Raw genomic sequence first — 65,968 nt, 5'->3', positions numbered from 1 at the left:
ACAGACATTTGCATGCCAATGTTTATAGCAGCATTATTTACAATTGCCAAGAGATGGAAACTGCCCAAATGTCCATCAACAGAAGAGTGGCTAAACAAGCTGTGGTATATCCACACGATGGAATATTATGCAGCTGTAAGACAGAATAAAGTTGTGAAGCTTGTAACAATGTGGATGGACCTTGAGGACATTATGCTGAGTGAGATTAGCCAGAAACGAAAGGACAAATACTGTATGGTCTCACTGATATGAACTAATATTAATGCATGAACTTGGAGAATTTCAGTTATGAACAGACATCATCAGGAGATAGAAATAGGGTAGAGATTAGGTAATTGGAGCTGAAGGGATACAGATTGTGCAACAGGACTGATTATAAAAATTCAGAAATGGATAGCACAATACTACCTGACTGTAGCACAATAATGTAAGTACACTAAATGAAGCTGAACATGAGAATGATAGAGGGAGGAGGGCTGGAGGCACATATAAAACCAGAAGGAAAGATAAATGATAAAGACTGAGATGATATAATCTAGGAATGCCTAGAGTGTACAATGATAGTGTGCCAGTTTGAAAGGATGTATGTATCCTAGAAAAGCCATGTTTTAATCCTAATCCCATTTTGTAAAGGCAGCCATTTCTTCTAATCCCTATTCAGTACTGTATGTTTGAAACTGTAATTAGATCATCTCCCTGGAGATGTGACCCAATCAAGAGTCATTATTAAACTGGATTAAGTGGAGGCATGTCTCCACCAATTTGGGTGATTATTGATTAGTTTACTGGAATCCTATAAAAGAGGAAACATTTTGGAGAAAGTGGGAGATTCGGAGAGAACAGAGAACCCCACAGCACCACAAAGCAGAGAGTTCACCAGCCAGCAAGTTTTTGGAGATGAAGAAGAAAAATGCCTCCCAGGGAGCTGGAGAGGAAATGAGCAGATGACGCCGTGTTTGCCATGTGCCCTTCCAGCTGAGAGAGAAACACTGACCATGTTCGCCATGTGCATTTCCACTTGAAAGAGAAACCCTGAACTTTATTGGCCTTCTTAAACCAAGGTGTCTTTTCCTGGATGCCTTAGATTGGACATTTCTATAGTCTTATTTTAATTGGGACATTTCCTCAGTCTTAGAACTGTAATCTAGCAACTTATTAAATTCCCCATTTTAAAAGCCATTCTGTTTCTGGTATATTGTATTCTGGCAGCTAGCAAACTAGAACAGATAGTGACTAAATGTAAAAGTTTTTAAATGTTTGCATGAGGAAGAAGAAGGGAATGTCAATATTGCAGGGTGTTGAAAATAGATGGTCATTCACATTTTAAAACTTCAAAAATAAAAAACAAAACATTAAAAATAAGACAAAATGCTGTTAAAATACCTACATTCATGAGCCCTTTTGACTAATCTTCCTATTCAGAAATAAACACCATGGGCATATCACCTATACATCTCTCACATTGAAAAATCTTGATCATAAATACCTTTGGGGTATTTCTTATTGACAACCCTTGCTGAATAATTTTCCCTTTTATAAATATCCCCCTAATATATACTCCACTGTTGCTTGCCTATTGAAAAGTCCCCATATTCTTAAATATCCACCTGATGGTTATTTTTCACAAAAAAAGAAAAACAAGTCAATTGTGATGATAAAAAAATATTTATTCCTTCTAGCCTGCTATATTCTGGAGCAGCTAGAAGGAAAAATCTGAGATGATGGTATGGTAGCCCATGGCGAACTTTGGGATCTGTCCTGTAACTACTTGTTGAAGAGTGCTTTGAAAACTATTGCTTTTTTTATTTCTTTGCTTTCTCTCTATATTATACAATTAAAAAGTTTAAAAAATCCACCTGATGGTATGACCTATGATCCTTGATGACGAATTGCCTTATTCCTAAGCATCTGTTTATTGACATATCTCCTATTGCCCATTATGACTACCCTCTGTAAGCATACAACCTATTGATAACACCCATATCGCCCTATTCATACCCACCTCTCATGAACCCCACATTGACCAGGATCTACATTCATAAATCCTCTCCAAGGCATAACTTGATCACTGGTGACAAATCTGTTTATCCTTAAATATTCACCAATGAGCAGATCTCTCATTGATGATCCAATTTACAAATGTCCTGATTTGCAAATACCTGCCCATTGGAATATTTTACACTGACAGTTCCACTTGAACATATTCATAAATTTGCACCTCCTGGAATATCTCTCATTGACAGACTCTGATAATAAATCTGCACAATTATAAATTAATGCCTGTGACTTCTGCTTCTAGCCAAGATGGACTCATAGGAGCCAAATTTACCCTTCTACCTGAAACAATAACAAAAAATAAGCAAAATACATGAAAAACTGATTTTCAAAACACTGGCTGTCAGGCAGTGAAGATGAGTGATCCCTGAGAAAAGGGAAACACATGAGGTGAACCTTATGATTGCTCCATCTTATTTCTTTGAGAGAGCTTCCAGCCTATTGCACAGACGGGGAACTGAGGCAGAGGCTGGTGACCTCCCTGAGTTGAGGAGATGGAGCTAAGAATCTAGGGAAAACAAGACAGAGTTCATAGGACACGCTAACAGAGAGAAGTGTATAGATGACCCAGGTGATTTGCCAAGAATATACCCCTTGAGTATTCAACAGAAGATTGATCACATATGTGAGGAAACTAACTGAGATTAGGGAACAAGCCATTCAAAAGGATAAGAGAAAATGATGCTTGAGGCTCAAACAGAGCTGGGAATAATACCAGCCTGGATAAACATGACACTGAGTAGAAAACTCAGTAAGGTATTGTCTCAGTAGTGGGGTTAATTGGCTTTAGACTGAGGACTGTTCTACATTGTACCAGTTTGAAGCTATTATGGACCTCAGAATAGCCATGTCCTTTAATCCTCATTCAATATTGCTGGGTAGGATCTTTTTATTGTTTCCATGGAGATGTGACCCACCCAGTTGTGGGTGGTAACTTTTGATTAGTTGGTATTTTAGTTTGCTGAAGCTGCCAGAATGCGATATACCAGAACAAAACGTTTGTTTGTTTTAAGTTAAACAGGATTCTTTATTATGGGTATTTTCACCATTAAGGTATTTTATGTCTCTTAAAGAGTGAGCTGAAAAAGTGTTCCTCAATTTTATTTGAAAATGGGCCCTTTCACCATGAAACATTCATGGCCACTTATGTTCTAGGGAACACAGTTTGGGACACCTGAATCCAGTGCATACTAGATTTAAATACACCTATCCAGCACTGTATAAATTGTTAATCTGAGATAACTTCAAAATATAAACTCCCACAAAACATTTCACAAAGTAGAATGTTTGTCAGATAAGAGGACTAAAAAAACACTTGTGCATGCACACACCCTTTTTCACAAACTGAAACCAAAAAGTTGCAGCTTCTGAAATACCACTTGATATAAATGTTTCTCTTACAGAATTAGAATTAAGCTTTCAGGTTTTTTTCTAAGGTGTGAATGAATAGGATTAGGAGGGAAAGGATACAGGTTACTGCCGAAATACCATTTGGGAAAATCTCCATGAGGAAAGTCCTTGAAGGAACCTCGCTGGCGTAAATATTAACTCATAGCAAAAGGTTAGGGTACATGGTGGATGACCTCCTTGTTCAGGAAGTGGAATGGCTTTTAAAAAGAGGAATTTATTAAGTTGCAAGTTTATAGTTCTAAGGCCTTGAAAATGTCCAAATTAAGGCATCGAGGGAACAATACCTTAACTCCAACGAAAGGGCCAATGAAGTTCAGGGTTTCTCTCTCAGCTGGAAGGGCACATGGCAACATTTGCTAGCTTTCACTCCAGGCTTCTTCAGCAGCTTCCCTGGGGGTGTTTTCTTTCTTCATCCCCAAAGGGTCTCTGACTGCTTGGGCTCCAAAGCTTTTTCCAAAATGGTTCCCTCTTAAAGGACTCCAGTAAGCAACCCCACCTTGAATGGGTGGACATATCTCCATGGAAACCATCTAATCAAAAGTTACCATCCATAGATCAACAATTACATCCTGACAGAATGGGGGAAAAGAAGTGTAATTAATAAAGTATTAGTGGCAGAGAGAGTTCAAATAGAGTCAAGAGGCTACTCTGGAGGTTGCTCTTACGCAAGCTTCAGGTAGATCTTGCTACCTGTCATAACCTGCCAACTCCCAGCCAGGACCATTCCAGACAATCCTAAAGAACACCTAGGACAATTTATAAGATGCTACAAGGTTTCCATGCACTAGAGCAACTTGCCAGAAACCTACAACCTCCAGATGGGTCCCTGGTCCAGATAAGTCCTGAAACCTAGCCCAACCTCTCCAGAACATCAAATAGTTCCATCTCCCTTCCCCATATTAGTGACAGACCCTTCCAATATCAAAAATTTAGAATTGCCATAGCCCAGACAACTCCAATGAGAGGTATGGAAAGATCAAAGGTGATGATAGAATTATACATAGAAGATAGGACTTAACAAATGAATATGATTGCTGTATCATTAAATTGATATCTCTTTTAGTCTCCAGTAAAAAAAAAAAAGTTACCACCCATAATTGGGTGGGTCACATCTCCATGCAAACAAAAAGATCCCATCCAGCAATATTGACTGAGGATTAAAGAACTTGGCTTTTCTGGAGTACACAACAGATTCAAACTGGCACAGTTGGTTTCCATGGAGATATGTTTCTTATGCTTCTCATGCTGCTTTTGCCTGGAGGGCAAATCCAGGGAGGGAGGGAATGCTAGAGTAGACCTTCGTCAGTCACTCTTTCCCAACAAAAGCTAGGCCAGTGACCCATGAAGGGGGCACAAACCAGCTCCAGAGTTCCCTGGGGAGGGGATCAAGGAGGGTGCCAAGAGCCCCTTCTTTGACTCCACCAAGCTGAAATTTCTTGGTCTGCCCAGTAGGTGTAGCCCTTCAATTAACTGTCCCCTGCATCTCTGAGGATAGGTGGTATCTTTAAGTTTTCTCTGCCCTGGCCCTTTGTCCAGGAGGGGTTGAAACAATGGCTGCTGTAAGTGCTGGGCCTACGGCAATCCAAAGTCTCTAATCAAAAACCATGTTCAGTGATTGGCTGTGCCCACTCCTGGTCTTGGGGAAGAAGATTTCCATGTCCCTTTCTGTCACCATCTGTTTGTTACTTTTTGACTTTTCTTCTTTCCCTACCTGATTCCAACCCTGAAGGGTCAAACAAACACAGATTCTAGAAAGAGAGGAGGAGAGAAAGACACTGACCCTACCCTTGCACGGTTCATGACCTTCCCCCCTCTCCCAGTATCAGGTCTGAATTAGGGAAGAGAAGAAGACTAACTTTAAATCAACTTTGGAGTTTATTTTATGGACTGGAATTTCTGGGTAAAGATTGTGTTTGACAACCTAAAAAACAAAACCAAAATGTCTCAAGATTACAATTCTCACCTAATTGATCTATAGCTACAAACCAATCACAATTATAATCATTGAAGGAGTTATTTTTTTTGTAGAAATGGAAAAACTCATTCTAAAATTCATGTGGAAATGTAAAGGGCCTGGAAAAACCAAAATATCTCTGAAAAAGAACAAAATTGGAGGGATGATTTCAGGAATTATTATAATGAATCAAAACAGTATTGGGGAGGATAGGGTCCAAGATGGCAGCTTAGTGAGGTGTGGGATTTAGTTCCTTCTTCAGAGCAGCTAGTAAATAGCCAGGAACAGTACAGAACAACTGCGGGGGCTACATCAGTGAGTGGACACACAGCGTGCACCAGTCTGGAAAAGCTGGATCAGCTGTGATCCCACCCAGAACCATGAGTTCCCCAAACCTCAGAGGCTGGCACCCCTCCCCCACAGGCTGGTTCCCAGAGGGGAAATGAAAGAGATTTTACTAACAGCAAGGGGCTGAGCTGAACCAAGCGCCAATTGTGGAATTAATTGACAAATTCTGACTACTAAAAATAGACCGCCAGCTCACCTGAACCTCGAGTAAAAACTGAGGTTGCTGGGTTTTGCCCTGGTGCAGAGGGCAATAAATAGTGCCTGGAGAACTGGATATCCACATGCAAAAAAATGAAAGAGGATCCATATCTCACATCCTATACAAAAACTAACTCATAATGGATCAAAGACCTAAACATTAGAGCTAAGACCATAAAACTTTTAGAAGAAAATGTAGGGAAATTCCTTATAAATCTAATAATAGGAGGTGGTTTCCTAGATCTTATGCCCAAAGCATGAGCATTGAAGAAAGAAATAGATAAATGGGAACTCCTCAAAATTAAACACTTTTGTGCATCAAAGAACTTTGACAAGAAGGTAAAAAGACAGCCTACACAATGGGAGACAATATTTGGAAATGATATATCAGATAAAGGTCTAGTATCCAGAATATATAAAGAGATCGTTCAACTCAACAACAAAAAGACAAACAACCCAATTTAAAAATGGGCAAAAGACATGACCAGACACTTCTCAGAAGAAGAAATACAAATGGCTAAAAGAGGAAATACAAATGAAAAGATCCTCAATTTCCTGGGCTATTAGGGAAATGCAAATCAAAACCACAATGACATATCATCTCACCCTGACTAGAATGGCAATTATCAATAAAACAGAAAAGAACAAGTGCTGGAGAGGATGTGGAGAAATAAGCACACTTATCCACTACTGGTGGGAATGTAAAATGGTACAACTGCTGTGGAAGGCAGTGTGGCAGTTCCTCAGGAAGCTAAGTATAGAATTGCACTTGATCTGGCAATACCATTGCTAAGTATCTATTCAGAGGATATGAGGGCAAGAACACAAATGGACATTTGCACGCCAATGTTTATAGCAGCATTATTTACAATTGCCAAGAGATAGAAACAGCCCAAATGTCCGTCAACAGAAGAGTGGGTAAACAAGCTGTGGTATATACATATGAGGGAATATTATGCAGTTTTAAGATAGAATAAAGTCATAAGGCATATAACAACATGGAGGGACCGTGAGGACATTATGCTGAGTGAGATTAGCCAGAAACAAATGGATAAATACTGTATGGTCTCACTGATATGAACTAACATTAATGAATGAACTTGGAGAATTTCAATTAAGAACAGAGGCCTTCAAGAGATAGGAATAGGGTAGATTTGGGGTAATTGGAGCTAAAGGCATACATATGGTGCAATGGGACTGATTGTAAAAATTCAGAAATGGATAGCACAATACTACCTAATTGTGGCACAATAATGTTAGTACACTGAATGAAGCTGAATGTGAGAATGATGGAGGGAGGAGGGTTGGGGGCACAAATGAAACCAGAAGGAAAGATAGATGATAAAGACTGAGATGGTATAATCTAGGAATGCCTAGAGTGTACAATGATAGTGACTAAATGTACAAATTAAAAAATGTTTTTGTATGAGAAAGAACAAAAGAATGTCAGTATTTCAGGGTGTTGAAAATAGATGGAAATTCATATTTTAAAACTTTCACTTACGTGTGAGACTAAAGAAAAGATGTTTATTTGGTACAAAATTTATGTTTTGACTAGTGCATTTCCTAATATAACTTATATGGACAGCTTAATTGAACACCATAAGTATATGTAACCTTCAATAGGGCATGAGATTTTGTAGGTTTGTCCAGAATGATGCCCTGATGAATCCCGGAGTAAATATGAACAGTGAATAAAAAAGTATTTGCAAAGTCCCCTCAGGTGAATGGCAAGAAAGGGGGAAAATTCAACTTCCCCTTTTGAAGAATTCCTGATATTCTCACAAGCAGTGGGGACAACCAAATCAATATGCTGAATCCTCAATCTTGGGGGTTGTTCATATGAAACTTATCCCCACAAAGGACAGACTAAGCCTACTTAAAATTAGGCCTAAGAGTCACCCCCAGAGAGCCTCTTTTGTTGCTCAGATGTGGCCTCTCTCTCTCAGCCAACATGGCAAGCAAGTTCACCGCCCTCCCCCTCTCTACATGGGACATAACTCCCAGGGGTGTAAACCTCCCTGGCAACATGGGACAGAGATTCTAGAATGAGCTGGGACTCAGCATCAAGGGATTGAGAAAACCTGCTCAACCAAAAAGGAGAAGAGAGAAATGAGACAAAATAAAAGTGTCAGTGGCTAAAAGATTTCAGAGTCAAGAGGTTATCCTGACGTATTTTATAGATATCCCCATTTTAGTTTAAGGTGTATTAGAGAGGCTAGAGGGAAGTGCCTGAAACTGTAGAGCTGTGTTCCAGTAGCCATGTTTCTTGAAGATGAATGTATAATGATACTGCTTTTGCATTGTGACTATGTGATTGTGGAAACCTTGTGTTTGATGCTCCTTTTATCTACAATATTGACAGATGAGTAAAAAAATATGGATTAAAAAGAAATAAATAATAGAAGGAACAAATGTTAAAATAAATTGAGTAGATTGAAGTACTAATGAAGAATGAAAGGTAGTGGTAAGGGGTATAGAAAAAATAGGGGCACAAAGGTTAAAATCTATTGGGTAGATGGGAATACTAGTGGTCAATGAGAGGGAGGGGTAAGGGGTATATATATGTAAGTTTTTTCTTTTTTCTTTTTATTTCTTTTTCTGGAGTGATGCAAATATTCTAAAAAATGATCATGGTGATGAATATATCACTATGTGATGATATTGTGAGCCATTCATGGTACACTGTATTAGGATTCTCTGGAGAAACTGAATCAACAGGGAATACTCACAAATATAAAACTTATAAAAGTGTCTCACGTGACTGCAGGAATGCAGAGTCCAAAATCCGCAGGGCAAGCTGTGAAGCCAACAATTCCCATGGAGGGTCTGGACGAACTCCACAGGAGAGGCTCCCCAGCCGAAACAGAAAGAGCCTGTCTCTTCTGAATCCTCCTTAAAAGGCTTCCCGTGATTAGATTAAGCATCACTCATTGCAGAAGACACTTCCCTTTGGCTGATTACAAATGGAATCAGCTGTGGATGCAGCTGACGTGATCATGATCTAATTCTATGAAATGTCCTCATTGCAACAGACAGGCCAGCACTTGCCCAACCAGACGAACAGGTACCACAACTTGGCCAAGTAGACACATGAACCTGACCATGACATACACCGTACACGGAATGTGTGCATGTTAATAATGTTCATGTTTGTATGTTGTTTTGGCTTGATAATAAAAAATAAATTTATAAAAAACGTTATCAGAGAGCTCTGCCCCATGAAAATGGTGGAGTGTGATGCTTCAGGGCAGTATCTATCCACAGCTTTGATCAACCATCAAAAACTGGCAGAAACATCTTTCTCAAAGCTCGAGAAATCAGTTCAAGGACTTCAGGAACAGGGTGAGTGCCAAGTCAAGAAAAAGCCTACTTGGTAGCGGTAATCAGCTTTATCTGCCAGCTCCCCCACCCCACCCCAGCACCACTCCAGCGCTCGATGCTGTCTCCGAGTTCCCAGCTCCTGCCATTCTAGTGCTGCTGCCACTGTGTCCCACCAACCGCCATCATGATCATCTACTGGACCTCATCAGCGATGATGAGATGATCTCCAACATGTACAAGATCTGGGAGATAGCTTATGGGCTGGAGGTGGAGGGAAAGAAGATCAGTAGGACAGATGGTGGCATTGATGATGCGCTCATTGGTGAAAATGTTGGGCTGAAGGACTGGAGGGTGAAGGTATCAAAAGCACAGTCATCACCGGTGTTGATATTCTCATGAACCATCACTTGCAGGAAACAAGCTTCACAAAAGAAGCCTACAAGAAATACATCAAAGATTACATGAAATCAAAGGTAAACTTGCAGAACAAAGATCAGAAAGAGTAAAACCTTTTATGATGGGAGCTGCAGAACAAATCAAGCACATCCTTGCTAATTTCAAAAACTACCAGTTCTCTATTGGTGAAAATATGAATTCAGATGGCATGGTTGCTCTCCTGGACTACCTTGAGGACAGTGTGATCCCATATATGATTTTCTTTAAGGATGGTTTAGAAATGGAGAAACATTAGCAAACTTGGCAATTCCTTGGATCTATCACCTGCCATCATGACTGACTGCTGCTTTTCATCCACACAATACCAGGACTTGGACAGATGGACTGATGTCATCTTGAACTCATTTAATTTGACTTTGATTTATTTGGAGCAGAAGCATTGTTTTTAAGAAAAACATGTCATGTAGATTGTCTAGAAATAAAAATGCATTTAAACTCATTTGAGAGAATGCCTCTTAGTTTAATATATTTAAACTAAATTCATCCTGTAGTGTTCTGTTCCTGGAGAAGCTAGAGCCTGTTTGTAGATAACTACTATACAGCATAAGGCTGTCTTCAGATAATGTCTACAGTTAACCTGCTTCTGGGACTGGAATATAAAAACAAGAACCAAAAATCTTAAATTCTGAGTTGAAGGAAAGAGACTACGTTCATAGCAGTGCCAGCATTTGAAGTGAATCTCTATATATTTCATCATCTACAAATGAAAGTAGTTAACTCTGGAAGAGTTTTACCAAAAGAATAAAGAGACTATAACACAGTAGGAAAAAAAAAGTAGTAATCAGAGCAGCTTCCTAGTGGCAGTCTATTGAAAATCAGCCCTTAACACACGGGTTTGTTTTAACCAAAAAATAAAAAATAATAAGAGAGAGAGAGAATAAAAATGAAAGAAAGAAAAGAGGGAGGGAGGGAAAGAAAAAAGGAAAAAAAGAAGTCGTAAGATCTTGTGGCACCTTAGCTGGTCTCTCCTCCACTTCTCACTAGATGGTGCAGAGCCAGCCTGGGCTTCAGTGTGAATCCCTGGTCCTGGTTCTGGAGGGAGCAGAGTAACCTTCATGCACATACTGAAAGCATGCATGTCTGGACCAGTCTGTCCAGAGGTGGCCTGAGGGACTTGCTGTCCCAGAACTTAAGTCTGAATTCCAGCAACAACACATTAATATACAAAATGTCCAGATTTCAACAACATATTTGAAAACATAAAAAGAAGCAAGAAACAATGGCCCAGGCGAAGGAGGATGTTAAAGCATTACACACCATCAGTGGCGTGGTTCAGACCTAGGACTTTAAAAAATGGTCCTAAATATGCTCAAAGAGATAAAGGAAAATATGGACAAAGAACTAACGAAAATCAGGAAAATGACATATATGGAGAGAATATCAGTAGAGATGGAAACTGTGAAAAGGAACTAAGCAGAGCTGAAATCCAAGTAACAGAAATAAAAAAAATTCGCCTAAGGAGTTCCATAGCAGATTGGATCTAGCAGAATGAATCGATGAACTCGAAGACAATGGAAATCATCCAAGCTGAGGAACAGAAAGAAGAAAGAATGAAGAAAAATGAACACAGCCTGAGGAACCTGTAGGACACCATCAAGTATACCAATATATGCATAGTAGGAATTGCATAAGAAGAAGAAACAAAGGGGCTGAGAAAATAGCTAAGGAAATAATGGCTGAGATCTTCCCAAATTTAATGAAAGACATGAATATACACATCCATGATGCTCAACCAACTCCAAGTAAGTTAAACCAAAATAGACCACAGTGCAACATATTACAATCAAACTGTTGAATGACAAAGAAAAAGAAATATCAAAGTCAAATGAAGAAATAAAGATCTCCAGTAAGGGTAATGACATGGGTAAATATAAATGCCAGTGTTATTGTATTTTTGGCTTTTAACTCCATCTTTTTACTTCCTACAGGATCTAAAAGGCAAATGCATAAAATGTAATGAAAAAATCAGTGGTTTTGGACTCATAATGTGTTAACATGCAGTTTGTGAGAACTACATAAAGGTAAGGGGACAGAGGGGTATAGGATCATAGTGTGTATGTATCATTGAAGTTAAGCTGCTATCTAAGCAAACAAGAGTGTTATAAATTTAGGAAACTAAAGTTAAGACCCATGATAACTACAAAGAAAATTTTGGAGAATATACAAGTTCACAGAAAAAAAATTAGAGAACAGGTATCCAAGGGGGTGGGTGGGGAGCAGGGAGAATGGGCAGTTAATGCATAATAGGTATAAGGTTTCTGTTTGGGGAGTTGGGAAAGTGTTAATAATGGAAGGTACTGAGGGTACTGCAGCATAATGAATGTGATTAATCCCATTGAATGGTATGCTTTGGATTGGTTGAGATGGGGAAATTTATGTTGTATATATGTTCCTACAATTAAAAAAAAAAGAATGAGCAACTAACTAAAGAGAGAATGATGATTAAATACAATACATGATCGTGGATTGGATATAATAAGGGAGGAGAAAAGACCTAAAAGGACATTTTGGGGACATATGAAAAGATTGGAACATTAACTTTCCAATCTTTTCCAAACTTTCCAACTGTAAAATTAATATTAAATTTCTTATACTTGATAACTGTACTTAAGGTGGATACATAAGTGAATATCCTTGTTCTTAGGAAAGGTATATGGTAGTTTTGTGTTCCAGGAGCATGGCGTATACAAGCTACCCTCAAGTGTTCAAAAAGTGGATTGATAAATAGATAGGTAGACAGATTGATTAATAAATGGATGGATAGACAGAATGCTGTGACAAAATGTTAAAATTGGTTGATTTTGGTGTGCTAGTTTGAAAGGATTTATGTTTCTTAGAAAAGTCATGTTTTAATCCTAATCAATCTTGTGGGAGCAACCATTTCTTCTAATTCCTATTCAGAAATATAGGTTGGAAACTTGATTAGGTTATCTCCACAGAGATATGACACCCAATTGTGGGTATTAGCTTTTGAATAGAGGGAGATGTGACTCCACCAATTCCAGGTGGGTCTTGATTACTTTACTGGAATCCTTTAAAAGAGGAGGCATTTTGGAGAAAGCTTCAGAACGACAGGAGAGCAGCAGAGCAGAGTCACAAGAATGACAAGAGCAGCAGAGACAAGAGAACTCCAGAGTCCCCCAGCCAGCAACCTTTGGAGATGAAGGAGAACGCCCCTGGGGGAGCTTCATGAAGCAAGAGGCCTGGAGAGGAAGCTCGATGTCACCATGTTTGTCATATGCCTTTCCAGTAGAGAGAGAAACCCTGAATGTCATCGGCCTTTCTTGAGTAAAGGCAACCTCTCGTTGGTGCCTTAATTTGGACAGTTTTATAGACTTGCTTTAATTGGGACATTTTCTTGGGCTTAGAACTGTAAACTAGCAACTTGTTAAATTCCCCTTTTTAAAAGCCATTCCATTTCTGTTATATTGCATTCTGGTAGCTAGAAAACTAGAACACTTGGTATCTGGGAGGATATGGGTATGTTGGAGTTCTCTGTATGGGGTTTGCATAATTTTTATAAGTAACCTGTAAGTTTGAAACAATTTCAAAATTAAATTTTAAAAGAAACTGAATAGTATTAGTGTAATATTGATGAATAGATCAATGGAACAGAAGATAATCCAGAAAGAAACTTATAACACATACATGGACAATTCTCATTAAATTTTTAACAACTTTATTGAGGTATAATTTACATTCCATAAATGTCATTCATTTAGATTGTACAATTCAAAGAGCTTTATTAAATTTACCTAGTTGTGCAAACAGTGTTCCAGAATATTTCTATCACTAAAATTAACTATCTTGTAGTAGTTTACAGTTTTTACCTAGTCACATTCCCAGTCTGACAACCACTCACACAGAGATGTCTACAGATTTGCCTTTTCTTGACATTACATAAAAATATCGTATACAAATACTGTATCTCATCCTTTGTGCCTGTTTTTCATTTACTATAATTTTTTGAAATTCATCCATGTTGTAGTATTTATCTGTATTTTGTTCCTTTTTAATGCTGAATATACCATATTATGTTTATCCATTCATCCATTGGTGAACATTTAGGTTGTTTCTGCTTTTTTGGCTGTTATAAATAACGCTGCTATGCATAGTTCTGTGCAAGTGTTTGGATGAACACGTTACATTTATTTTGAGAGTGGCATTACTGGGCCCTAGGATAATTTCAACGTTTTAAAAAGTTTCTAGTTTTCCGAAGTGGCTACACCATTTTACATTATGTCAGAAATGCCTGAAGGTACTTGATTCTCCACATGCTCTTTATATATTATGAAAACAAGTCCTTTTTTAGATACATGATTTGCAAATGTTTTCTCTCAGCAGATGGGCCACACATTCTTGTTTTTTTCTTTTTTTGCATGTGTTATAATTGTTGAAAACTAGACATTATAAATAATATGTTGTAGCAACTCAGGATTATGATTCCACACTCAGTGGTTTTTGATGCTGTTGTTGTTTGTTTAGGGACTTGCAAGGACTAATTCTCTATAGTCAATCATCCCTTCATTGGGCATGTACTGATGTCTCTGATCCGTTTTTTAAATTTTCTTATTTTTTATGCCTGGCTTTCTTGGAGGTTGCCCCTTGGTTAGCATAGTTTAGTGTCAACTAACAGTTGTTCAGAAGTTGTGATTATACACTTTAAGTCAGTAAGGCTTCCACCAAGTAAACAGATGCGAGAGCTGAGGCATACATATAAAGTTCAGGCTGCTCGTGTTTGCCTTGGCATCCAGTTTTTGCTTGTACAGGGCATCACATTGATCCATGGAGGAGTCAAAACAGTGGGGCCCTCTCTGACCTTTTATGGTCATGCACACAGCCTTCTACATCCCCAAGAACATGGTGTAGCTTATCAAAGTCCACAACTGCTGTCTAATTCTCCACATCTCCCTTTTGGCTGGTCTGTTGCTTTTCCCAACAACTATCACAGCCTCATGTAGTTGCAATGATGGTCTTCCCTGATCACTTGCCACCAAGATCGCTATTATTTTTCACAATACCCCTAGGCATAGAGCTTTTCCATATGGAGCTCTAAATCAAGTCTGCTCCATCCAGTTGCGGCTAGGTTTCCATTACTCATGGTCATTGTGCCATGGAGATGGGGATGAGAGCAGCCCAAGTTAAAATGCCCCCAACCCCCACTGTTCTTATCAAGGCTCAGTAGTTTTCATTAATGAACATTTTTCAATTTGACATATGGCCTTTGGTGAATTCTGAATTCTAAAATGGTTATTTCCCCCTTTTTTTTATTTTTACACTTTTATAGTTGTGTTTGGGGGAGAGGATTTAACAAGCTCTTCATTCCACTCATTCTGAAAGTTTGACCCCTGGACAATTTTTGAGAAAAATAAAAATTTAGAAAAATGATCATCTTTTTTTTAACAAATGGTATGGGACAATTTGGATATCCATACACAAAATACAAACAAAAACAAAACTTGGATCCATACTTTGTACCATGTAATAAAAATAATTAAAATTGGATCATAGGCCTAAATGCAAAACCTGAAATTGTAAAACTTCTAGAAGAAAACATAAGAAACAGTATTTGTGATCTTGGGTTAGGCAAAGATTTCATAGATGTGATACAAAAAGCACAACTCATAAAAGAACAAATTGGAAAATCAGACTTTATCAAAATAAGCACTTCTGCTCTTCAAAAGACACTCTTAAGAAAATGAAAAGACATCCAGAGGCTGGGAGAAAACCTTTGCAAAGCATATTCTGATAATGGACCTGTACCCACAATATGTAAAGAACCCTCAAAGCTCAAAAATAACAAAGCCCAATATATACCCAACTAAAAACCATGCCTAAGATTTGAACAGATACTTCACCAGAGATACTCAAAAACATGCTTGAGATCAGTAATCACTAGGGCAATGTAAATTAATAGCACAATGAGTTACCAATTCATAGGCACTAGAATAGGCATAATAAAAACGAGAAACAATAAAAAGTACTAGTGAGGATGTGGGAAAACTGGAACCCTAATACATCAGTGGCAGGAATGTAAAATGGTACAGCCATATAAGGACCATGCCTGGATCTCAGATATCAGACATCACTGGTTCATCCTGGGGAGACATGATGTTTGGCTTGGAAGATAGGGAAACCTCCCTCTGAGGTACCACTGAGATACCACTACACATCCACCATAATGGCTAAAGTGAAAAAGCTGGAAAACACCAAATGTTGGCAAGGACATTGAACAATTAGAACTCACATACTCTGCAGGCGGGAGGGTATATTGGTACAGCCAACTGGAAAACTGGTCTTACATACTAAAGCTGAACATATGGATACCCTGTGACCTGGAAATTCCATCCCTAGGTATATACCCAACAGAAATTCATGTACATGTTCATCAATAGATAGGTATTAAGATGTTTATAGCAGCACTATTCCTAATAGCCCCAAGCTGAAAACAATAAAAAGGTCCATCATCAGAATAATGGAAAATATATTACAGCATATCCCCACAATGTAATATATGACAATGAGATTGAATTATCTATATGCAACGATATGGATGAATCTCACATTCATAATGTGAAAGAAGTTAGACACTAAAGAGTATATCACTCAATTATATGAAATAGAATTGACTCCATTTATATGAAATGTAAAAAACAGGCAAAACTAATCTATGCTGTTAGAAGTCAGGATAATGTTTACTGTTGGGGAAGTGTAAGGACTGCAAGGGGGCACAGGGATGCTTCTGGAGTGCTGGTCATGTTCTGTTTCTTGATCTAAGTATGTTCAGTTTGTAAGAATTCCATGACATGTATGCTTATGACACATGCATTTTCTGCATGCATTGTACTTTAGTAAAATGGTTTAAAATAAAATAAAATTGTATGCTAGAAAGGCCTATTCTTATGAGTATTTTAAAAATGTTTAAGGGAGAAATGTCTATATATCAGTGCTAAAAATGATCAATGATCTTTCTAGAGAAGTCTTCCAGTTATTGAGCTGTATTAACTTATAAACACATCTTAGAATAACCACCTGTAATATATGAACATATTCCAAGGCCTACACAGTCTACAGAGAACTAATTTTAATGTGCATATAGAAAATACATCTTAATCAAATAAGAAAATTTTAATGTATTGAGACCCAATTTCTCAACCACTGTTTTTCAAACAGGAATGCCAAAGAATGCAGAAGCTTCATTGGAAGAGAACGAAATTCCAGAGTGCTGTGGCTCAGTTCCATTGTCTTAGAGTCAATTAATAATGGGAAAAGGAGGCTATGGCTTAAAGCTTACATAACTGATAGTCTTCGGGATACAGTTTAAAAGGTTTGCATATCTTTATAGGGTGTGAGTAATCTGCTGCCAAGCAGAGAATTAATGAGGGAATATTTAATAACTATATATCTGTAACATAGGCTAGAGCTGTGCCTAATTTTCAAATTCATACAGTCAAACTTTTAAAAAAATCTATTTTACTTAAACAAAACATAAGGAAACAACAAAAAAAATCACATTTTATAGTGATTCCCCAAAAGGAAGAGAATGAATCAATCTTCATGGGAATCCTTTGCTTCATCTTAAATGTCAATGATCACAAACTGCTGGCTTCTACACATTATAGATCTGCATTCCCAAATATGCTTTTTGCCTTGACATCAGTGCCCTAAAGGTGTTTGGGCAGGGAAAACAATTTTCCCCACTCTAGAAATATGAAATTTCTTTAGCCAGCATTGAATACTTTTACATTCCAGAGCATGAAGAACTAAACCAGTGCTAAAAATATAAAGTCATTTATCCAATAAGTGAAACTTAAGAGATTGCAAGTCATGTCCTTGGGTCTTTGCTTTTACCTTTTGCAGGGGCTCAAGATTCCAAGGATCAATCAGATAACCATACATGGATATTGGCCAAGTGCTTTTTCTAAAATGTCTCCTTATGGATATGATTGTACATCAACTATGGTGATTTTGAATTGACTGAAAGACACTTGGCTTTATTTGCATTCTGTTCAATTAAGTCATAGTCTCTCACATCTACTCCCCACTGCACAATGACTGCAGTACCAGGCACTCTTCTTCCCCACTATGAGATAAATGATATAATAAAGTTGTGATTTACAAGTGAAGGCTTTTTCAATCACTGACTTTGTAGAGTTTTTCTCCACTATGGGTTTTCTGGTGTTTAATGAGATTTGATCTGCTAGTGAAGGCCTTCTGACATTCTGTACAAGCATAAGGTTTCTTTCCAGTATGAATTGTCTGGTGCATTCTTAGCATTGCTTTCTGAATGAAAGCTCTCCCACATTTGCTGCATTCATATTGTGTCTCTCCAGTATGAGATTTCTGATGTATACTGAGGCGTGACTTCCAGGTGAAGGCTTTTCCACAGTCACTGCATGTATAGGGTTTCTCTTTAGTATGGATTTTCTGGTGTGTAATGAGATTTGACCTGTCAGTGAATACCTTTCCACATTCAGTACATATATTGGGTGTCTCTCCTATGTGAATACCCCAATGCACACGGAGTTGTGACTTCTTAGTAAAGGATTTCCCACAATCACTGCATTCAAAAGGTTTCTCTCCAGTATGAATTCTGTGATGTACAATTAAGTGTGATTTTTGGATGAAGGCCTTCCCACATTCAGGACACATGTAGGGTTTCTCTCCTGTATGGATTCTCTGATGCACACTTAATGTTGATTTCTGGATAAAGGCTTTCCCGCATTCATTGCATTGATAGTGTCTCTCTCCAATATGAGACTTCTGATGTATTTTGAGGCATGACCTCCATATTAAAGCTTTCCCACAGCCATTGCATTTATAAGGTTTCTCCCCACTATGAGTTTTTTGGTGTTTAATAAGATTTGACTGATCAGAGAAGGCCTTCCCACATTCAGGACATATATAGGGTTTCTCCCCAGTATGAGTTTTCTGATGTGTAATGAGATTTGTCCTATGAGTGAAGACCTTTCTATATTCCATACATATATAGGTTTTTTCTCCTGTGTGAATTCTCTGATGTACATGGAGCTGTGACTTCTTACTAAATGATTTCCCACAGTCACTGCATTCATAAGGTTTCTCTCCAATGTGAATTCTCTGATGTGTATTGAAGTGTGATTTCTGGATGAAAGCCTTCCCACATTCAGTGCATACATGGGGTTTCTCTCCTGTATGAATTCTCTGATGCATCCTCAATGCTGATTTTCTCGTGAAGGCTTTTCCACATTTATTGCATCCATAGTGTCTCTCTCCAGTATGAGTTTTCTGATGTATACTGAGGTCTGAATTCTGTGAGAAACCTTTTCCACATTAAGGTTTATCTCCAGTATGAATTCTCATATGTCTAAAGAGATCTGACCTCTGGAAAAAGGCTTTTCCACATTCACTGCATTTGTAAGGTTTCTGCCCAATATGAATTTTTTGATGTGTAATGAGGTTTGACTTGAGGGTAAAGACTTATTTATTGAATACTTAATTTTGATGTGTAATGAGGTTTGACTTGAGGGTAAAGACATATTTATTGAATACATAAATATGGGTTCTCTCCTGAATACATTCTCTGATGTACATCAATTTGTGGCTCCTGAGTGAAGACTTCCTCACTTTTGTTGCATTCATGGGAATTTTCTCTGGCATGAATTCTCTGGTGCTCGAAGAGATGTGACTTCTGAGTGAAGCCTTTCACACATTCAGTACATATATAAAGTTTCTCCCCAGTATGAATTTTCTGATGGTGGATAAGACCTTGTTTGTGGCTGAGATGTTTCTCACATTGATTATGCTCACAGGAATTCATTCTGATATTAGTAATCTCATTCTTAGTAGAGGAAGAGCTATGAGCAAAATTGTTACCAGTTTCAAGAATCTTATCAAAGTTCTTTGTTGCATTGTTTCTATTACGATTATGTAAGTTTAAAGTATGCTTCAAACTCTTTCCAAATGTGTCACAGTTATGAAGTCTTATTCTTGAAGGAGCAAGCTTGGTACTTGCATGAATTATTTTTCCAGTGTTCTCATATCCATAGCCCTTTTCCTTAATCAATATTTTTGCATGACTTAGAGAATTATCCTGTTTTTTCTGAAATCCCTCTAGCTGGTCGTTATCTTGCCACAGTTCTTCTAAAATGGAAGAAAAAGAAGCTTCTCCTGTAGATTGATTGACTCTCTCACAGTAGAAGGAAACTTCTCTGGAAATCTGTTGTTGGCTTTGCCCAACATTACCATCTGAAAAGAAAAATAAATAAATGAAAATGACATAAAGAACAATTAGCAGAAGACAGAGGGTACATGTAGCTTAGACAAGACAAGCAGAGAAATGGAAGAGTCCATATGATGATGATAACAAAAGTTACAAAACTCATATAGAATACTTAATATGGGCAAAACAGTTATATACCATTTGTGATACACCAGGCACTGTTTCAATTGCTTTATGCATAATAGCTCATTTAATTCTCACTGGAAATCTATGAGCAAAATTATGTAACTTGCTAAAAATCAAATGACTAAATAAGTGGGGGGAGGTTGGATTTGAACCCTGGGAATCCAGTTCTACCAATGTAGGAGGTCTGGATAGTGAGTAGAGAAACCAGAAGAAGAAACTGAGAAGTCTATTAAGGGGAAGCCTAAGCATGGAAGAAATATTTCAGAATATATGTTGATTAACTTTCAGCTCTAAAAAGTTCATTAGTCTCTCTGCTTCCTCTTGCCTTTCCCTTTGAACCATTATGAGCATCGATGTTAAACATATGCTTCAAACACCAAATCCTTAATATCTATATATAACTGTTGCAACTCCAGGCATCTTGGCATAGTCAAATAGTAAATGGAGACCTGTGTTTCAATTCCATAACTAGTTGTAATTTTTTCTTGGTCCCAGGAATACATGCTTCTAATAAGAAGTGTCAGATAGGAGAGGAAAGCCATCTGTGGCCAGAGACTGCACACCATCCACCAAAATCTATTCTCCCTTTCTTTCATGGTAATAGAATGTATCCTGGCACTTGGCTGCCCAGCTACACTGCATTTACCAGCTTCATTTTGATCTCACCAATGGAATATGAATAGAAGTGGTAAGTGCCTCTTCCAGGCCAAGGCCTTAAGACAATGGGCAAATCTCTACCATATTTTCTTCCCCCTTCCTACTGCACACAATAGTAACCCAATATTAACCATGCAGCTGACAACAATGCCCGAGAAGATGGCTGAGCAATGACTTGGAACATGGTTCTTGAATGTCAGGATCAAAGTTGACTTATTGAACCAGACCTACTCACCTCAATATTCTTATTTGAGAGAGGATATATGCCAATATTAAGCTCGTTGTTTTTGCTTATTTGTGAGTATTCAAAATGTACAATCTTATATTAGCCCTTATCTCAGGATACCTCTAGGGAGGCTATTGTTGCTATGAATTTATAAAACAGACATTGTATGATTCATATTCATACTTAACTTGGCAAAGTTTTGCATTGCAACAGAAATAATGAATACACAAAGGGTAAAATTGTTAATATTTCATGCAGTTGTTTTTTCTTTCCACATATAATCGATGGTCATTTGAATTCCTCTGAGCAGACACCTGAACAATCCTTCTGAAACAAAGCAAAATATCCTCCTCTGCCTATCTCCACAAATTCAATAAATTTAACTTTATGGAGTATTTTCTACATGCTTAACTTCAGAAAACTGAAGAAATGTGCACCAGTTATCAAGTTATTGCCTTTCAACTCAAAATCACCTTCCTTGCTTGCCCTGCAAAAATAGATCTGGGCTCATCCAGGGGTGAAAGTCTCCCTGGCAACTTGGGAAATGACTCCCAGGGATGAATCCAGACCTGGCGCCATGGGAACAACAATTCCATCCTCACAAAAAGGGAGAAAAGAAGCGTAATTAATAAAGTGTCAGTGGCAGAGAGAGTTCAAATAGAGTCGAGAGACTACTCTGGAGGTTGCTCTTACGCAAGCTTCAGGTAGACCTTGCTACCTATCATAACTTGCCAAACCCCAACCAGGACCATTCCAGCCAATCCTAAAGAACACCTAGGGCAATATATAAGATTCCACAAGGGTTCCATGCACTAGAGTAACTTTCCAGAAACCAAAAACCTCCAGATGGGTCCCTGGTCCAGATAAGTCCTGAAACCTAGCCCAGCCTCTCCAGAACATCAGGTAGTTCCATCTCCCTACCTCATATTAGTGACAGACCCTTCCAGTATGAAAAATTTAGAATTGCCATGGCCCAAACACTCCTAAAGAGAGGGATGGAAAGATCAAAGGTGATGGTGGAGTTATACAGAGAAGATAGGATTTAACAAATTAATATGAAAGCTGAATCATTAAATTGATATCTCTTTTAGTCTCCAGTATTTTACAGCAGCTAGAGGTAAAAACCTAAAATTGTGGAATTGTAACCCATGCCAAAATCTGAAATATGATCTACAACTAATCGTGGTGCTGTGCTTTGAAATTTATAGGTTTTTTTTGTATATATGTTATTTTTTCACAAAAAAGAAGGAAAAAAGTCGATTGTGATGATAAAAAAATATTTAAGCTCTCTAGCCTCCTATATTCTGGAGCAGTTTGAAGGAAAAAATATGAGAGGATTGTATGGTAGCCCATGAAAAACTCTGGGATGTATCCTGTAACTACTTGTTGAAGAGTGCTTTGAAAACTATTGCTTTTTTATTTCTTTGCTTTCTTTATATGTTATACTATACAATAAAAAAGTTAAAAAAATTAGAAGATGTAGATAAGTAAGATGAGTAAAATAAATGTTACTAACAATCTAAAAAAAAATAGATCTGGGCTCTTTATATATTTTTGTCTTTTGCCAGCTGGGACTGTGTTAAGCATGGGAAATGCTTTGCAGGAGTAAGTAGTTTAGCTTCTTGGTTCTGGTGGGCTCACTTGGCAGACTCCTACAGCACTAGGTTCCTGAAGTGCAGGTGGCTTCTCTAACACTCAAGTTTCTTCAGTATGGACAACTTCTCCAGCCTCCATCTCCTGCAGCTCATATGGCATCCCAAGCACCTAGCTCCTGCAGCACTCGTAGGTTCTCTAGCTTTAGCTACCACAGTGTATGGCAGGCAGTAGTACCAAGAACCTAGTGGTTTACTCTTTAACACCTTTCAGAGGATTTGTGCAGAATACCTCTGGTGAAACAGCTCCCCATGAACAGCTTTCTCTGGAACCCTACAGGGCAAATTCGCAGAAAGTTTCCCCAGTGCGGCACCACACCAATTCTTCTGCCATGCCTTAAGCCATGGTTGTGCCTTCTCAATGAGGTCTAGATCTTATCCCTGGGGAGTGGGGGGAGACTTCCTTAGGTGCTCTATCAAAGTCCTAAAGGTACTGGCTGTTCTGTATAGCTGCAATTCCTTTATTTTTCAGAGTTCTCTTCATATTTTGCTAGGCAATCACTCATTACTCCAACCTCATTATGAATAATAATTCTTTATACTTTCCCTGTTCAAGTTACTCTATGACTTTTCTCTCCTGATCAAACCCTGCAGTATCCAATAAGAAACAGGGTCTTAATTCTGGGATCTTTTCTAAAAACATAGAGGTAAAAGTCTTAGTAACCACACAGTCTAAAATTCTGTGTTTTATTCTGCCAGTTGGTGGGTTGGAGGATGAGAAAAAGTAAAGAGTCATATATGTTGGAGTATAATTAAGAGCCATTTTGAAATCTGATCACAAGGTTAAAAATGTATCATCTAATTAGACACGGAAGTATAAAGATTCAGGAAAGACTAACAAATATGATGGACATTAAAGGAAAAAAAAATGGAGCCGAGCAGAGTTTGAATTGGAAATATAAGGCCATGTTGTGTATCTCTTTTTTTTTTTAACATGGGCAGGCACCGGGAATCAAACCTAGGTCTCCGGCATGGCAAACGAGAACTCTGACACTGAGCCACTGTTGCCCACCCTGTATATCTCTTTGAGATAAGTTTTTTTTTCTGGGGGTGGTGGTGCATGGCCCGGGAATTGAACCCGGGTCTCCTGCATGAAAGGTGAGCATTCTACCATTGAACCACCTGTGCACCCCCTATATATCTCTTTGAAAGAAGAGTTTAATTGTCAACTATCAATTGGGAGTATCTGTAGGTTTGTTTCATAAAGCTAATGACAAAATGAATAGAATGCTTTAGGTAATGAAATTTGTCATTACCATTTAAAACGAACTAGTGATAAGAATGGAATCAGCAAATCTAACCTGGAATAAGATGATCATAATCCAGGCATTAGAAAATTTGGACCTGGTATTGGATGATAGCACTGGTAACTGAGAAGAACTGAGAATTGAAAATGATATTTTTAAAAAGTGAATAGCAGTATGGAGGGCACACAGGTAGTTCAGTGGTTAGAATGCCCACCTTTCTTTCATGTGGGAGACCCGGGTTCAATGCATACAAAAAAAAAGAAGAAGAAGAAAAAGAAAAGTGAATAGCAGTATGAACTACAGAGTGATTCATTTTTAAATGGCTGAGAGGAAAGATTTAAGAAAAATTGACAAAATTTTTAGAAGGTTAGAAAGATTTCTGATGTGTAAGGTGATGATTCTAATTTCTGATATACTGAGGATCAACAGAATCATATCAATAGAATAGTTTATCTGGGAAACTAAATATAGTTCTAATAAGTTGCAAGTGTATATGTTCTAAGGCTGTGAAAATGGCCAAATTAAAGCAAGACTCTAGAAAATTTCAATATAAGGCATCCAAGGGAAGATACCTTGGTTCAAGAAGGCTGATGATGTTCAGGGTTTCTTTCTCAACTGGAAAGGCACATGGTGAACATGGCGACCTCTGCTAGGTTTCTCTCCAGGCTTCTGGTTTCATGAAGCTCCTGTGGGGGTGTTTTCCTTCTTCATTTCCAAAGGTTTCTGGCTGCATGTGCTCTCCATAGCTCTGAAGCTTTTTTCCACAATGGTTCCCTCCTAAAGGGCTCCAGGAAGCAACCCCACCTTGAATAGGTAGAGACACATCTCTATGGAACTCATCTAATCAAAAGTTACCACCCACAATTTGGTGGGTTACATCTCCATGGATAATCAAAAAGCTCCCACCTAGCACTATTGAATGAGGATTTTCTGGGGTACACCACAGATTCAAACCGGCACATTCTATTCTTTGTACCCCCAAAAGACATGTTCTTTCCAAATGCAAAATATGTTCATTCCATAACAATATCAGAAAGCCTTAAACCATTTCAGTAACAATACAAATAGAATACAAAGTCAGAAACAGTACAAAATCTCATCAAAGTCAGCTACTGAAATCGTCTGTCCTAAGGCAAAACTCTCCTCTGGCTCTGGACCTGTAAAACTCAGAACAAATTATTTGCTGGCAACAAACAAAGGATGCACAGTCATATTCCCATTTCTATAGGGAGAAACTGTAAAGAACACAGGAGTCACCAGACACAAGCAGTTTCAAAAACCTGCAGGGTAAACTCCATTAGATTTCAGAGTCTGAGAGTCATTTATCTTCAGGGCTTTAGAAAGCAGCAGTCCCACCATTTCCAAGGGCCTACAACAGTGGCCCACCCGTCTCCAGAGGCAACCTTGGGGGACACTGGAGAGATCACCTTTTTCTCAGCTCAACCCTCTCCAAATATTGGGGCTACACCCAGGCTCTCTGCCATCTCTGGGGCACATGCTCAACCCCTCCACGTGGTGGCAGCCAGGGTCTCCCCAATCCCCAAGGAATGTATTCCACCCTCTCCAAGGCCTGAGGCAGCACAACTCTCCCACTGCAAGCATGTGGAAGGCCTACCCTCTGCCTTCAGTGCAAACTCACCCTCTCCAAGTGCTTGGGTGGGTCTGCTCTCCTGGCCCGTAGTTTCTTGACTTCAGATTTTAGTCACCATGATCCTGCCTCTCAAGACATTTTACCATCACTTTGTCTTTTTCTGAGGTTTTTTGTCCAGACTGGCAGTGGTTCCATTATTCAGTTCCCACTGCACTGTTGTTGGCTTTCTATGTACTAAGCAAGGATCATGACCATCAGACAGAATGAGTTTCCATAGATCCTTCCTGGATAATTCCATCTCCAATCCTGTTTTTTTCTGAAATGGCTGACTGGTTATACATTTGGTTAAATGCTCACATGGGGCACTATTCTCTGGGGTCTCCCTTCCTGGAAACCCAGAATTTTCCAGAACATCAACTTCTGGTTTCTTTGTACCCAAGAGTTCAATTCTTAGCTTATCGCTGTCCTGACGCATTTCACTAAAAGCTGCAAGGAGAAAGCAGACTGCCCTTTCCACTTTTAATTTGGAAATCTCTTCTGATAAATATCCAAGTTCATGGCTTTTAAAATATGCCTTCGAGCCAAAGCCGCTAGTCAATTTTGCCAGATTATCTGCCATTTTAAAACAAGGATCACCTTCCTTCAAGTTTGCAATAACATGTGCCTCATTTCCGTCTAGAGCCTCATCAGAGGTGACTTTAGAGTCCACATTTCTACCAACAGTCTCTCCAAAGCATTCTAGGACTTCTCTATCGCGCTCCTCACAAAGTTTCCAGAATCGTCCCCTTATCCATTTAAAAATCCATACCAACATGTTTGGAATTTGCAAACCACAGCAACTCCCCACTTCTTTGGTACCAAAATCTGTTTCAGTTTGCAAGCTGCCAGAATGCAATATACTAGAAAAAGAATGGCTTTTAAAAGGCAGAATTTAATAAGTTGCAATTTTACAGTTCTAAGGTGGTGAAAATGTCCAAAATAAAGCAAGGTCCAAACTAAGGCATCCAGGGAAAAATACTTCGGTTCAAGAAGGCCAATGACGTTCAGGGTTTCTCTGTTAACTGGAAAGGCCTTATGGCGAACATAGTGACCTCTGCTAGGTTTCTCTCCAGGCTTCTTGTTTCATGAAGCTCCCCTGGGGGTATTTTCTTTCTTCATCTCCAAAGGTCTCTGGCTGCATGGGCTATCCTGGCTCTAAAACTCCTCTCCAAAATGGTTCCTTCTCAAAAAGGGCTCCAGTAAGCACCCTACCTTGAATGTGTGGAGAGACACATTTCCATGGAACCCATCTAATCAAAAGTTACCACCCACAATTGGGTGGGTTACATCTCCATGGATAATCAAAAAGCTCCCACCCAGCAATATCGAATGAGGATTAAAGGACATGGCTTTTCTGGGGTATACCACAGATTCAAACCAGTACACCTCATAAGGGAACATTTTTGCAGAAATTTATTGCAGAGTTGTTCATATTAGCTGGGAGTCAGAGGCAACCCTAGGTGTTCATCACTGGGTGAATGGCTAAGTAAAATATGGCCCCAGATCACTGTGGAATACTATGGAGCAATTTGAAGGAATGAAGCCCAATGAACACAATACAATATAAACAGACCTTAAGGATGAGTCAAAAAAAATGTAATTAAGATGCGTAACATAATATAATTTATATAGATTAAAAATGCATGTTTATAACCAATAATTCAGACTTTAAAACAATACCACACAATTTCAACGATCAAACACATTAGACCAGTTGTCCAAGGGAGAAGTCCTAGGGAATGGATATGAGAAATTGGAATAAAAGGGAAGAAATATAAAAATACCTGAATATGTAACCAAAGGATCTAAGATCATGGTGTGGGTGGGGAAGAGCTGAAGTAGGAAGAATAAAAAGTTCTTAGATAAGATTGGGTAGTATGTGATCCAGGATACAAAGATTAGGGACAGGTCTTCTGCAAAAAAGACAGGCAAAGAAGACAGAGGATATGACGAAGTTCATACATGGAGATGGCCTTTAGGCATCTGAGAGGCTCCAGTCAACTATCTCCAAGCAACTCCAAAATTTAAAACCTTCAAGGTGGATTATCTTCAGAGCATTTCAAAGGCATTAACCTCTCCTAAAAAAATGAGATTTACTTTCCTGTGACCCATCTGCCTGGGTCACACTTACTCACCTGAACAGCTCTGATGTTGGATTTTTCTCTCTAATGCCCATGGCTCCTCTCCCTGCTCCATCCTGAAGATGACCTCTGGTTTCGGAACTTGGTACCCTGTTAGCAGGACATCATACAGGATTGGGTTCAGCTAATTGGGTTTTTGGAATCACTAAATAATGCTTTCCATTTGCTCTTCAGAAAAGGACTGCAATTCACTGGGACCAGAGTAATAATCAAAGAGCTAAAAGTGACTGAAGAATCTCAGACAAGTCGGAGACCACACCATCCCCCACTTCAAATGTCCCACAGTACTCAGCAGCTGAGAATGAAAATGCCCTCACTGCGGCCCCTCGCAGATATGTAGGGCAGTTGTGCTTACCCACTGAGAGCAGGTGGCTGTAGTTCTCCAGCATCACATCCCTCTACAGGCGTCTCTGAGCAGGGTCCAAGTGCTGCCACTCCTCCCTGCTGAAGTCCATAGCCACATCCTCAAAACACACTGATACCTGTAACAACAGTCTTGTTCAAGGTGACATGTCAGCACTGCCAGATGGGGAAAAGATAAATAGGAAGTTGGTTTTAATTATTTTTACCATAATGCAGCATGTGAGGTTTTCACTAAATACTTAGTTTTGTATTTTATTTTGTAAGAGGAAAAAAAAAGTATCTTGACATTCATCGTGTACCACATTTATTTATTTATTTACTCATTCTTTTTTCAAAAATGAGGACTAAAATAGGCCCTTTTTAAGTCCTCAAATTAACTTAGGGATGAAATATAATGCATTTATTGATTGCTTTTAAGCTAGCTATTGTGCTAGGCAATGGCAATATAAAGTTGAAAAATATATAAAACACCTTAAAGAATTGGAAACCAACATAGGAAGATATAAAGGGGGCTAAAAGGTATTTGAAAGAAAAATATGGGAGTGTAAAGTTAAGATACATAGAGATGGTGGAGGAAGAGTTTTTGAGAAGGGAGCAGCATAAGTGAAAGTGTGGAGGAAGAAAAATAGAAAACTACATGGATATTCAAGCTATTGCAAATAGTTCTATATAAAGAAGAGTTTGTGTAGTATATTGAGAAGGTGATTATCAGGAAAATTCAGTACAGATATCCTGGGATCAGAACAAGGTACAAGTATTTTTTTGCAGTAGAGAATGGACTGCCATACACGGGAAAAGACATGCTCATAACTGTGTATCTTTAAAACAGCATTCAAGATGTGTATTATGAGAAATGTTTGAAATGGGTGAGACTGGAGAAGCACTGCATACTTTATGTGAGAGGATAAGAAAACCTGACTTAAGGTAGTAGAAATAATGGGGATGCAGAAGAAGGTATTGATTCTATATATTAAGGAAGCAGAATTGATGTGGGTTATGGGGTTGAGAAAAATAAAAAATTCAAGGGCAATTTTACACAACCAGGTAGACTCTGGTGTTATATAATGAGAGAGGGACTAGTTGTGAGGAAGGGGGATGGGAAAGATGATGAAACATAAGTTAGATTTTATTCAGGTTGAAATTATAAAGTGGTAAAACATATAAGGAGCTATACAATAAGTTGTTAGGGTTGGGTAGAGGTAAGATTTAGGAGTCCCAAGTATAGATATGGCAAACAGATGAGGCTGCTAAGGGTGGGCACACAGCCAGAGAAGATGTAGAAGCCATATAATACAGAACAATTCTAAATGCAAAGCAATTAGGTCAGAAATCAATAATAAAAGGAAACTTTCCCAGAATGAAAATTTAAAAATTAAAAAACACTATTCAAAATAACTAATAATCAAAGAAGATACTATAACATTAGAATGTATCTAGAACAATAATGCAATTAATACATGCATGAATTCGTAGAATAAAAAAATGGTAATTAGAGTGGACGTTAGATTCTCAATCCTCATATTAGAAAAAATAAAGTCTAAAATTTAATGCATTAAGCCTTAAATCAGGACATTATAAAAATAACTGAGTAATCACAACAGAAAAAGAATAAAAGAGCAGAAATTAATAAATTCAATGTCATCTCAATCAAAATCATATCAGGTTTTTGTGGAATCTGAGAAACCAAATCTAAAATGGAAATGGCCAAAAATAGCCAAGACAGTCTTGAATAGTGAAAGCAAGATGGGAGTGCATGCTTTCCCAGATCTCAAGACTTATAAAGTAACAAAAATTTAAGGCACTGAGGTATCAGTGCTAGGATAGACAAATCATCAGAACAGACTAGATATTGCAGAAACAGACCTACACATTTATGATAATCTGATTTATGCCAAAGGTGTCCATACAGATGGTAAGGAAAAATATTTTCAATAAATGGTGCTCGGGTAATTGTATATAAAAGAAAAATATTTACCTCTACCTTACATAACATGCGAAAAAAACAGTTCTATATGTATTCTAGACCTAAATGTGAAAGGCAAACCAATAAAGCCTTTAAAAGATAATATAGGTGAATATCTTTATGAACTTAGATTAGGAAAATAATTCTGAAACAGAATGCAAAAAAAAAAAACCACAAAAAACACCGTTAACCATAAATAAAAAGATGGACAAATTTGTCTACAATGAAATTAAAAACTCCTATCATTTACAAGATAGCATTAAAAGAGAGAACAAAAGAAAGCTTAGATAGGAGAAGATATTACCAACAAAGGGCTCAAATCTAGAATTTCTAAAGAACTCGTAAAAATCAGTACGAAAAAAAGCAACCACCTAGTAGAAAAATGGGTGAAGGATTTGATTTCTGTTTACAAAAGCAGAAATCCAAGGTTTCAATAAACATATTAAAAGTGGCTTAACCTTCTTATTAATCAGGGAGTGCAGATTAAAACCACAATAAGATCTCACTACACAACCCTCAGAATGTCTCAAATGAATTAAGACTGACAATACCAAGTTTTGAAGAGGATGTGCTGCAAAGAGAACTCTCATATTGCTAATGGGGGAGTAAATTGATACAACTGTGTTGGGAAATACTTTATCTGGTAATGTTGAAGACATGCTTGTATTATAACACAGCAATTCCACTCCTAGATACATGACTAATTGAAATATGTGCACATGTGCAATAGAAGACACGTCCAAGAATATTTATAGCACTATTATTCATAATGTGTGCAATTTATCATGATAAAAAGGTGTAAAATTAACAGTAATTTTTAAAAATCCATGTTCAATGTATGGACAATACCCTATTGTCTTTGTGAACAAATATTAAGGATATTTTCTTTATTGCTTTTATTTACATAAATTAAGCCTCCCCCACTGCCTGTCCCACACTCCACAAACTAATAAAGACTGGTTTTCTGTCTTAGGGAGACATGGGAAAATGGGAACAAGAACCAGTGAATGTATTACCTATTAAAATATTAAGGTAAAAACTACCATTAGGACCAAAAATGTAGTGAACAAACTTTTGCCTATTCCTCCTCTTTAGTACAGCTAAAAACCCTGGACATTATATATTAAAAACAAAGATAAGAATTCTCTGAAAGTTGGAGAGAAGGTAGATCCGCTAAGGACGTAGGAATCATAGGAATCTGAGGAATGACAAACAGTGGTGAGGTCCCTGCGTTGTTTTTTTTTTTTTTTTTTTTTGCCTCATATATCCTGGACTGGGTGTTGGAGAAGCTAGCAACCCAGAAATACAAACAGGTATAGACAGAAACAGCCCCAAGAAAACCCTGCTTTCTGTAGCCAAAGGGCCAGGAAAGGGGCAACCTAGCAAGAAATAAAATGTTAGATAAGTGCCCTATTCCAGCCAAGTGTCAGAAAAATTGTGGTCCTCACCACCATTCCTGTAAGCAAAAGCCCAGTGGGGAACCTAGACTTTCACTCTTGCCTGGCTGTAATGAGGTGCTACTCACTCATCTCATGAAGTGGCATCAGCGAAAACCAAATAGGGGCCAAAACTTTCATCCCCACCTTGGGAAAATGAGGCCCTTCACCGTGGCATCTGTTGAGGTCATGTGGGTATCCTGGACATCCACTTCCACCCAGTGGAACAAGGCACCTTTCCCCCTTCCCACCAGTGTTTTGTAAGAGGAGGCTGAGTGGTAGCCTGAAACCCTACCCCTTCCCAACAGTAATGAGGCACTCTTCCCCCTCTGGATGTCAATAGAGTTCAAATTGGGAACCTGAACTTCCACTTCTTCCTGGCAGTAATGAGGAGATGCTCCTCTTTTCCTAGCAAAGTAGTGTTAAAGGAGACCTGCTAAAATATAAGATCCAGAGACTCATAATATCCAAAATATCCAGGACATAATTGAAAATCAGGTATCATATCAAGAATCAGAAAAAGCTCAATTTGAATAAGAAAAGACAAGTAACAGAAGCCAACACCAACATGACACAGATGTTGGAATTTTCTGACAAGGATTTTAAAGTAGCCATAATAAAAATGTACAATACGCTTAAAAGAAATGGAGAAATAAAAAGCCTCTGCAAAGAAATAGAAAATATAAAGAAGAACCAAACGGAAATTTTAGAACTGAAAATTACACAAACCAAAATGAAAAAAATGAATGGATGGACTCAACAGCTGAATAGAGAGGACAGGGGAAAGAAGCAGTGAACTTAAAGACAGAAGAATAGAAATTGCCCAAAAACAAAAAACCAGGGAGAAAATTGACCAAAAAAAATGAACAAAGCCTCAGGGACACGTAAGACATAAAAGATCTAACATTTCATCAGAGTCTCAGAAGGAGAGTATGAAGAGCATGGGACTGAAAAAGCATTCAAAAGAATAATGGTTGAAAATTCCCCAAATTTGGCAAATGATATCAATCTAGAAATACAAGAAGCTGTGCAAACCACAAAAGTATAAACCAAAGAAATCTATACTAAGACACATCATAATCAAATTTTAGAAAACTAAGACACAGATCTAAAGGCAAAGGAAAAAAATCTTGAAATAAGTGAGAGATAAATGACACCTATATTGGGAAAACAATTAAATGACAGTGGATTTCTCATCAGAAACCATGGAGACAAGAAGGAAGTGGCACAATATTTTTCAAATGCTTAAATAAAGGAACTATCAATTCTGATTCTATTTCCAGCAAAATTATTCTTCAGAAATGAAGAGGTAATGGACAATGACCACATGAAAAGATGCTCTACATCATTAATCATCAGAAAAATGCAACTAAAAACCACAATGAGTTAACACTTCACACCCACTAGGATGGGTAGAATAAAAAAAATAAATGTTGGCAAGAATGGGGAGAAACTGGAATGTTTCTATACTGATAATGGAAATTTAAAATGGTATAGCCACTTTGGAAAACAGTCTGGCAGTTCCTCAAATGATTGAGCATAGAATTACCATGAACCAGCAACAATTCTACTCCTAGGTATCTACCCAAGAGAAATGAAAACATGTCTGTACAAAAACTTGTAAAAAATGTCTATTGTAGCACGATTTATAATTGCCAAAAGGTGGAAAGAACTCAGATGTCCACCAACTGAAGAAAGAATAAACAAAATGTGGTTTAGTGACACAATGGAATATTATTCAGCCATAGAAAGAATGAAGTACTGATCCATGCTATAACATGGCTAAACGTTGAAAATATGCTAAGTGAACAAAGTAAATCACAAAAGACCACATATTGTATGATTATATTTATATGAAATGTCCGGAATAGGCAACTATATAGAGTCAGAAAGTAAATTATTGGTTGTTTAGGATTGGGAGGCATTGGGATGGAGTGGGATGAGAGCTAAAGGGTACAGGTTTCTTTCTGAGGTGTTGAAAATGTTCTAAAATTGTGGTGATGGTTGCACATATCTGTGACTATACTAAAAACAACTGAATTGTACATTTTAAATGGGTGAAATTGCATGGCAATGAATTATATCTCAATAAGTCTCTTATTTAAAATAGAAAAAATGAAGGGAAAAGCAAGACATCTCAGATGAAGGGAGACTAAGGGAACTCATCACCAGGAGACCTACCCTAAATGAATGGTAAAGGAATTTCTCTAAACAGAAAGGAGATGATAAAGAAGGAATCTTGGAGTATCAGGGAAGAAGAATGTACAGGAAGAGCAAAAATATGGCTAAATACAACAGATTTCCTTCTCCTCTTGGGTTTTGTAAATTATATTTGAAGGTCAAATAAAAAAATTTAACATTGTCTGATGTGGATGTCAATACATAGAGAGGAAATTTTAAGATAATTATACTATTAATGGGTGAGAGGATAGGGTCTTAAAGGAAGGTAAAGTTTCTACACTTTAATTCATAAAATGTCAACACCAGTAAACCTTTATGGTGATGGAATAGTTCTAGTTCTGTATATTGATTGTGGTAGTGGTTACATGTCCTTAAAAAAAAAAAAAACATGGAACGCTTCACAAATTTGCCTGTCATCCTTGCACAGGGGCCATGCTAATCTTCTCTGTATTGTTCCAATTTTAGTATATGTGCTGCCAAAGTGAGCACGGTTACATGTTCTTTTGACATATCCATATCTTTTGAGTACTTCCATACTTTTCAGTACAAATTCTTCCAGAATCATCTTATGCATTCCCTGCCCTACTACTGGAGTCAGTCCCAGAAGCTATAGTTCCTATTAATTGGAAATGATATTTATAAATCAAGGTGTGCTCATTGTGCCTGGCACGATATTCTAGTTTGCTAGCTGCTGGAATGCAACACACCAGAGATGGATTGGCTTTCAATAAAAGGGGATTTATTTCGTTAGTTCTTCAGAAGAAAGGCAGCTAGCTTTCAACCGAGTTTCTTTCTTATGTGGAAAGGCACAGGACGATCTCTGCTGGCCTTCTCTCCAGGCCTCTGGGTTCCAACAACTTCCCCTGGGGTGATTTCTTTCTGCATCTCCAAAGGCCTGGGCTGAGCTGCAACTGCTGAGATGAGGTATGCTGAGCTGCTTGGGCTGTGCTATGTTGAACTCTCTCATTTAAGCACCAGCCAATTAACTCAAACATCATTCATTACAGCAGGCACGCCTCTTTGCTGACTGCAGATGTAATGAGGAACAGATGAGATTCACGTATCATTGGCTCATGTCCACAGCAACAGAAATAGGTACCCTCACCTGGCCAAGTTGACAATTGAATCTAACTACCACATACTTCATTGTTGTTTCAGCAGTAAGAGTTAGGAATATTTCTCCTTAAGGTAGAATATCAACTAATAAATGTGGAAGGAGTGATGGAGTAAGAAAAACACCATTAGAGAAACACCAAAGTAATTAATTGTTAGGGCAAGAATTATCAATGGATACTAAAATCAGTGGGCAAAAATATGAGAAACATGATATGTACATAGTCTCAAAATATCTCCCCACAAAATACTTATTAATCCAAAGGAAAAGCCTTAACTTTCTAGTGAAAATGCCTGACAGACACCACCTTAATCTAGTGGTCAAAGTTAATATCATTAATAAAGGAACAAATTGATATTGAATGCTTCCTAACATAAGGCACTGAGAAGAGCACAGCTTCACTTCTGTGATATTCCGAACAACAAAGAACCTGAATCTAATCATGATTAAAAAACAAACAAACCCAAATTGAGAGACATTCTTCAAAAATGTCAGTGTCATGAAGGCAAAGGAAAGAACTGTTACAAATTAAAGACTAAAGAGACATGACAACCAAATGCAATAGATGAACCTGGATTGGATCCTGGATTAGGGGGAAAATGCTATAAAGGCTATTACTGTGATGACTGGTGAAATTGTATATTACATATGGTATATTAAATAATAATACTATACCAATGTTAAATTTCTCGTTTACATAACTGTACTATGGTATGCAAAAGAATGTCCTTGTGCTTAAGAGATACACATTGAAGTATTAGGGATAAGGGGAATTCATTATGTCTGAATTATTCTCAAGTGGTTCAGAAAATAAAATTTTAAATATATCTGTATATATATATACATAAATTGAGAAGAGAATGAATGCACATACGGCAAAATGTCAATAATTGTAGGGATTCTGGATGATGGCCCTATGTAGTTCTTTGTACTATCACAATTTCTGTTTAATTTTGAAATTATTTGAAAACAAAGTTATAAAAGAATCACAGCTTTAAAACTCTTAGGTGTTTATTTTTTGAGGCCTTGGGGTAGGTGAGGATTTCCTAAACAAGCCAGAAAATGCACTATCAAAGAAAAGATGTAACAATTTGATTGTAGTAGAATAAGGAACCCTTTATTCATCAAAAGACACTTTGGTCTTTCAGAGCCCCGGTTGCCTTTCCCTTGTCAATGAGTATTTAGAGGCATTCAGGAGGCAGGGTGGTGACTGACAGAACAGAACCTGTTCCACCAACTGCAGCATCCAGAGGCAGATGTGCAGCACCCTGGGCCACCCCATCCCCACCCTGCACTTCTCTACCTACCAATTCTTCTGAGCAGGAGCCCAGAGCAGTGGTGAGCCTCTAACAACATGACATGTCCCTCTGCCCCCCGCCCACCTTTCATCACTAAAGGTAAGTCAGTGATCAAGAGCCTTAGGAGTCAGGGTTGAAGGAAGCTCTCATTCTGCCTGCCTCACGCCTGCATGGGCTACACCACCCTATTGATAGTTGCTCTGGTTCTCCTGCTGGCCACTCCAGGAAACACCAGCAGGGGTGTGGGTGTCAAAGGGGAGGAGCCTCAGGGGGTCAGGGAAGGTAGGCTATTTTTCAACCATTCTGGAAGTATTAAAATATTTTAGCACCTGACATTGTTAAACAATTCTTGCTGCCCACCTGTTTGACCTACAGGCCAAGCTGGTGGACAAAAGACCATGCTCACCTGTCTCCCCAATGCCTCAGTTTGATCCCTCTCTCCACCAAAATAAAAGACTTGGACTCCACACTGGCTAGGGGGTGGTGGAAAATTTTGGAGCTAGGGATTTGATGACACAGACCCACCCAGATTCCAGCCTCACTTGGCCACATATGAAGAGGTTTGATTTCCTGGGCAGTTTCTACCACTTCAAGGATTCCTACAAGGACCTCCTCTTCCTAGGTAAAGCCTCCACCCCAGTTCCTCACTTTCCAGCTGTATGATTATACAACAGTGGCTCCCTTCAGGGTCATCTCAGCCCCAGTACATTATGCACTCTCCCCCTCAAGGCTGCTGGGCCGCAGGGCTGCCAGGTTTGGCCACTCACTGCCCACTGTCTCATCATGTACCTCCTGGGGGCACAGGAGTGCTGCTCCCTCTCCTGCACCAGGACATTTCTACATCACGTCCTGTGATATGATCCTGCCCTTTATATCCTGTACCAGGCCTAGCAGAAGGGCACTTACTAGCATGACTGACCGTATGCAGTGAAGTGCTTGGCTCACTGTGCACTCACCTGGGACCAGACCCCAGCCTCCCTGGATGTTCTTCCTTGGCAGGGGGTTCCCTGGTCTTTCTTGCTCCTTCTGGCTGTTCTGTATCCATACAACTGTTCCTTGTTCCTTCTGATTGTTTTCTGTGCCCCTGTAACTACTACTTCCTTCCTGATTTTTCCACTTCCCCTGGCAATTCTCCATCCATCTGTCCATTTTCTGGTTCCCCTGACTTGTTCCTGCTCCCTCCGTTGGTCCTTGTTCCCTCTGAGTGTTCCTTGTCTATTTGGATTTCTTGTTCCTTACTCTTTTTACTGTTCTTTCTCAGTGTTTTTTGTTTCTTATGACGGTCCTCTGTTCTTTTTCCTGATGCCTCTATTTCTTGCTTCCTTTGATCCTATCCTGGGTACCTCTAACTGTTCCGTAACTCCTGTTTCCAGTTCCCTCCAATCCCTGGAAACTCCGGCTGCCCTGTGTTTCCTTAGACGGTTGTCTCTCTGGCTGACTCTCGTTCTATGGTACCATTCTGATTGCCCTCTAGTCCATCTGACTCTTCCCTGGTTCCTAAGATCCTTGTTTCCTCTAGATGTTTTTTATTCATAGGCTGGTATTTATTTACTCAGACTGTTCCCTAGTCCTCCTGATCCTTCCCCACTTTATTAATGCATTTCTAATATGCTCTCACACGATGCTGATGCATCTCGTCATAGAGCACACTTTTGAATAGCTGGCTTCATAGTCTATGCCCTTAACACTAACGTCTGCTACTTCTGTGTGTTCTATGCTATAGCTGAGTTCTATACTTCCATCTTTTCTATTACTCTGATTATATCTGACTGTTGGCTGGTTCCTCGGTCATTTCTTGGGTAGAGTGACCAACTGTCCCAGTTTGCCCAAGATTTACAAAGGTCTAGCAGTGAAAGTCCTGAGTCTAGGGGAACTTGTCAGTTGCAGGTACACCAAAGTAGTTCGTCACCCTATCTCTAGGAACTCTGGCTGTTTTGTAGTATCTCCCTGGTTTCTTTAACTGTTGCATAGCCCCCAGTGACCTCTGATGTGAACTAGCTTCAGTAATTGATTATATTCCTTCTGGCTGTTCTCTAATCCCTCTACCTTTTCTCTCTGTTCAGGCTGCTATCACCTGATATACCAGATACACTTCTAATATTCCTTTTGTCTGTTCCCTGGTTCATCTGTTATTTCTTGGATATAAGACTGATTATCTGTGTTCCCTTTTTTACTGTTCCCTTTGGTTCTTCCCCAAAGTCAGTAACCGTTCCTTGCCTCATGTGTTCCCTAGTACCACTACCTAAGCTATTTCTTAGCCTCAGAGGCTTTTTTCTCATCTCTCCAACTCTTCCATGGGTCCTCTGTCTTCCTTGATCCATGTACCTGTTCTACAGCCTCAGTAGCCGTTTCCTGTTCCCTCTGACTGCTACCCTTTCTCAGAGTTGTGTTTCTTGTTTCTTATCCCCTGGTACCTCTGCTTTTTCCCTATACCCTCAAATTCTCCTCTAAACCAAGGAACTGTTCTTTGGTTCCTCTGCAAGTTGCTTGTCCCTCTGGCTGTTACCCAGCACCTTGAATATTTTTCCTCTTTCCGTTTTATCTGGTTCTTCTGTTTCCTCATCCTTCTGGATGTTCCTTGCTCTCGCTGGTTACAATCTGACTCCTCTGATTATTCCCTGTTCATTCCTTCTGTTTTGTGATCCCTCTGATTGTTTCCACATTTTTCTGTATCCAGACTATTACCTGGTTCTTTTGCTTTTTCCCTAGTCTCTCAACCACTTCTCCAGTGGCAAAGACTTTCTTGGGCTCTCTGGTTGCTACCAGGCCTCTGGCTCATGCTTCCTGTTTCCTCCATTTGTTCTACTGAACCCCAACCTGTGCCCTGGACCCCCTGGCAATTCTCCATCTCCAGGAAGTGCACTATGGTCCCTCCAGTTGTCCCTGTGGCTGTTCTCTAGTCTTTTTTTGTCTTAGTGATCCCTCTGCCTGTCCTCTTGCTTCAGCCACTGTTTCCTGGTCCATCTAACTGTTCCCCAACCCCTGAGCACATTTTGATTGGTGTCTTTGTATCTCTGCCTATTCCCTGCTCCCTAAAATATAATGAAAAACAAAGAACATAACAAATAAATAAGTGAATAACATTCACCAGGACCTTGGTCTTTTCCATCTCTTCTGGAGAAGTGGTAGAGATTTGTGAAGTTGGTCGGGGAAGAAGAGATGAGTACAGAAATGTACATTGCAGATACTAGAATCATTAGTACAGATATATATATACACATCAGCTGGGCAGGAGACCACCTGTGGAAGGAATGGTGTGCACTACAGCATTGTAGCTCCAACCTGTGGGATTGATATGATCTAGCAGAGCTCAGACAAGGGAGATTTTCCATGGGGTGGAAGTATAAAGTATTGAGTAATTTACTATTCAATGCCCTTATACCTTTGACTCAAAAATATAATTTTATCACTTTGGCAAAAAATTTTAATGTAGGAATTTTACCACAACTGTTTTAATCACAATAAAAACCCTGAAACACCATAAGTGCACATTAAGAGTGGATTGATTACAGTAATTATAGCATATCCAAATGATATAATGGTATATTCATCATGTAGGTATGAACAAAGGTATTTACTACCTAGACAATTATTTGTTAACCACAAAGTCCAAAAGACATAACCAAAGAGCATGATTCCATTTTTTAACTTTAGCTATATGTATGGGCATGCGTGTACATGCATACTCATAGCTCCATATGTATACCCACATACATGCACACATACATGCACAAAGAAAAAAAACAACTGAAACGAAAGATGGCAAAATGTTAACAATGCTTATCTTTATAATGCTAAAAGTAAAGTAATATCTTAATATCTTCTATTTGTTGGCCGATATTTTCTAACATTTTATTATGAAATTATAAAATAATATCCATGTCATTTTTTGAAATTTAATACTATCCTAATGGCCATATGACCCTGAGTCCCTGGGACAACAAGCCCTTCCTCAGAAGTGAAAGCATTCACAGGAAGGTCTTTAACATTGGGAGGTGTCAAGCAGGATGTGGCTCGCTCATGCTCTTCACCTGTTTACAGTATCTCAAAGGGAACTTTTAGTGGGAAAATTGATCTTGGCCGTGATTGTAGTGAGGACAGAGGGCACATTCAGAGGCCTGGTTCCAGTCTAGCACTGCCACTCCCATCCTGAGAGACCTGTGCAAGTCACACACCTTCTCAGGCCCCTTCCTCATCTTTGAGAAGAGGAGAAAGAACTGGAAGGGTGCCAGAGACTGTTGTCACTCTACTACCCTGTCATTCTCTATGTTCCAAAGAAAAGAGGTTTTTCTGCATCTGGATCAGGACAGAGGAAAAATTAGTAAATCTCCAGAGACCTCAGGAAAGGGAGGCTCTGGTGGGGATTAGCTGAGGGTCTGTAAAGAGCCAATGGAGAGTGTAGGGCCTACGCTGGGAGTTCAAGGTTAGTGTTTCCCTGACTATGGCTGGTTCCACCCCCACTAATACCCCACCCTCAGATACCCTGAAGGGAGGTGCCTCCGCCTCTCCCCTAGGCTATGGGACTGGACCCTCCATATCCCACCTTTCCTCCCCGGACGGACGTATCACATTTTCTACTGAAACAGGCAGGGCTCTAGATGTGGTAACATCAGCCAGAAACTGCTCACTCTCTCTCAGCAAGAGGATTTGCTCTGTCTCAGAGGCAGCAAATCTAAAATCTGCCACTTCCTGACATCCACTTGCCCCCGCCCTGAGGCTTTGGCAACAGGTAAGGGGTATCTCCCTGCTGAATGAATTTCTGCCCCTGGGGTCCTCCCCTCCCTCACCTCACGCAAACTGCCTTGTCCCCCTGCAGCCAGGGCTGGGGACCACTGGCAAGCGTTCCCATTAGCTGACGTGTTCACGCTGCGCCTCAGCCCTCGGTCTCTATTGTTGACAACTCCACTCTTCTCAGGAGCCTGAAACCAGGGAGACATCTGAGGTGAAGCGGGCTGAGGTCAGAAGGAAGATCCTGCAGTTTTCACTAAGATGTCTGGCTGAGGGATTCTTCAAAGGTACCAAGAAACCCTGGAAAGATAGCATTTTGTTAGTCCACATTCACCCCATAAACACTTCCTAGGGGCACCAAAGGGCAGCTCACCCTGCTGAATATTTTGTGTGGAAGAAAACAGTTCAGTAAAAGCAACAGCAAGTGTGTTAGTTAGATTCAGTTGTCAACTTGGCCAGATGAGCATACCTAGTCTTGTTGCTGTGGACATAAGCCAACGGTATGTGAACCTCATCTGTTGCCAATTACATCTGCAGTCAGCTAGGAGGCATGTCTGCTGCAATGAGTGATGTTTGACTTAATTGGCTGGTGCTTAAATGAGAGATCGCAACATAGCACTGCTAAGCAGCTCGGCATTCCTCATCTCAGCACTGGCAGCTCAGCTCAGGCCTTTGGAGATGCAGAAAGAAGTCACCCCGGGGAAAGTTGTTGGAACCCAGGGGCCTGGAGAGAAGACCAGCAGAGACCATCTTGTGCCTTCCACGTAAGAAAGAACCTCAGTGGAAAGTTAGCTGCCTTTCCTCTGAAGAACCAACAAAATAAATCCCCCTTTATTAAAAGCCAATCCATCTCTGGTGTGATGCATTCTGGCAGCTAGCAAACTAGAACAGCAAGTATTAGTTTGTGTGGAATATGAGGAAAATTAATGAGAAGTGGTGTAAAATGAAGGAGGGTTTGATTTCTAGCCCTTTTATATTCTAGTAGTGAGAACCTGTGAAAATCTGGGAAAGTTTCTTTAGTCTGAGTTTCTTCATGTTAAAACTGAAGATGAAAATACCTAACTCATAGGGTTATTAGAATTAAATGTAATGATGCTTCTAAAGCACTCACCCTTACATGGCACCTAGACCCACCCAATTAGTATGAAATATTGCTATTATCACGAGGTACAAGGTATGTTTTATTAGGTGCCTCATTTAATTTTCACATTCATCCCATGAACCATGTATTACTATTATTAATATTCCCATTTATCATCAGATAGAGCTGTGCAGAAATAATTTGCCCCCAAGATCATTCAGTTTAGGGGGGAAGAACAGCGATTGAAACCCAGGTATTCCTAGCTGCAAAGTGCATTTTCTTAACTACTCTGCCAGATGATACTCTATGCATAGTATAGAGTCATAATAAATATTATTTCTGTTTTCTGCTTTCTTCAAAGGACTCAGGCTAAGGGGAAACCATGTCACATGTGTATAAACCAATCTGCAGAATTCAGTGTACATCCTGGGCAATTTACAGAGCCCACCGTCTTCTGCAAAGATGAAAAATTAAACTCACCCACCCTCCCCCACCTCCTATTTCCCATGTGGGCCCTGTACAGAAAGTCTGTACAAACTCCTCAAATCATTAATCCACACTGCTTGATAAAAACTGTGTCTCAAATAGTGTCATCAACTGTCTTCTACAGGCACCTCAAATAACCACTCACACAGACATCATAATAAGGCACCCTCAATAGGAAACCAACCATTGATCTTCTCAAAGGTCAAACCTGACCTTCTATAGGATCCCATAAACTCATATCTCATATATAGAATCAGTAACCCCCATAAAACCCTCAATACAAACCTTCCAGTCATCACATGCAAACTCACAGTCTTGCAATTACTGGTGTCTACAGGCCCCAATTAATGACTCCTATAGGCCCCCGAAAACTGACTACCCAAGGCTTATAATCCCTTGATGATCCCAGGCTTGCAATCAATCATTTACCACCTCAGAGCCCCAATCAATAACTCGCAGTATCTGAATCAATGGCTTCAGATACTTACAACCCCTATAAAACCTCAAGAATTTCTACAGAGGCCCCAATTACTTACCCAAATATGCCTCCAATTTTCCTTTAAGGACTCTCTAAAATTGTTACTCACTCCCTCATATGAATAACACCCTGGATTCTCTGATCCTATTGGATCCTAACATACTGATCCTCCCTACAGAAATCACCCAATCCTTGCTTCCCAGAGGAATCATACAATGCCCAAATTTGGTCTGGCATTGAATTTAAGAAAAAAAAAAGAAAGAAAATCTAAAATTCCTCCAGGCAGAAACATGTTAATTAAAATGGAAGGGATTGACTTCTGGGAAGATGGTGGAATCGGACAGGCTGAGTTCACTCCTGCTCCAAGGAACTACAGAAGTGACAGCAAAACAACCGGGACAGCATTTCCACGTAAAAATGACTTGAGAGGGTTTTCTACACTATATAGAAAGGTCCTGGATGAAAAATCTAAGGAATGGGAATGCAGAGAATGGGGTGAGTGGGTTCGGTCAGGACTCTACCTGGGACAAAAGGCTACACCCAGGAAGGACCTGCCTCCACAGCTAGCTTGCGATATCAGCCCCCCTCAGCTCCACAACCCAGAGCTCCTTGGGGAACCTGGAAACAAACAAACTTGCTTTTCCTGCTCAAAGAGACCATCTAGTTAGTGCACAGAACCTACTGCTCCCCTTACCATACAGAAGCCAAGAGCCCTTGGGAGTGCATGGGTGGGGAGGTGGGGACTAGGAAGCAAGCCATACTGTGCCCCACAGCCCTGCATTTCAGTGCCACTGCACACTACACCCATGTGCCACCATGCCCCATCCCCCCCTGCCCCCACACACCTTGAGCCATGTCCTGTCCCTGGCACTCTGCCTCATGCTTAGTCGGCAAGCATTTCCAGATTGGGTGTGGACAGGGCCCGCGAACATACCTAGTCCCACAGCCCAAGGGCATTCCAAGTGGGGGCCTGGGGCCTCCAGACCCATCAAACCCACAAGCAGATGCTCCACTGAGGTGTACACTGCCCACCGCCAGCCCCAGGGTTGGCAGCATTCAGAGCACACCAGGATCAGCAACCCTAGCTGGAATTGTACTTGGTCTCCATCCACCTCAGCTGGGGGCCACAGTCTGGGAGAGGCGGGGCTGAGAGGAAGAGGAGGCACAAGAGTGTCATCTGCTGAAGAAATGGAAAGTGCAGTCTAGCAAACTGCCTATTTGTCTAGCTTCAAATAGATACTCCAGTAGAGTTGCATCCCTTCCATGAGGTCCAGGTCTTGGTTTGGTGGGGAATCACTGAGGAACCAAGTGCAAAAGGAGATCTTCAATGCGAACTCAAGCAAATACAAAACCTTAAATGAGTGAGGGAAATCAACTTTCAAAACAACCCTATCAAGATAATCAAATGCCTCAAAGCTAATAGAGAATCACAATGGAATGGGATCACAATGACAGTAGATGTCTCATTTGCAACAATATAAGTACTATATCTGAATGAAGAATAATAATGTGATTGGGTATTCTGAATAATAAGACTATTGCTATTACTAAATGGAAAGTTTGAAATACCCTGGGAAATATTACTGAATGAAATGAAAAGGTAAATTAGACATCCCCACGGACAGATGTTGATATTTGGATCTAGTAATAGAGAGAATATAGATTTAATCATACTTGTAAGGTAGGTGAGTGCAACTACTAGCAGAAATTGTTTAAAAAGAATCAAGAGGATCCAAATATCAAGGTGTGAAATTTAGTTCATCCTCCAGATCAGCTAGTAAATAGCCAGGAACAGTACAGAACAACAGCTGGGGCCACATCAGTGACTGGACACACAACATACACTAGTCTCGACAAGCTGGACCAGCTGCAATCCCACCCAGAACTGTGAGTCCCCCAAGCCTCGGAGGCTGGCGCCCCTCCTCCATAGGCTGGGACCCAGAGGGAAAAGGAAAGAGACTTTACCAACAACAGCGGCTGAGCTCAACCAAGTTCCAATTGTGGAATTAATTAACAAATGATGAGTACTAAAACCAGGCCTCCAGCTCAGATAGACCTCGAATAAAAGCTAAAGGTATTAGTTATTGCCCCTGCACAGAGGGGATGAAAAAAAACAGGATTTTTTTGATTGGTCAGCACAAAATACTTGAAAATGTCTGGACCCTAAAAAATGGTGGGTTGGGGGGGAGAGGCACATAGGACCTGGAGATACATAGAGCAATGTACCAACTTAAGCTCTTGATTAACACACCCAACGGGGGTCCTGCACTGAAAAGGATTTTTTTTTTTTTGCTTTATTTCCACTACTTAACTGCTCATTAGATACAACTGCAAGGCTTCTCAGATTCCAAGTGCCCCAGGCAAGGGGGGAATTAAGCTTATATGAGATACAAAAAGGCTGATCAGGTGAAAGGAGTTAATTCCCTGGAGGCTGTGCCTGCCCCAGGAGAGGGGTGGAGCCCAGCTCAGGTAAAATCCCTCCCTCAAGGAATTCAGACCCCAGGGATTGGAAAACTGAAGCCATTAAAATCCAGCCTACAACTTCTCCTTTGTCTCAACCACGGCCCCAGCAGGGAAAGTCTACTGAAGTTAAAGGTGTTGCATCACTTTATGCTAGTGGGACCCACAGGTAGACAAGTGCCACATACTGGGCAGGATAGGAAAAACACAGTCTAGAGGCTTCATAGGAAAGCCTTTCAACCTGCTGGGTCTCACCCTCAGGGAAAACAGATACAGGTGACTCTTTCCTCCTGAGAGGAGGCCAGTCTGGTCAGGGAAAATCTGTCTGGGGTCTATAATATCTAAGTAGACCTTTCAAAGAAAAAAAAAACGGGGGGGGCTTCATACAAGCAGGGCAAGAAACAAGAAAACAAAAACTGAAAAACTCTGATCCATTAAACAAAATCTATGCCAGAGGTCTAGAATAAGCTGAACTGAATGTCAAAGAACAGACAGACAACAAAGCCATCCAGAAAGAAAACCCTAGGTAAAAGAGAGAAAACAATCTCCAAAATAAACTCATTAAAGAAATTAAATGCCTAGATGCCAGCAAAAAATAAGGAGTCATACTAGGAAACCTGAAGATATGGTTCAGTGAAAGGAACAAACCAACAATTCAAATGAGATACAGGAGTTGAAACAACTAATTCATGATGTTGGAACAGATATGAAAAATCTTATCAAAAATCAAATCAACGAACTGAGGGAGAATATGAAAAAGGCAATGGGCAAACAAAAAGAAGAAATCAAAAGTCCGGAAAACGAAATCACAGAACCTATGAGAATGAAAGGCACAGCAGAAAAGATGAAAAAAACAATGGAAACCAGCAATGTTAGATTTCAAGAGGCAGAAGAAAGGATTAATGAATAGGAGGATAGGGCATCTGAAATATGACATGCAAAAGAAAATATAGGGAAAGAATGGAAAAATAAGAGCAGAGACTCAAGGAATTGAATGACAGCATGAAGTGCAAGAATATACGTGTTGTGGGTGTCCCAGAAGGAGAAGAGAGGGGAAAAGGAAGAGAAAGACTAATTGTTCTAGTTTGCTAGCTGCCGGAATGCAATATACCAGAAACAGAATGGCTTTTAAAAAGGGGAATTTAATGTTACAAGTTTACAGTTCTACGGCTGAGAAAATGTCCCAATTAAAACAAGTCTATAGAAATTTCCACTTTAAGGCATCCAGGGATAGATACCTTGGTTCAAGAAAGCCAATGACGTTCAATGCTTCTCTCTCAGCTAGAAGGGCACATGACAAACATGGTGGCATCTGCTGGCTTTCTTGTGGCTCTACAAAAAGAGACTCTCTCCAAAATGTTTCCTCTTTTAAAGGATTCCAGTAAGCAACTCTACCTTCAATGGGTGGAGACACATCTCCATGGAAATCATCTAATCAAAAGTTACCACCCACAACTGGGTGGGTCACATCTCCAGGGAAACAATGAAAATGCTCCCACCCAGCAATACTGAATGAAGATTAAAGGACATGGCTTTTCTGGGGTCCACCACATATTCAAACTGGCACACTAATGGAGGAAATTATCGCTGAAAATTTCCCAACTCTAATGAAAGACTTAAAATTATGGATCCAAGAAGTGCAGTATACCCCAAACAGAACAGATCCAAATAGACATACTCCAAGACACTTAATAATCAGAAAGTCAGATGTCAAAGAAAAGAGAGAATTTTGAAAGCAGCAAGAGAAAAGCAAACCATCACATATAAGAGAAGCCCAATAAGACTATGTGTGGATTTCTCAGCAGAAACCATGGAGGCGAGAAGACAATGGTATGATATATTTAAGAATCTAAAAGAGAAAAACTGCCTACCAAGATCTATATCCAGCAAAATTGTCCTTCAAAATGAGGGGGAAATTAAAACATTTTCAGACAAAAAAAAAACACTGAGAGAATTTGTGACCTAGAGACTGGATCTGCAAGAAATACTAAAGAGAGTACTAGAGGCAGATAGGAAAAGACAAGAGAGAGAGGCGTGGAGAAGAGTGTAGAAATGAAGAATATCAGTAAAGGTAAAAAGAGAAAAAAAATTAGCTATGATATATAAAGTCCAAAAGGCAAAATGGCAGAAGAAAGTACTGCCCTAACACTAATAACACTAAATGTTAATGGATTAGACTCCCCAATCAAAAGACACAGGCTGGCAGAATGGATAAAAAAAAACAGGACCCATCTATTTGCTATCTATAGGAAACGCATTTTAGACCCAAGCATAAACATAGGGTGAAAGTGAAAGGTTGGGAAAAGAAATTTCATGCAAACAACAATCAGAAAAGAGCAGGAATAGCCATACTAATATCCAACAAATTAGACTTGTAATGTAAAACAATTAAAAGAGACAAAGAACACTATGTATCAATAAAAGGAACAATTCAACAAGAAGACATAACAATCATAAATATTTATGCACTGAGCCAGAGTACTCCAAAATACATGAGACAAACACTGAAAAGAGAAACAGACACATCTACCATAATAGTTGGAGACTTCAATTCCCCACTCTCTTCAATTCTGATCTATACAGAGGATCAATAAAGAAACAGAGAATTTGAATAATACAATAAATTATCTAGACTTAACAGACATTTATAGAACATTACACCCCACAACATCAGGATACACCTTTTTCTCAAGTGCTCATGGATCATTCTTAAGGATAGACCATATGCTGGGTCACAAAGGAAGTCTCAATATATTTTTTAATATTGAAATAATAAAAAACACTTTCTTGGATCATAAAGGAATGAAGTAGGAAATCAATAACAAGCAGAGGGCCAAAAAATTCACAAATATATGGAGGCTCAACAACACACTCTTAAACAACCAGCAGGTCAAGGAAGAAATTACAAGAGAAATCAGTAAATATCTCAAAGCAAATGAAAGTGAAAACCAACATATCAAAATTTATGGGATGCAGGAAAGGCAGTGCTAAGAGGGAAATTTATTGCCTTAAATGCATATGCCAAAAAAGAAGAAAGAGCAAAAATCGAGGAATAAACTGTTCTCTTGGAAGAACTAGAGAAAGAACAGCAAACTAACCCCAAAGCAAGCAAAAGGAAAGAAATAACAAAGATCAGAGTAGAAATAAATGAAATTGAGAACATGAAAACAATCAAGAAAATCAACAAAACCAGAAGTTGGTTCTTTGGGAAAATTAATAAAATGGATAGACCCTTAGCAAGGTTGACAAAAAGAAAAAGAGAGGATGCAAATAAATAAAATCAGAAATGGAAGAGGAGACATAACCACTGGTCCCACAAAAATAAAGGAGGCAATGAGAGGATAATATGAACAACTTTATGCTAATAAGCTAGACAACGTAGATGAAACGGACAACTTCCTAGAAAGGCATGAACAAACAACATTGACTCAAGAAGAAATAGACGACCTCAATAAACCAATCACAAATAAAGAAATGGGATCTGTCATTAAGAAGCTCCCGAAAAAGAAAAGTCCAGGACCAGATGGCTTCACATATGAATTCTATCAAACATTCGAGAAAGAATTAGTACAATCCTGCTCAAACTCTTCAAAAAAACTGAAGAGGAGGGAAGGCTACCTAACTCATTCTATGAAACCAACATCACCTCATACCTAAGCCAGACAAAGATATTATAAGAAAAGAAAATTACAGGCCAATGTCTCTAATGAATATAGATGCAAAAATCCTCAACAAAATACTTTCAAATTGAATCCAGCAGTGCATTAAAAGAATTATACACCATGACCAGGTTGGATTTATCCCAGGTATACAAGGATGGTTCAACATAAGAAAATCAATGAATGTAATACACCATATCAATAAATCAAAGCAGAAAAAGCACATGATCATTACCATTGATGCACAAAAGGCATTTGACAAAATTCAACATCCTTTCTTGTTGAAAACACTTCAAAGGATAGGAATAGAAAGGAACTTACTTAACATGATAAAGGGAATATATGAAAAACCCACAGCTAACATCATCCTCCCTAAGGATTTCCATCTTTCCCCCTAAGACCAGGAAGAAGACAAGGATGCCCACTATCCCCATTGTTATTCAACAATGTGTTGGAATTTCTAGCCAGAGCAAATAGACAAGAAAAAGCAATAAAAGGCATCAAAATTAGAAAGGAAGAAGCAAAACTCTGTTTGCAGGTGATATGATACCATATGTCGAAAACTCCAAAAAATCCACAGCAAAACTACTAGAGCAAAGTGACAGCAGAGTACAGCAAAGTGACAGATTACAAGGTCAACACTCAAAAATCTGTAGTGTTTCTTTACACAAGTGTTCTAGTCTGCCAAAGCTGCCAGAATGCAACACACCAGAGATGGACTGGATTTTAATAAAAGGGAATTTATCTAGTTGAAAACATATAGTTCTTCAGAGGAAAGGCAGCTAACTTTCAACTGAGGTTCTTTCTTACATGGGAAGGCACAGGGTGATCTCTGCTGGCCTTCTCTACAGGCCTCTGGGTTCCAACAACTTTCCCCCGGGTGATTCCTTTCTGCATCTCCAAAGGCCTGGGCTGTGCTGTGTGTGCTGAGATGAGGTGTGCTGAGCTGCATGGGCTGTGCTACATTGAGCTCTCTCATTTAAGCTTCTAGCCAATTAAATCAAACATCATTCATTGCAGCAGGCACACCTCTTAGCTGACTGAAGATGTAATCAGCAACAGTTGAGCTTCACATGCCACTGACTCATGTCCACAGCAACGAAACTAGGCACCTTCATCTGGCCAAGATGACACCTGAACCTAACTACTACAACAGGTAATGAGCAATCTGAGGGGGAGATCAAAAAAAAATTCCATTTACAATTGCAACCAAAATAATAAAATATTTAGGAATAAATTTAATTAAGGATACAAAAGACCTATACAAAGAAAAGTACAAGAAATTGCTAAAAGAAATCACAGAAGACCTAAATAAATGGAAGGGCATACTGTGTTCATGGATTGGAAGGCTAAATATAGTTAAGGTGTCAAGGTTCCCTAAATTGATTTATAGATTCAATGCAATACGAATTAAAATCCAAAAACCTTACTTTGCAGATTTAGAAAAACCAATAACAAAATTTATCTGGAAGGGCAGGGTGCCCTGAATAGTTGAAAATATCTTGGACCCTCTCATCTATGGACAATTGATCTTTCATAAGGGAGTCAAGCCAACTCACCTGGGACAGAACAGTCTCTTCAATAAATGCTGCTTGGAGAACTGCATATCCACATGCAAAGAATGAAAGAAGATTCATATCTCACACCCTTTACAAAAATTAACTCAAAATGGATCAAAGACCTAAACAGTAGAGCTAAGACTGTAAAACTTTTAGGAGAAAATGTAGGGAAATATCTTATAAAACTTGTAATAGGAGGTCGTTTCCTAGATCTTACACCCAAAGCATGAGCATTGAAGAAAGAAATAGATAAATGGGATCACCTTGATTTCAAACAAAGTTGAGAGGTTATCCTGGAGGTTATTCTTATGCATTATATAGATATCACCTTTTTAGTTAAGGTATATTGGAGAGACTGGAGGGAGGTGCCTAAAAATGTAGAGCTGTGCTGCAGTAGCCACGTTTCTTGATGATAATTGTATAATGATTTAGCTTCCACAATGTGACTGTGTGATTGTGAAAACCTTGTGTCTGATGCTCCTTTTATCTACCTTATCGACAGATGAGTAAAACATATGGATTAAAAAATAAATAAATAATAGGGGGAACATATATTAAAATAATTTTTTTAATTTTTTATTAATTAAAAAAAAATTACAAGAAACAAACATTCCCAACACATACACTGAGCAATTCACAATATCATCACATAGTTGCATATTCATCATCATGACCATTTCCCAGAACATTAGCATCAATTCAGAAAAAGAAATAAAAAGACAACAGAAAAATATAACAAACAGAAAAAAAAATTTTACAGGCCATACCCCTTACTGATCCCTTTCACTGATCACTAGCATTTCAAACTAAATCTATTTTAACATTTGTTCCCCCTATTATTTATTTTTATTCCATATGTTCCTCTCATCTGTTGACAAGGTAGATAAAAGGAGCATCAGACACAAGGTTTTCACAATCACACAGTCACATTGTGAAAGCTATATCATTAGACAATCATCATCAAGAAACATGGCTACTGGAACACAGCTCTACATTTTCAGGCAGTTCCCTCCAGTCTCTCCATTACATCTTGACTAACAAGGGGATATCTATTTTATGCGTAAGAATAACCTCCAGGATAACCTCTTGACTCTGTTGGGAATCAGTCATTGACACTTTGTCTCATTTCACTCTTCCCCCTTTTGGTCGGGAAGGTTTTCTCAATCCCTTGATGCTGGATCTCAGCTCATTCTTGAGTTTTTCTCAATCCCTTGATGCTGAATCTCAGCTCATTCTGGGATTTCTGTCCCACGTGCCAGGAAGATCCACACCCCTGGGAGTCATGTCCCACGTAGACAGGGGGAGGGTGGTGAGTCTGCTTGCTGTGTTGGCTGGAGAGAGAGGCCACATCTGAGCAACAAAAGAGGTTCTCTTGGGGGTGACTCTTAGGCTTAATTTTAAGTAGGCTTGACCTATTCCCTGTGGGGTTAAGTTTCATGTGAACAAACCCCAAGACTGGGGGCTCAGCCTATAGCTTTGGTTGTCCACATTGCTTGTGAGAATATCAAGAATTCAACTTGGGGAAGTTGAGTTTTCCCCCGTTCTCACCATTCCCCGAAGGGGACTTTGCAAATACTTTTCCACTCACTGATGAAATCACTCTGGGATTCTTCAGGGCATCACCTGGACAAACCAACAAAATCTCATGTCCTATACAAAGTTCCATGTACTTAAGGTGTTCAATCAACTATCTACATAAGTTATATTAGAAGACGCACTAGTCAAAGTATAGATTTGTACCAAATAAACATTTTTGCTTTAGTCTCACACATTAGTTGAAATTTTAAAATATTAAGTACCATCTATCTTCAGCACACTGCAGTAATGACATTCTTTTGTTCTTCCTCATGCAAAAACATTTTTTTAATTTGTACATTTAGTCACTATCATTATATACTCTAGGCATTCCTAGATTACACCATCTCAATCTTTATCATCTATCTTTCTTTGTGATTTCATTTATGCCCCAGCCCTCCTCCCTCTATCATTCTCATATGCAGCTTCATTCAATGTTTTAACATAATTGTATTACACTTAGGTAATATTGTGCTGTCCATTTCTGAGTTTTTTAAATTATTAAAATTATTGTCCTGTTGCACAATCTGTATCCCTTCAGCTCTAATTATTCAATATCTTACCCTATTTCTATCTCCTGATGGTCTCTGTTACCAAGGAAATATTCCAAGTTTATTCACTAATGTCAGTTCATATCAGTGAGACCATACAGTATTTGTCCTTTTGTTTCTGGCTAATCACACTCAGCATAATGTCCTTAAGGTCCATTCATGTTGTTACATACTTCATAACTTTATTCTGTCTTACAGCTGCATAATATTCCATCTTCTGTAAGTGCTACAGTTTGTTTAGCCAACTGTCTGTTGATGGACATTTTGGTTGTTTCCATCACTTGGTAATTGTTAATAATGCTGCTATAAACATTGGTGTGTAAATGTCCATTTCTGTCCTTGGCCTCGTGTCCTTTGAGTAGAGACAGCTTATAGATGGGTCCTGTTTTTTAATCCATTCTGCCAGATTATGTCTTTTGATTGGAGAGTTTAATCCATTAACATTCAGTGTTATTACTGCATGGGTAGTACTTTCTTCTACTATTTTGCCTTCTGGATTTTATATGTCATATCTAATTTTCCTTCTTTTTACCTTTACTCATAGTCTTCCTTTCTACACTCTTCTCCACATCTCTCTCTTCTGTCTTCGTATCTGTCTCTAGTGTTCCCTTTAGTATTTCTTGCAGAGCTGGTCTCTTGGTCACAAATTCTCTGTGATTTTTTTGTCTGAAAATGTTTTAATTTCTCCCTCATTTTTGAAGGACAATTTTGCTGGATATAGAATTCTTGGTTGGCAGTTTTTCTCTTTTAATAATTTAAATATATCATCCCACTGTCTTCTCACCTCCATGGTTTCTGCTGAGAGATCTGTGCATAGTCCTATTGGGTTTCCCTTGTATGTGATGGATTGCTTTTCTCTTGCTGCTTTCAAGAGTCTCTCTTTCTCTTTGACCTCTGACATTCTGATTAGTAAATGTCTTGGAGTACATCTGTTTGGATCTATTCTCTTTGGAGTACGCTGCACTTCTTGGATCTGTAATTTTAAGTCTTTCATAAGAGTTGGGAAATTTTCAGTGATAATTTCCTGCATTAGTTTTTCTCCTCCTTTCCCTTCTCTTCTCCTTCTGGGACACCCACAACATGTATATTCATGCACTTCATATTGTCTTTCAATTCCATGAGTCCCTGCTCCTATTTTTCCATTTTTTCCCTATAGTTTCTGTTTCTTGTCAGATTTCAGATGTTCCATCCTCCAGTTCAGAAATCCTGTGTTCGGTCTCTCGAAATCTACCATTGTAGGTTTCCATTGTTTTTTTCATCTCTTCTACTGTGTCTTTCATTCCCATAAGTTCTGTGATTTGTTTTTTGACTTTCAGTTTCTTCTTTTTCTTCTTTCCTTGCCTTCTTTATATCCTCCCTCAATTCACTGATTTGGTTTTTGATGAGGTTTTCCATGTCTGTTCGTACATTCTGAATTAATTGTTTCAGCTCCTGTACGTCATTTGAATTGTTGGTTTGTTCCTTTGACTGGGTCATATCTTCAATTTTCCTAGTGTCATTTGTTATTTTTTGCTGGTGTCTAGGCATTTAATTACCTTAATTAGTTTATTTTGGAGATTGCTTTCACTTGTTTTATCTAGGGTTTTCTTGCTGGATGAATTTGTTGTCTGTTCTTTGACATTCCGTTCAGCTTTATCTGGACTTTAGCTTAAGTTTTGTTTAACAGAGGAGAATTTTTCAGTTCTTGTTTTCTTGTTTCTTGCCCTGCTTGTGTGGTGCCTTTCCCACACACACACTTAGGAGGGTCTACTTAGATATTATAGACCTCAGCCGGATTTTCCCAGACCAAACTGGCCTCTTATCAGGAGGAAAGAGTCACCTGCGTCGATTTTCCCTGAGGGTGAGACCCAGCAGGTTGAAAGAATTTCCTGTGAAGCCTCTGGACTCTGTTTTTCTTATCCTGCCCAGTATGTGGCACTTGTCTGACTGCAGATCCCACCAACATAAGATGATGCAGTACCTTTAACTTTGGCAGACTCTCCCTGCTGGGGGCGTGGTGGAGACAGAGGAGAGGTTGTAGGCTGGTTTTAATGGCTTCAAATTACCAAGTCCTGGTGTCTGAATTCCTTGATGGAGGGATTCCACCTGGGTGGGGCTTCACCCCTCCCCTGGGGAAGGCACAAGCTCCAGATAAGCCCCCAAAAGAGCTCACTTCTGCCTATGCCTGGGACAGTTGCAGCCTGAAAAGTCCTGCCACTGTATCCAGAGGCAGTCAAGCCTTTGTAGATACAGAGCCACAAAAACCTCTGTTTCCTTCTTTTTTTTTCCCCCTTTTTCTGTCAGTCCTGCCCCCTTGGTGCCGGGGCAAAAATGAGCAACCTCCACTTTGATCAGGTTCACCTAAGCTGGGGGCCTATTTTTAGTAGTCAGAATTTGTTAATTAGTTCCACAATTGGCGTTTGATTGTGCCCAGTCCCTGCTGCTGGTAAAGTCCTTTCCTTTCCCCTCTGGGAAGTGGCCTGTGGGGGAGGGGAGCTGGCTGCTGCAGCTTTGGGAACTCACGGTTCTGGGGGTGCTCGCAGCCAGTCCAGCTGGTCTAGACTGGGGTACGCTGTGTGTCTGGTCACTATCATGGCTCTGGGAGCTGTTCTGTATTGTTTATGGTTATTTAGTAGTTGTTCTGGAGGACAAACTAAAATGTGCATGTTGTTAAGCCACCATCTTGACCCGGTGTTAAAATAAATTTAGTAGACTGAAATGCTAGTGATCAATGAAAGGGAGTGATAAGGGGTATAGAAAAAAATAGGGGAAACAAAATCTAAAATATATTGGGTAGATGGAAATACTAGCAATCAATAAGAGGGAGGGGTAAGGGGTATGGTATGTATGAGTTTTTTCTTTCTTCTTTATATTTATTTTTCTGAATTGATGCAAATGTTCCAAAAAATGATCATGGTGATGAATATACAATTATGTGATGATATTGTGAGTTATTAATTATATACCAAGAATGGAATGATCATATGGTAAGAATGTTCATGTTTTAAGTTGTTATATTTAAAAAAAAGTTTTTTGTGCATCAAAGAACTTTGTCAAGAAAGTAAAAAGGGACTTCCGGAGAAGATGGCGGCTTAGTAAGACGCGCAGGTCTTAGTTCCTCCTCCAGAAGAGCAACTAAAGAAAAGAAACAATTCGAAACAGCTCCCAGAGCCACGACAGAGACCAAAAAGACAGCGTACCCCATTCTGGAATGGCTGAACGGGCAGGGAGAATCCGCTGCGGTGAGATACCCAAGGGGCACGCGTTTTCCCGGCCGGGGCGGCTGGCGACTGGGGTCCCCTCCATGCACGTGGTTCCCCGGTCTGACTGGGAACGTTGGATAGCGGGGCCCTCCCGCCACGCTTGGCGTCTCGGGCCAGCTGGGCAATTTGGACCGGCACTCCCCCAAGCCGCGGCGGCCGGCAACCCCCCCTCCACGCGCGGTTTCCCGGGCCGACTGCGAGATTCGGATTGGCAAGTTAAAGGAGCCACAGCATCTTTTACTGGTGGGCCCCGCAGACAGATGAGCGCCACCTACTGGGCAGGAAAAGAAAAACAGAGCCCAGAGATTTCACAGAAAAACCTTTCAACCAGCCGGGTCCCAAACCCAGGGAAATCTGATCAAATGCCCAGACACCAGCAGAAAATAATGGATGACGCTCGGAAAATTGAAGATATGGCCCAGTCAAAGGAACAAACCAATAGTTCAAATGAGATACAGGAGCTGAGACAACTAATGCTGAATATACGAACAGAAATGGAAAAACTCTTCAAAAACCAAATCAATAAATTGAGGGAGGACATGAAGAAGACATGGGCTGAACAAAAAGAAGAAATAGAAAATCTGAAAAAACAAATCACAGAACTTAGGAGAGTGAAGGACAAAGAAGAAAAAATGGAAAAAACAATGGATACCTACAATGGTAGATCTAAAGAGACAGAAGCTACAATTAGTGAACTGGAGGATGGAACATCTGAATTCCAAAAAGAAACAGAAACTATAGGGAAAAGAATGAAAAAACTTGAGCAGGGGATCAGGGAACTGAATGACAATATGAAGCGCACAAATATACATGTTGTGGGTGTCCCAGAAGGAGAAGAGAAGGGAAAAGGAGGAGAAAAACTAATGGAAGAAATTATCACTGAAAATTTCCCAACTTTTATGAAAGACCTAAATTTACAGATCCAAGAAGTGCAGCGCACCCCAAAGAGAATAGACCCAAATAGGCGTTCTCCAAGACACTTACTAGTTAGAATGTCAGAGGTCAAAGAGAAAGAGAGGATCTTGAAAGCAGCAAGAGAAAAACAATCTGTCACATACAAGGGAAACCCAATAAGACTATGTGTAGATTTCTCAGCAGAAACCATGGAAGCTAGAAGACAGTGGGATGATATATTTAAATTACTAAAAGAGAAAAACTGCCAACCAAGACTCCTATATCCAGCAAAATTGTCCTTCAAAAATGAAGGAGAAATTAAAACATTTATAGACAAAAAGTCACTGAGAGAATTTGTGACCCAGAGACCAGCTCTGCAAGAAATACTAAAGGGAGCACTAGAGTCAGATACGAAAAGACAGAAGAGAGAGGTATGGAGTAAAGTGTAGAAAGAAGGAAAATCAGATATGATATATATAATACAAAAGCCAAAATGGTAGAGGAAAATATTATCCAAACAGTAATAACACTAAAAGTTAATGGACTGAATTTCCCAATCAAAAGACATAGAATGGCAGAATGGATTACGACCCAGCAATACCACTGCTAGGTATCTACTCAAAGGACTTAAGGGCAAAGACACAGACGGACATTTGCACACCAGTGTTTATAGCAGCATTATCTACAATTGCAAAGAGATGGAAACAGCCAAAATGTCCATCAACAGACGAGTGGCTAAACAAACTGTGGCGTATACCTACGATGGAATATTATGCAGCTTTAAGACAGACTAAACTTATGAAGCATGTAGTAACATGGATGGACCTAGAGAACATTATGCTGAGTGAGTCTAGCCAAAAACTAAAGGACAAATACTGTATGGTCCCACTGATGTGAACCGACATTCGAGAATCAGCTTGGAATATATCATTGGTAACAGAGACCAGCAGGAGTTAGAAACAGGGTAAGATAATGGGTAATTGGAGCTGAAGGGATACAGACTGTGCAACAGGACTAGATACAAAAACTCAAAAATGGACAGCACAATAATACCTAAGTGTAATGTAACTATGTTGGAACACTGAATGAAGCTGCACCTGAAATATAGTTTTTTGTTTGTTTGTTTGTTTGTATCTTTTGTTTTTGTTTTTTTCTTTTTCCTTTTTATATATATATTTTATTAGTATTATTATTTTAATTCTCTTCTCTATATTAACATTCTATATCTTTTTCTGCTGTTTTGCTAGTTCTTTTCCTAAATCGATGCAAATGTACTAAGAAATGATGATCATACATCTATGTGATGATACTAAGAATTACTGAGTGCATGTGTAGAATGGAATGATTTCTAAATGTTGTGTTAATTTCTTTTCTTTTTTTGATTAATAAAAAAATTTAAAAAAATAAATAAACAGAGAAAAACAAATGTTAGAGATAAGGTGGAGAAAGAGATGTACCTATTCAATGTCGGTAGGGAAGCTGAGAGGTGCAACCCCACGGAGGGTAGTGTGGTGCTTCCACAGGAGGCTAGGGGTGAGGTTGCCATATGATCCTGTAACCCGTTGGTCAGTATATACCTGGAGGAACTGAGTGGGGCAACTGGAATGGACATCTGCGCACTGGTGTTTCTGGCCGCAGTGTTTGCAATCCACAATGGATGGAGGTGGCCTAAGGTTACAATAACTAAGGAATGGAAGGGAAAACTATGGTGTATACATACAATGGACTACTGAGCGGCCACAAGAAGGAATGAAATTGTGAGGCATGCAAGTATGTTTGAATCTTAAGGACTGTATGTTGAATGAAATGTCAGGAACAAAAAGGCAAATATTATCATGCCTCAATCATATGGACTCAGTGAACTGAAATCAAGAACATGGGTTATCCCACAAAGGATAGGTCAAGCCTACTTAAAATTAGGCGTAAGAGTCACCCCCAAGAGAACCTCTTTTGTTGCTCAGATGTGGCCTCTCTCTCCAGCCAACACAACAGGCAAACTCACCACCCTCTCCCTGTCTACGTGGGACATGACTCCCAGGGCTGTGAACCTTCCTGGCAACATGGGACAGAAATCCTAGAGTAAGCTGAGACTCAGCACCAAGGGATTGAAAAAAAAAAAACCCTAGAATGAGCTGAGACTCAGCATCAACGGATTGAGAAAACCTTCTCGACCAAAAGGGGGAAGAGCGAAATGAGACAAAATGAAGTGTCAATGGCTGATAGATTCCAGAGTCGAGAGGTTGTCCTGGAGGTTATTCTTACGCATTAAATAGATGTCACCTTGTTAGTCAAGATGTAATGGAGAGGCTGGAGGGAACTGCCTGAAAATGTAGAGCTGTGTTCCAGTAGCCATGTTTCTTGAAGATGATTGTGTAATGATACAGCTTTCACAATGTGACTGTGTGATTGTGAAAACCTAGTGTCTGATGCTCCTTTTATCTACCTTGTCAACAAACAATTAGAACATATGGAATAAAAATAAATAATAGGGGGAACAAATGTTAAAATAAACTTAGATTGAAATGCTAGTGATCAATGAAAGGGAGGGGTAAGGGGTATGATGTTAAATTTTTTTCTGTTATCTTTTTATTTCTTTTTCTGAATTGATGCAAATGTTCTAAGAAATGATCATGATGATGAATATGCAACTATGTGATGATATTGTGAATTAGTGATTATATATGTAGAATGGAATGATCGTATGTTAAGAATGTTTGTGTTTCTTTCTTGTCATTTTTTTTATTTCAATTAATAAAAAAAATTTAAAAAACGAAGAGAAAAGGCTGCCTCCACAGGATGGGATCAGGATTAAAACATGCTTTTTCTAGGGGACATAATCCTTTCAAACAAGCACAGGTAGAGATTGGGTAATTGGAGCTGAAGGGATACAGATTGTGCAGCAGGACTGATTGTAAAAATTCAGAAATGGATAGCACAGTACTACCTGATTGTAGTACAATAATATAAGTACACTGAATGAAGCTGAATGTGAGTATGGTTGGGGAGGGTGTCTGGGAACACATTTGAAACCAGAGGAAGGGATGGAGGATGGAGACGGTATAGCTTGGGAATGCCTGGAATGGATGATGGTGATTAGATATACAAATGGAGGGATGTTTTGGCATGGTGGAGAGCAGATGGGTGTCAACATTGTGAGGTACTGAAAATGGATGGTGTGCATGAAGGAGTACAATCAATGCTGGTCAACAGTAACATTGTTGTGTGCTTCCACTGAATGTGGCAAAAACATTATGCCAAGACTAAATTTCAACAGGCAGGGGGGCATGAGGGAAGGGTATGGATTCTTTGTGGGGGAAAGGAAAATGTCTTCATATGAATTGCGGGGATGAAGGCATGTCTATTTACTTGAGTTGGATTGTGTGATGTGCTAATAGAACTGAAGGTGAACAGAGAGAAGCAGGTGCTGGAGAGGATGCAGAGGGAGAGATATGCCTGTTTACTGTTGGTGGGGAGACTTGGAGGTGTAGTCCCTTGGAGGGCAGTCTTGTGGTTCTGCAGGAGGCTAGGGGTGGGGCTGCCATGTGATCCTGTAACCCTGCTGCTCATGTATATCAAGAGGAGTTGGGTATAGGAACACGAGTAGACATTTCCACACTGGTGTTTATGGTACAGTGTTCAAGATTCATGGTAGCTGGAGGTGGCCTAGGGGTGCAATAACTGGAGAATGGAAAGGGAACTGTGGTATGTGCATACAACAGACTGCTGAGGGCCGCAAAGGGGAGTGAATTCGTGGGGCATGCAACTATATGAATGAACCTTAAGGACTGTATTTTGGATGAAATGTCAGAGACAGAAGGACAGGTATTATCCTGCCTCACTCATGTGGACTAACTATAATATAAAAGCTCGGTGAGCTGAGGTCAAGAATATGGGTTATCAAGTTGAAGCCTATTTTAGAGGCTCCTGGATTGTGAGCTCTTGTAGCAGTCACATGTATTCAGAAGTTGTGGCTTGTTTTTTCTGAATTTTGATATGCTGAGCTTTTTGTGTAGCCTGGTCATTCCCAGAAACTTTGGGTACTTGTGTGATGCCTCAGACTCAGATTGGAACTCTGAGGCTGTGAAAGTCAGCAGTACCCCATACAGGAACAGTAAAAAGTTGACAAAAGAATTGGACTTTGACTAGAGATATGAATGAAGCTGTTCTGGATAGGACTGGGGTAGATCAGAACACAGGGTAAAGGATAATACGGTCCATATTTTAAAACCTCAACTTCTATGTGAGACTTTAGCTAGTGCAAAATTTATATTTTGGGTAGTGCATTACCTAATTTAACCTGTACTGTCAGTTTATTTGAACACCATGAGTACATGGGAATCTTGAGTACGGCATGAGATCTTGTTGGTTTGCCCAGGTTGGTCTGATGCCCTGATATATCCCAGAGTAATTTAGGAAGTGAATAAATAAGTATTTACAAAGTCCCCTTCAGGGGCTGGGGAGAAAGGAGGAAATATTCAACTTCTCCATTTGGAGAATTTCTGATATTCTTGCAAGCAGGGGGGACAACCCAATCAATGGGCTGAGCTCTCAGTCTTGGGGTTTGCCCCTATGAAACTTATTCCTGCAAAGAAAAGGCTAAGTCTACTTAAAATTAAGCCTAGGAATCACCCCCAGAGAACTTCTTTTGCTGCTCAGAGGTGGCCTCTCTCTGTAAGCCAAATCAGCAGATTTTAACTGCCCTCCCCCCTACATGGGACATGACTCCCAGGGGTGTAAATCTCCCTGGCAATGTGGGACAAGACTCCCGGGATTCACCAGGACCTGGCATCATGGGATTGAGAAAGCTTTCTTGACCAAAAGAGGGAAGACAGAAATGAGACAAAATAGTCAGTGGCTGAGATTTCAAACAGAGTGGAGAGGTTATCTTGGAGGTTATTCTTATGCATTATATAACTATCCCTTTTTGGTCTGTGGGGTGTTGGAGTGACTGGAGGGAGGTGCCTGGGGTTGTTAAGCTGTGTTTCAGTAGCCTTGATTCTTGAAGACGATTGTATGATGATATGGCTTTTGCAATGTGACTGTGTGATTGTGAAGGCCTTGTGTCTGATGCTCCTTCTTTCCAGGGTATGGACAGATGAGTAAAAAATATAAGGATAAAAAATAAATAAATAATAGGGGGAATAAGAGGCTAAATAAATTGGGTAAATGGAAATACTCATGGTCAATGAGAGGGAGGGGTAAGTGGTATGGTATGTATGAGTTTGTTCTTTTTTCTTTTTCTGGAGTGATGCAAATGTTCGAAAAATGATCATGGCGATGAATATGCAACTATGTGATGGTATTGTGAGCCATTGTTTGTACACCATGTATGGACTGTATGTGTCCGAAGATTTGTCAATAAAAATATTGTTAAAGAAAAGAATGACTGCTTAGGGATCCCCAGGACTACCCTCTGTTCAATGATTTGTTGGAAGGACTCACAGAACTCAGTAAAGCTGTTATAATCAGGATTATGGTTTATTACACTAAAAGGGAACAGATTAAAATCAGCAATGAAAAAGACACATAGGACAGAGTCTGGAAGACATCAGGCCCAGTGCTTAACTCTCCCACAACAATGTGTGGCAACATGCATGAAATACTGTCACCTAGGGAAGTTCAGTTGAGCCTTGGAGTCCAGGGATTTTAATTGAGGGTCTGAATTGATTACTCAGACTCTAGCCCCTCTAGAGGTCAAGCTGATACTGCGTGGCCCAAGTCTCCCTACCAAAAATTGGATTGTTGGCATAAATTATGTGGTGTTGCCCAAGATCTCCGGTAAACAAAGATACTCTTAATAGGCAGGATATTCCAAAGATTTAGAGGTTATTTCTCAGGAGCTGGGCAAGTGAAAACATGTGACTGCATTTTTGTTGCTGGGGAAAGAGTGCTGTGTGACCTTTCGTGGGAGGGAGAGAGTAAGAAAGCTTGTATTCCCCCAGATTCTACCTGGGTCTCTTTTCCCTTGCTGATTGTGTTGCATAATCTTGCTGTTATAAGCCTTACCTGTGAATACAACCATAGGCCGAGTTCTGTGAGTCCTTCTAACAAATTACCGAATGAGGGGATGATCTTGGGAGTCACTGGAACAACCCTGACTCTCTGAAATACAGCTAATATGGCTACAGCTATCTAGGAAAAGAAAGAAAGAGGAATGGCGGGGTGAGGTTGGGGGGAGTGTGTGTGTGACAAAACCCTGGTACCTGACGGCTATGGAGTTACCTATGGTAGGAAACAGCAATTGAGCTGATCTCTTTCATTAGAGGTAAAAGTCTACCTATGGAATTTGAAAATGATAAATCCAACCATAAGAGAGTTGGATTATTGGATCCCTTGGCTGCTTTGGACCATGGTGAATGAAGTGAGGGGGGAAATGTAGTTTGTGTGATGCCTTTGGTTTTTGTTCTCGCCTCTAGGTAGGAAAAGAAAGGGCCTAAATGTTCTCCCAAAATGAGCTTTGTATGAGCCAAAGACAAAAATTAGTTTCTAGTTGCTCTTTCCTCCAGGTCGAAAGAAAAAAAAAAGTTAAATCAGTTCCCAGAGCCAGAGCAAGGCTTTAGATGAACTAGAAGGAAAAAGGGGTAAAAATTACTCCAGCCATTTCTTCAGCCTAGTAGCTGCCTTTGCCGTGTTCTTAGCACAGTAGCCCCTCCTTACTTTCTGGCCTGGATCTCCTGAAGGCTATCATGTTAATCCTATAAATGCTGATTTTACTGCTGGATGTTTGGGTAAGCTGGCAATGAGGCAATAAAGGGGAGGGTTTTAAAAACTGGCTTTATGTTTGACGGCTTTCAATCTGGATGTATGATAAAAATTGATGTAAAATACTGTGTGCTTCATTTCATACATGCTGGAAGTATCATCCCAATAGGGAAAGCTGCAAAGAAAAAAAAAAAAGGTGTTCGTGGATCACAACTCCCTTGCTTTGTGCGGCCTTTGGGAAGACTGCAATTTAAATTCTGAGGGTTGATAACAGAACAAGTGTTCCTATGTAAAAGATTTTTGTCCACTTGTGCCTCTGGGGAAAGGGAGATGACATGAAAAGATAGTCAGTCTCCTTATGGAAATGCACTGTATTACAAAACAGCTTTTAGTGTGCTAATATGTTTTTGTTGAAATCAGATGCCTGATCCTTGAAGGCTGATCATTTTTCCAGCCTGATGTGCATATTTTTGAATGTGTCAATTTGGAAGCTAAAAATTACAAGTTTTTTTTTTTTTTTTTTTTTTTTTAAGGCCTTAGGAAAGCCTTGCTTGTCATTCAGATTCAACACAGCTAGCTGTCTGGCCTTTCTTTGTCTCAGCTTTGCTGCTGCTGAAAGAATGCTTGTGACTTTTTAAAAACCCTGGATTCATAGATTCTATGGCCCAGACCTGACTCTAAGCTGAAACCTCATACTGGTTGGTGTGAGCTATTTCAGTCTCAGGGTGAGCTGTGTGGAACTGAAAGCAAATACAATTGCTCTACTCACACACAGCACAGAATTCAGATTCTGAAATAGTTGTCAATTTAGGACAGCCTCTGCTGGGCCATAAACTATGAAAATATGGATCCTGACTGGGTTGGACTGTTTGGGTCTTATACAAATGTCCACAGGAAAGGACAATGCATCTCTTAATGGGCTTCCTTAGGCAGAAATATGGCACACATGTTGCTTCATTTTCATTGTTAGAAGAGGAGTGTGCTCTTTGTGGCCCCTCATGGGAGGGAGAGAGCATAAAAAAGCCTACATACACATGGATTCATCCAGATTCTGCCTGTGTCTTTTTCCCTTGCAGATCCGGTTGCATATCCTTTTGCAGTAATAAACTTTAGCTGAGTACAGCTATATACTCGCTGCTAGTGAGTCGCTGAACTTGGGGATGGTCTTGGGGTCTCCTGACACAGTGGGATAAAGTAAATGAATTAGTTGTGAGATATTCTAATTCTACCACCCCCTGCATATTTGAGAACCTGTATTTTCAATGTGGAAGAAAGGGAAGACAGCTTCAATAGGTTAAAAAACAAACAGACCCATATTCCTGAGTTGAATGGGAAATAGTATGATTTCATGAGATGATTTATCTAGAAAAAAGAATGGGTGTGTTCTGTATATGTGTGCCTGTGTATGCTTATATACTTCTCAGCTCTGTCCAAGAGGCTTAGAAGCAGTGACCAACTCAGTAGTAGTGAGCAACCGTGGCCTCCAGAATGTAGTCTTGACATATTGCTTCCCATTAAAAGAAACTAAGATTTCTTGGAGAAATGGCTGATTCCAAGTCTGGTCTGGAAATGTACAAGATGATCCTGAAATCCTGTCATACCAGATAGTGAGGAAGCTGTCAAAGCCTACTGGGGTCATTTTAAACGGACTCAGGAGCCAATTTCAGGATTCTCCCACTGGCCACAGATGAGACAGTGTGAACTTCAAGAAGATAATAATTGCAATTTGATTGAAACCCATCAAATATGTTTAAATTCATCAGTACATAATGATAGTTTTAAAAGCTGTTACCACTTCCCTTTGTGCCAGCTGTCCTAGCTGCCCCGACACCTGGATGAGGTATGGTGACCACTGTTACTACTTCTCAGTGAGAAAAGGGCCTGGAATTCTAGTCTGGAATTCTTCTTAGTAATAGATGCACATCTCCTTATATTTAGGGAGAACCCAGAAATGAGCTTGCTCAAAGATCTCCTCCATGCTGACTTTTACTGGGTTGCTCTGAGGAACAATTCTGGTTGGAGGTGGGAAAATGGATCAGCCAGCCCTAAACTTCTCCAGGATTCTTTCTAACACCTTGGTACAGAAGTGTGGAAACATCAGCAAAGATGGTCTCCAAGCCTCTAGCTTCTTTATAATGGGTCAGTGAGGTGACATGAAGTGATGCTTTTACTTGGCTGTGCATCCAGGATGCAGTCCCTTGGCAAGCTCACAGTTCTGTCCCTGAGACCACCTTACCAGTCTTCCTAATATGACATCAGGTACCTGACCAGTAAGCAAGGTCAACACCATGTCTCCCTCCATACTTTTGCCACCAGCCTCAGCCCACCTGTTACCCTGGAGGCACATTTCTTCCTCACCTATACCCTGGAGGGATATTTCTTGCTTGCCAGTCAATTTTCTGCCTGCCAGCCTTTGTTCACCTGCAGCCTGGAGGGATGTTTTCTGCTTTCTCAGCCACTGTGGACCAGATCTGTCTTGAAGCAAGCCAATAGAATTTGTTATCCATTGTGCT

The 65,968-nt window shown here is 39.6% G+C and overlaps 1 protein-coding gene, 1 non-coding gene and 1 pseudogene across 2 annotated transcripts; 1 reads left to right on the top strand and 2 right to left on the bottom strand.

Annotated features, from left to right (window-relative positions):
- The first annotated feature begins 9,238 nt into the window (after positions 1–9,238).
- LOC143670230 (translationally-controlled tumor protein-like) lies at positions 9,239–10,613 on the top strand (annotated as a pseudogene).
- Positions 10,614–17,763: 7,150 nt separating this feature from the next.
- On the bottom strand, positions 17,764–43,621 carry ZNF41 (zinc finger protein 41). The gene is given in 7 exon segments (XM_077147023.1): positions 17,764–17,881; positions 17,883–19,203; positions 19,277–19,972; positions 27,680–27,775; positions 28,041–28,178; positions 40,737–40,959; positions 43,508–43,621. Coding segments are annotated over 7 exon segments (2,706 nt in total).
- Positions 34,011–34,117, bottom strand: LOC143672211 (U6 spliceosomal RNA). The gene has a single exon (XR_013169680.1). It is a non-coding gene; the product is annotated as a U6 spliceosomal RNA (small nuclear RNA).
- Positions 43,622–65,968: the final 22,347 nt, after the last annotated feature.

This window comes from Tamandua tetradactyla, chromosome X, assembly GCF_023851605.1.
Source record: "Tamandua tetradactyla isolate mTamTet1 chromosome X, mTamTet1.pri, whole genome shotgun sequence".
Lineage (NCBI taxonomy): Eukaryota > Metazoa > Chordata > Mammalia > Pilosa > Myrmecophagidae > Tamandua > Tamandua tetradactyla.
The sequence above is the reverse complement of the archived record's forward strand: the minus strand, read 5'-3'. Positions and strand labels throughout refer to the sequence as shown.